This window comes from Xenopus tropicalis, chromosome 4 (assembly GCF_000004195.4).
Source record: "Xenopus tropicalis strain Nigerian chromosome 4, UCB_Xtro_10.0, whole genome shotgun sequence".
In the NCBI taxonomy this organism is placed as follows: Eukaryota; Metazoa; Chordata; class Amphibia; order Anura; family Pipidae; genus Xenopus; species Xenopus tropicalis.
The window spans coordinates 129955283-130027371 of record NC_030680.2 but is presented as its reverse complement, the minus strand read 5'-3'; the positions used below and the strand labels follow the sequence as shown (position 1 = coordinate 130027371).

Below are 72089 nucleotides of genomic sequence, written 5' to 3'. Positions count from 1 at the left end.
CTTTTTGCTTTGTACAATTGTGTTACAATGCATGCAATTGCGGTTGCACCTTTTTTTACGAATTGGATGTAATTGTTCTCAAAAATGTTCAAGTTTCAGTTTTAAAATTACTTCTGCATGATGATGCTGAAATTATTGAGACAGCCCACAGTGGGCACTCTAGAATTAGGATGGCGTCAGGTCAGGACTGAGATTCAAAATGGGCCCAGGCATTTCAAGTACACAGAGGCCCAAACAGCCCCCACCAGCCCACTAAATAGTGACTGTCTATGGCATTTTACAGCAGCCACTCCAAATATTGCCAGGGTTCTCTTGCACGAGTAAGAACACTTGCACAAGATAAAAAAGACAGATTGGGCAGGCGCAATGCCCCTTGGTTCATATACATGCAAGCATGTTTAGGTGCAAGAATCTATAATGAATGTTGTCAATGCACATAGCAACTGTGTCCATTTTTGCATAACCTCACTTTTGGTTGGGATCATAAATGAGCCAAATTGTGGCTAAATTGTTTAGAATGGACTGGAGTGGAATCCGTTTACATAGGGGGCGCCCACAGAGCAGTGGCAATCCTGGGGCTACTGCCACCCCACTTTAGTGTTGGAGTGGGTCCAAAGCTAATGTGCTCTCTGCACTGACTCTTAAAGTTACCAGAGGCGGCTTTTTGCCACCCCTGGTAAGTAGCCATTCACTGCCGCCTGAGGCAAGGTTCTCACCTTGCCTCTTTGCAGTAGCATTCCTGCCACAGAGCTGTATGTTACAATAGTCTATAAGGGATATGACTAGGGCATGGATGAGAATTTTGGCCATCCCTTGCGGGTGTTAGGGTCGTGTACAGGAAATGTTCCTAGGTTGAAAGCTGCATGATTAGGTATTTGAGTGTGGAGAATGAATGTGAGTGCAGAGTTAAAAGAACTCATCGAGAGCAGACTTGAAAAACCATTGACCATTTTTGATTTGTAGATTACAATTTCTTAATAAAATAGGCTTTATAATAGCATATTCTATTAAATTGGCACATTTTTAAGAAATTCATATTGTGATTTTAACAGATAAAAGGATTAAAGTGGCGTACACAGGCTGATAAAAGCTGCCAAAGGTTAGCAGCTAATTGGCCCTTGTATGGAGCCCTCAGATGTGTTTACCTGCCTAATATCTGGCTGAAAATCAGGCAAATGTTGATCACAGGGCCGGAACTAGGGATAGGCAGAAGAGGCAGCTGCCTAGGGCACAACGATTGAGGGGCGCCAGGCTGGAGCCTCTCCTGCCTACCCCTAGTGCTATTTTGTCATTCCCTCCGCCACTTGTCATTAGCGGCGGAGGCAATGACCGATGTAATTGCACCGGGGAGGTGGGCGGAGTTGGCCGACCAGGTTGCCTAGGGCACCCGGTCGGCTTGGCCCGCCCCTGGTTGATCAGGCAGGTTTAAAAGTCAGGGTGTGGAGTGCATGGTACATTGAGGTGATCCTCATCTTGTATTCCATCAATGTGATCGGATCATTTGGCCCCAGGACAAACGACTGGATCAATCTGATATTGCCCACCTCAGGCTGAGCATAAAAAAAGCACTCATTTGCCAAGGTCGCCAAAATCGACAATCTTTCAGTGTATGGGCACCTTTACACTTGCAAGAGCTTATATTATTAAAAACTACATTAGAATTCCCTGATACTGAAGATGGAATGTTAGCAGGGTTGTCACCGTTCCTAAGGAAAAAAGATAGCAGCCTTCCGTAATAACATTGGCATCAATCATCATTTTTAAATCACCAGCCAGGTGTGACCCTTATGTTATATCACGACTGGTATTAAACCGGATGTTTAGCATTCTTAAAATTCTGAACACGTGTATTGTCCCTGATTGCGAGTCATTACTGCTTTTTCACGTTCCATATAGCATATCTGCGTTCTTGCTGAGTAACTACCCCATACAAAAGGCTGTACAGATATAACCTTGAATGCTGCATTAGTCGACCTTATACAATGGAGACCCTTTCCGGTAATCATGTACAAAACACTTAGGGTTGATTCAATTAAGGTGTGATTTATTTTTTTTTACATGCAATCATGAGTTATTTTGCTGATTCTGTGAGGGTGGAGGTTCAGCTGCAATAAAGATGTATCAATGATAAGCATTTTTTTCTCACTTTGTTTCACAGGGGATGTGCTACAGTGTTAACCTGCTAAAGAACGTGATATGATGTTAGCTTGTTCAAAGTTACCACAACATGATTGCTAAAATGAAACTACTCCATATATGGGACTGAGGAGGGACCTGGGCCACAGTTAGTGGATTTTCTTCTCGCTGCATTGGGTACTGTGTAAGTCAAGTTGTATGCAAACTCAGCACATATACAGTGGTGCTTGAAAGTTTGTGAACCCTTTAACATTTTCTATTGGATTAAGGTCAGGACTTGGCCATTCCAGAACATTCACTTTATTCTTCTTTAACCATTCTTTGGTAGAACGACTTGTGTGTTTGGGATCCTTGTTTTGCTGCTTGACCCACTGTATCTTGACATTCAGTTCATTTGCAGATATCTTGACATTTTCCTTTAGAATTCTCTAGTTATAATTCATCGCTCCATCAATGATGGCAAGCCGTCCAGGCCCAGATACCGCAAAACAGGCCCAAACCAGAACACTCCCACCGCCATGTTTCCCACATGGGATAAGGTTCCTATGCTGGAATGCAATGTTTTTCTTTCTCCAAATGTAACACTCCTCAGTTAAGCCAATACATGCCACATATAATATTTTTTCTTTATGTACTTTTAGGACTTGTTTGAAAATATGTTTTTGGTCACATTCATATAGAAATAGAGAAAAATGTTATGGGTTCGAAAACTTTCAAGCACCAATGTATATTTTATAAACTTTTTTTGAAAAACTAAGAAAGCCAGTTATACAGGATTGGACTGGCCCACTGGGATACTGGGAAAAATGCAGGTGAGTCCCAGCCCCAGGGTTGAATTAGGCCAGTGGGACACTGGGAAAAAACCCAGTGGGCTCTGTTCCAGCAACTTAGCCCCCCACTCTTGCCCCCTGAGAATGCTCTGCAAGTTAAAGAACGCGGCACATGCAACGGGTTGGGAAGTTTGCAACTGGGGTTGGGTGCCCTGAGGTGGCAGGGCTGGTGGGCCCTGGACACCCTAGTTCGGCACTGCGCGGCCCTGGTCACTCTTTGCAAATGGGAACAACACAGGGGGAAAAAAATCTGCCCGGTGTATGTAGAGGAAATAAAGCTATACCAGTACTACTTATTCTGTAAAGCACTGCGTAAATTGATGGCGCTATATAAATAATAATAATAATAATACTACATTTTGGTGCTAAGTGCCTGATTAGTGGCATACTGTTAACCAAACAAACCACTTTTTCTGCTTCACTGTGAAGATCCAGCATTTAACATAGGGCAGCCCAGCACTAAGCACAAACCAATGATGTTTAGTTTTTCCTAGCTGCTATGCAAACTGCTTTTCCTTTTATTGGTATTAGCTGTGTATGTAGTTTTCCTTTAAATTGAATTTCTTTTTAACTTAATTGTTCTTTAAAACAATGCATTAGGGATTCCCACCAATCTTAATTTTTACTTTGCAAGGACGCATTTTTAAATAGGTAGTTGCGCAGCACTTCATAAGATTGGTAGCACTGCGAAAATGAGAGATAATTAGAAGAATGGCCTAATTATTTTAATGAAGTTTATATTAAGAGCAAGGACACGTTTTTATGCCTTTACACAAAATACAACAATGGGCGGCAGTGAATCTCTCACCTAAGGCATTTTGCATTCTTAATGTATTCTTTAAGAATTTTAGTGATTACTGAGAACAACTACAGCCATATAGAAAAAGTTCATCTGAAAAAAATACTATGAAAATGCTACTTTTGTTATAGGGATGCAGTAAGGCAGAGGTCCCCAACCTTTTTATCTGTGAGCCACATTCAAACGTAAAAAGAGTTGGGGAGCAACACATGTATAAAGAAAAGTTCCTGGGGGTGCCAAATATAGGCTATGATTGGCTATTTTGGTAGCCCCAACGAAGACTGGCAGCTTACAGGAAGTGCATTTGTCAGTGCACCCAGTTTTTATGCAACCAAATTTCAAAATGAAGCAGCTGCTTTGAGGCCACTTATTTTCCTGCCCATGGTTGGTGCTACTGCACTCTGGGTCATATGGAAAATTAGAAGTTGCTGAGATGCACAAGAGAGTACTGTACTGGACTTTTCCTTAGAAGGGTTGATTCATGCCTTGCTTTCCTCTGGGTATACCCATGTCCAGCATAAATGACTGCCCTTCAATATATTGCACTTCCAGTGCAACATACCTTGTTAATGACATAAATATCCTGTATGGTTTGGAATTAAATGTAGTCAGTGTTGCTGAAACCTCATTAAAAATCCGAGACACTATGAAAAGGAACTGATTCTCTCATTTTTAAATGTGATGTGGCAGTTTAGTCCGAGAAATACAATTTGCAAGCATTAAATAATAGCTTGGCTGAAGAAATTGCTTCTTTTTATTCATTTACTTCTTCTGCTTTACAGCTATCACATAGTACTTTAGCACAAGCAACATGGTTTATGGATGTTAAATTAAAAGGCTAGCCCAGAGCAAAGCCATTTGTCATCTTACCTTGAGAGATCGAAGACTGTAGTTCGCTGTCTGTGATTAGTTTTCATCTACAATTCATCTTTACCATAATAAAGGCATTCTGCAAAATCACACAGCCTTGTGTGCCATCTGCAGTTCAATATCCCAAATAAAGTCCAAATAAAGGGATCAAACACTCGTTACGCATAATGGAATGTGCTTTCATGTAATTCTGGGCTCCTGCCATATCTAACTGATGGCTGCATATGGGAAATAGCCCTTCCAGTTATGCAGTGGAATAATTTCATTGTTATCTCCATTGTTATACAGGACAATTATTTTTTTACTGACATATCCACTGGCCTAATTTATTAACAAAATTTTAAATTTAAATTCCACCGGTGCAGATCTGATCCCCAGAGCCAATCTCAGCACACAAAGCATTAGAGATTAGAAATATCAATGTGTTGATCAAAATGATTGAAACACAGGATTTCTTGTCTCCTTTTTTGTAAACATGTTCTTGGGTGTCTGACTTCCTTTCTCAGAAAAATCCTTCATTCACGGGGCTAGAGTACGGCACAGCTCTCTCTTTTCTCCTGCTCCCCCCTCCCATAAAAAATTATGAATCTCACTCCTCCCATCCTTAGGAATCTGTAATCTGAGCTGCAATGGCTAGAGCTGCAAGCAGGAAGCTACTTAAAATGGCAGCTGCTATCTTCAACAAACAGAGAAAACTTCTAGGGCTTTTTACTGAGGTATGGTAATGCTTTCTGCAGAATAAATATAGTGTTCTAGGTGGCACTAATATGGCAAATCTATTGGCAGTTAAATGCCAATGTAGCTCCTGCCTCACTATTCACCTGCTGGTCTGAGGGGTCCAGAAACTGCTGTTTAGTTTGTGTTGCCACATCTGTAAAAAAAATTATACCTTCGACTTGTACTCCTGTATCTCCTGGACCAGGTCTGGATGCCTCCGCTTTAGGTCACTCCAGATCTGCTATATGACCCGAAGCTCCAACTCTGTGTTAAAGTGGCATCTCAGGAGCCCTTGTGGATGCAACATTATTTGCCTCTTTAGTTCCTGAACTCTGGGTATCCCCATAGGGATGTTATCATATCCTGTCCAGAGCAGGAACTAGGCAAAGAAGGGCACTTGACGCTTTTAATGCGTTTTGTTCATGCCAAATTTTACACAGATTCGCGTTGATTATATGCATCAATTTTTATGCAATAACAGATGCCTTTCGCGGTTTATTTTTCTATGCGTGTGTCAATTCTTACACAAAACCAGACACCTTCGGCTTTTTATTTTTCAATAAGTATCTCAATTTTTTTGCATTTGCAAATAAAATAGCCACCAAATCCCAATTTGCGTTTTTTTTATGCCACATAGACAAATAAAAGCTTCATGCCCAATGAAACAGATATAAAAGCCTTCAATACAAACACAATTTAGCAGCAGCATTCATTAAAGAGAGTGCTATTAGTATGATTGCAGGTGCCTCTACAGAGCTTACTGGCAGCATGACCTTAATAGTATTATCACTAGGCCTGTGATGACCAGTGCCAGATTTGTTATTCGGGCGCCCCGAGGCGACCCCTATTCACGCCCCCCCCCCCACCGCGCATTCCCCATCCCCCACACGCATTTGCAACCCCCCCCACCCATTCGCACTTCCTTTTTAAATCACGTACGGAGCAGTGGGGAGAGGTCCCCATTGCTCCGTATGTGAGCAAAATTTTAGAACGGCTTGGGCGGTATGCTGCCCCCAAATTTGTGCTGCACTAGCATACCTCCGAACTGTCCCACTTTACGCGGGACAGTCCAGATTTTGCCACCCTGTCCTGCAGTCCCGGATAGCCGCGAATCTGTCCCGCTTTCTTAAGTCCTCTGCTCCCGTGAGGTCACATTCATGCCGCTCAGTTCAGTTCTAACATTTAGGCATTCACGGTGCAGAAGCTGCAGTGCTCCCGAGAGACGTGCGTCTGACGTCACGGGGAGGAAAAGAAGAGCCGGGGGGTGCAGCCGGAGGAAGCGGGCGGGTGGTGGTGGGAGCAGGGGGAGCCGAAGAAAGCAGGGGGACGCTGGGGAGGATGCTGGAGGAAGGTAAGGGGCAGCTGGAGGACACTGGGAGGCAGCTGGAAGAAGGTAAGGGGCAGCTGGGGAACACTGGGGAGGACGTTTCGGGGGAGCTGAAGGATGTTGGGGAGGACGTTGGGAGGAGCTTAAGGAAGGTAAGGGGCAGCTGGGGGACGCTGGGGAGGACATTTCGGGGGAGTTGAAGGATGTTGGGGAGGACGCTGGGAGGAGGATGTTGGGAGGATGCTGGGGGGAGCTGGACGATGTTGGGAGGATGCTGGGGGGAAGCTGGAGGATGTTGGGTGGATGCTGGGGGGAGCTGGAGGATGTTCCGTGGATGCTGGGAGGAGCTGAAGGATGTTGGGTAGGACACTGTGGGGAGCTGGAGGATGTTGGGTGGATGCTGGGGGGAGCTGGAGGATGTTGGGTGGATGCTGGGGGGAGCTGAAGGATGTTGGGGAGGACGCTGGGGGGGAGCTGGAGGATGTTGGGTGGATGCTGGGGGGAGCTGGAGGATGTTGGGTGGATGCTGGGGGGAGCTGGAGGATGTTGGGTGGATGCTGGGGGGAGCTGGAGGATGTTGGGTGGATGCTGGGGGGAGCTGGAGGATGTTGGGGAGGACGCTGGGGGGAGCTGGAGGATGTTGGGTGGATGCTGGGGGGAGCTGAAGGATATTGGGGAGGACCTGGAGGATGTTGGGTGGATGCTGGGGGGAGCTGGAGGATGTTGGGTGGATGCTGGGGGGAGCTGGAGGATGTTGGGGAGGACGCTGGGGGGAGCTGGAGGATGTTGGGTGGATGCTGGGGGGAGCTGGAGGATGCTGGGGGGAGCTGAAGGATGTTGGGTGGATGCTGGGAGGAGCTGAAGGATGTTGGGGAGGATGCTGGGGGGAGCTGGAGGATGTTGGGTGGATGCTGGGAGGAGCTGAAGGATGTTGGGGAGGATGCTGGGGGGAGCTGGAGGATGTTGGGTGGATTCTGGAGGGAGCTGGAGGATGTTGGGAGGATGCTGGGGGCAGCTGGAGGATTTTGGGGGGAACTGGAGGATGTTAGGGAGGATGCTGCAGTGGGGAGCAGCCCATAGTATGGGGACACTGGGGGAGGACCAGCAATGTTTTAGGAGGCCCTGGGCTGGCTTGGCTAGCAATGTTTTAGGGGGTCCCTGCTCTGGCACCAATGCAAAACATAACACCTGACTACCAATGTTTTAGGGGGCCCTGGCTACCAATGTCTGTCATGAGTCTGTCATGATATACAGGTGCCACAGTGCATAATGAAATCCTTAGGGCCACAATATGTCATAAAATGATTGGGGCCACCGTGTCTGTCTTCTGGTGCACTTCGTGTATGTTATGCTTTTCAGCTGTGGTTTTGTAAAATGGGCCTGATTTGGGGGGGACGTGACCATAAAGTGGGCGTGGTCTAAAAATTTTGCCGCACTACACGCGCCAGATAAGATATTTTTGTCCCTCCTTCTGCTTTTCAAATGTTGGGAGGTATGCACTAGGCCCAGAAATTTGTGACCTTGGTGATGACAGGTTAGAAGCGTTTTTGTACTCGTTACTGAGACTTATTAGTGTGATTGCAGGTGTCTCTACAGAGCGCTTAGAGCCAGCAGGATTTGATCAGTACATTCACTAGGCCTGTAACAACAACCCGTTACAGGCCTAGTGCAGCTGCCGCTGCATCCATGCCAAAGACACGCTTGCGGTGGACCTGCAAAAATGACTGCATACCTTAAGTGTCTTGTCCCGATTGTTTGCTAACCTGGATAGCTCTTCAGGAAACACTGCAACATGAGACTGAGAACTTATGTAAAGCAAAGTTCATGTGTCAGTTGGCCTAGCTGGAAGGCAGCAACAAGTTGTGCCCATTGTCACCCATTGATACAGAGGTGCCAGTATCACAGTACCACTTTTACATTATACACTTATGGTTGTTCCCCACACTTTGTTTCTGACCATTGCATCCCTTCTCCTGCTGTAACCTCATGCATTCTCGTTTGTCTCTTAAGCTTTTCCCTGTCACTGGGGGCAGGGCCATAACTAAGGGGAGGCAGAAGAGCGATGATTGGATTTGCTCCCTGCCCTCCCCTAGTTTCAGGCCCTTCTATAAGTCCAACACACCAAATCTTCCACAATTGATGCGCTGCTGTGTCTTGTTGAAGGGGGTCCAGGGCATGGAGGAAGGTCTTGGATTGTGGTGGAGATATGAGGGTTGGGAGCTTGTCTTGGGCATCCTCACCTTTAGGCCCGGTACTGTGCTGGTTACTCCCAACCATAGCCTGTTTTAACCTTTGTAGAATATCTGAACACCCACCTGTTTGATTATGTCGATCTGACACACCCTGGATTATCATCAAATCAATATACCATAAGGGATAACCATTACTGCAGGATCTTCTAATACTTTTGTTTATTTTACAACCCTTGTCTCTTCATTTAAAATTAAGTTACTTGTACAATATTATTATAAAGTCTTGCATAACTTACTGGTGCTATAAATTGAATCCAGCCTTTTCATAATAAGTGTTAGTCTACCTGACTGTTCTGATTCTGATCTTGATTGTGGATATATACCAGCCCTGCTATGTCTGACTTTGTCTCACTGCTGTCTACTCTTGGCTTACATATCTATGACACTACCAACTCTATTTCCAAAAAACCCCAGGAAATGTAAACCCTTGTAAATGTTACAGGTTTAAAAAAATGACCAACTCTACAAAGGTATATAAAAATTCAGCAGAAATGTGGTCAAATTACATCTTAAATTTGATGTACCACCTTACCTGAAAATAAATGCTTATTGCTTATGTTTTCATTCTGATCTCTTTCTATTGTTTGCATTGTTTCAGGGTGGCCTTCCTTCTTTCATGTAACATTGCTGAGTGACTGTGGGGCCTCCCATCGGCCAGGTCTGTGCATTCCAGCTGTACCTAGGTCTGCTCATGGATACCACCTGTCTCATGGGACATCACTGTTGGAGCCATCTTCTGGATCTAGTGCCTTGAAACTAGGACATAATAGATGAATGAGATTCATAGTGTATTGTATAAGAATACAATAACCTATTAATATGCGCTTGCTGTAACTGAATAAAGAAAAAGCAATCTCACATATAAGGGTTCATTTCTAAATGAGTGCAAATTGCGTAGTGCAACATATCAGTGCACTTCACAATATTTTTTACCAACAATACAATATTCCTAGAATGGCAGCATAATTGCAGCACAAACTCTAGCTCTAGATAAAGAATGGGCAGTGACTGAACTGCATATATTTTTATATACCTGCTAAATAAGGGGTGGCACTCAACATGGCTGCTCACTTATAAGCTGTACAATTGTGTATGATTAATCTGGCACAGCATTGTGCATGTGTAATTGCAATGTGCAAAGTCCTTTACCAACTGGCCAACACAACCTTGTACACGAGGATGCTGCACCCTGTGCTTTATACATCAAAGTAGATGCTTGTGTAGATAAGTAGGCACAAACAGTGTGTGACATTTTAGTGGGCAAATAGTTTGTATGTATATGCTGGATAAACATAAATAAAAAAACTCGCTTATTGCATTACCAATTACTTTATGGCATTACCAGTGTACCATATGCATCAAGTACAGTTAGAATGGCTTTAATTTATGATTTCAGTGTTGTTATATATGTGCTGCTAAAGGTGCCTTCCAACAGAGACAAAAGCAAGAGACTGGCTTAAAAATGTTATAGACAAATAATATGTAATGTAGATATAAATCAATAGACATGTCAGCAGAAAATGTGAAATATAAATAGTGTCATTAAGGTGATCTGCAGTGTCCTTTGTTTCTGCATAAATATCATCTATTTCAGGATTAAAAAATAAACACATTTGTGAAGTAAAAATGCAGACGTTTACTTGAAATCCGATATTCCTTAAATGCAATTTTCCAGCAACTTTATCTTAAAGCTAAACTGTTTGTTTTTGACATTCCCTAATAGCTGTGAGTAAAAATGTGAACTTTTCAATGTTTACTTTTGAGGAAAATTTTCACTACAGTCTGATAAAGGAACCAGCTCTAACCCCTTCACCATACTGTAAAACTAAAAGAAAAAAAGAACCAAAACCGAGTTGAGAGCAGGCAGGTTAGCATCAAACCACACATTGCTACTGTGAAGTAAAGGTGGCCATACACGTTAAGACCCGCTTGCTTGGCAAGGTTGCTAAGCGAGCAGATCTTCTCCTGATATCCCCACCTATGGGTGGGCGATATCGGGCAAATTTAAGCTAATTTGGTCGTTTGGCCCTGGGGCCAAACAATCGAATTAGAACGACGGTAATATAAGCCGATGTGGTCCCCAATCCGATTACATCTTTTAACCTGCCTGATTGATATCTGGATGAATTCAGGCCAGATTTTGGTCGGGCAGGCACGTCGTTAGTGCCCCTACACGGGCTGATAAGCTGCCGAGACGGTCTAAGGGACCGATATTGGCAGCTAGAGTATGGCCACCTTTACTCCATGTTTGGTTCTTCTGAGGTAGATAATTAGATTACCAGTGCACAAATAATGCACATCAGTGTCGGACTGGCCCACAAGGATACCAAAAAAACTCTAGGGGGCTCATTTACCAACGCATCGCAGCACTGTAATAGTCGCAGAGGCAAAACTTTTGCCCTGCGCATAAGCATATTTAACAGTATAGCGCAAACACGGTCGCTTAAAGTTTCATGCGCTAGTTTTGACGCAAACTGCTGCGCCATACAAACATGCACATATGATGTTGCAAAACTGCACAAATGATGACGCAAAACTTGTCATAACTTATGTGCATAGATGGCGCAAGCTAATGCTCTAATAAGCCCATACCAACTACATGCTTCTTAACTTAACAAGCTGGTCAGTCGGTGTTTAAATGGAAAAAAGATATGAAAGCCATGGTAAATGTTATTAACACATTGTAAACAAATTAACAATTATATTTTTATAATAATGCTAATTAACATATCATAAATCTGAGAAACAGTAACATGGTTTTATTAATGACATACCTAAATTAGTCTATTCTAGCGCAAATCTGCGAATATACTAGCGCAAATGGTGAAGAACGCGCAGTCAGAACTACGCCACAAATGAACAGGCGTAAAGATTTCAATGCAGCCGTGCCTGCGCAAATCTGCCCATATATACGCGCAAATAGCACATATATAGGTGCAAAGTGCACACTCATGCAAAAATCGGGCTCTTAAAACACGCCCCTAGCCACACCCCCAAAAAACACATTGTTGCTTGCGACATTTTTGCCCAGTATTTGCGACATGCGCATAAAAGAACTGGCAGAAAAATAAATGAACCGACGCAATGTAACCCATTGCGTGTGCACACAAAATGGCGCATAATCATGATTGCGTCGGTTTGTGTGCTGCGATGCATTGATAAATGAGCCCCTAGGAGTCTTGCTTCAAACTATTTAGCCTATTTCATGGTCATTCCCTATTTCTGTATGGAAACAAAGACACTTGATGGAAGAATAGAGTATAGTATGTAGAGAAAAGTGACTAGGACAATAAAGAGTTTGAGGTAAGAATGGGCCCATGGGTCATGGTTTTCTGGTGGGCCCCTGCCATCTCAGTCTGACACTGATGCACATAAGGAATACCTGTGAATGATTTAACTTATCACTGCTTATTGGTCATACTTTGCCCCCATAGACTACTTTTTTAGAAAAGAATGATCAATATCAATGGTAGGGCTGAGAGGACATTTACCCAGGGGCCGTTGTGAGGAAAAAATGCATAAACCCCTAAGAACATATGTTATTTTGTATCAGAGTTCCATCCCCAGGGAGGACTCGCTGTTCAGTGCCTTATACATTGAAATAGTTGGACAGAACCGCTTTACTAGAACAGACAGTCATTATAACACGCCGAACTACGGGACTTGGGTCATGTGATTAGTCACATGGCAAACTAAACATGGCTGCGCCCGGCCGGTCAGACTACTCCACTCTCCAGTTACTAGCATTGTTGCTTCCGCTGCTGGGACCGGCAAAGGTTTTAGCTGGATGCGGGTGTGGCGATACCAGCCGAGACGGTCACGGTCATGGACACGGACACGGACACGGACACGGACACGGCGAGGGGTTGGACAGTCCGCACAGAGGCGCTGCCTTCAAATACTCACGGGAGGCCAATGAGCCGGAGCCCGCACAGAAACAGACCCAGGGACGGGAGCAGGTGAGGCAGAGAGAAAGCGGGAGTATGGGAAGGAGTATGGGTCTGTCAGAGAGAGAGGGCTGAGGGCTGTGGGTAGTGGCTCTAGAGAGGCAGAGGCAAGCAGTCTGTGTAAGGTTGGAATGAAAGAGACAAAAAGACATTCATGTTATTAAAGACCCATAGTAGTAACCATAGAAACCGACTGGCTTTATATACTTACAATTGACCTTGCCCTTTAGGGGATGTAAGAGATAGACACAGACCTATGTTACTGTCTACTACTACTACTACAGGTATGGGACCTGTTATTCAGAATGCTCGGGACCTGGGGTTTGCCGGATAAGGGATCTTTCAGTAATTTGGATCTCTATACCATACCTCCCAACATTTGAAAACCGAAAAGAGGGACAAAAAGACTTGGCGCGCACGCAGCGTGGCAAATTTTTTTGACCACAATCACTTTTGTGGTCACGCCCCAATTAACACACCCCATTTTTTTCTAAAAATACTCCTTTTATATAGTTGAAATGGTGGGATCAGATGCAAATGTGCTATACCCTCATACTGTACTACCTAAGGAAAATAAAATAGCAACTCCTACATATAAAATACAAATATAGAGAGAAGGCAGTCAGTTATAATGAGTTCTAACTATCTACCAGTTTTGCCCCCCATACACAGGGGAGACAGTACCCCCCATACACAGTGCCCCCATACACAGTACCCTTTATACACAGTGCCCCCCATACACAGTACCCCTTATACAGTGTGCCCCCCATACACAGTACCCCTTATACAGTGTGCCCCCCATACACAGTACCCTTTATACACAATGCCCCCCCTACAGAGTGCCCTTCATACACAGTACCCTTCATACACAGTACCCTTCATACACAGAGCCCCCCCCCCCATACACAGAGCCCCCCCCCCCATACGCGCTCCGACTCCTTGCGCTGCTTCTCTCCTTATGTGGCTCCTTCTCTGGCGGTCCCTGGCCCTTTTATAAGGTTGTGCCCCATGTGTACGTGTGATGTCATTACTCACGGGCACAACCATATAAAAGGGCCTGGCACCGCCGGAGAAGGAGCCACATAAGGAGAGAATCAGCGCAAGGAGTTGGAGCGCTCAGCTTAAGACCTCTCATCCTGCTGTCGCAGATCGTTCTTACGGAAATGCGGGACATTCAGGGAACTATCCGGGACAGCGGGATGCTGTCCCGCTCAAAGCAGGACAGTTGGGGGGTATGCCATACCATAAGTCTGCTAAAAATCATTGAAATATTGAATAAACCCAATAGGATTGCTTTGCCTCCAATGAGGGTTAATTATATCATAGTTGGGATCACGTACAAGGTACTGTTTTATTATTACAGAGAAAAGGGAATCATTTTTAAAAATTAGAATTATTTGCTTATAATGGAATCTATGGGAGATGGCCTTTCTCTAATTTGGAACTTTCTGGATAACGGGTTTCCAGATAAGGGATCCCATAACTGCACTACTATTACTACTCACTGCTGATTTGTTGCTTTGGGCCGCTGGTTATATAGCAACCTTTGCCCCTTTTATGACATAACCTGCAGACTTAAACCAGATGGCAGTTTATAATGTAAAGAATTTTAGAAAAGAGATTGGAAGAGATAATATGAGAATGGATTCTAAGAAAAAGAGAATGTAATGCAGGACTAGATAGAAAAGTATATGCAGTAGAATATACTGTTTGTGCAGATGCAGTTAGCTTTAGCAACCGATCAGCAGGTAGCATTAACTGGAAGCATACTTACAAGCAAACATTTTATTGGTTACTGCACCTGGGAAAAAAAAAAATATTTCAGGTACATTAGATAGATTCAAGAAATGACTGGATTCGTTTTTAGCAAGCAAGGAAATATAAGGTTACTGATATTAACAAAGTTGACCCAGTAGCTGGGTTGCACTATGAAGCAAGATGAGGTTTTTCTTTGCTTTTTTTTGGGATCAGCTACAACTTGGGATCAGCTACAACTTGGGTCTATATACTTGGGCAAACTTTTTTTTTTTTTTCAAATGATCAGTGCATATCCTGCAAACAGTACAAATGGCACTTTAGTGAAAAAGAGTGCATCCTTATGAATCACTTCATCTGTGCTTATGAGGAGTATGGATGCCATGTGCATAAATGCTTACTTGGAATGATCACTTAGACCCAAGTGTTTTTTTTAATTTTTTTATTTTTAGCACATAACTTTTAGGCTTTGAGTTGGAGTCTAGGCAGACAGCCCTTAGAGGAAGTAATAATGCACAATTCAATTGATTACAGCCATTATTCTGTCTTCTAACAGAGTTGAATGTAACAGTGACCTTATAATGTTTCAGTTATGCAGTTAACAAAAATACGACATATATTAATAAACTGTGACTAGTGGATTGGTAGAACAAAGTTGGTCATACAGTTTGATATTCTGATATTTACTTGTTTGTCGTGGTTGCCAAATGGGTGGATTTGTGCCCAATTTAACCACCCAAGAACTGGTCCAAATTGGGCTGATGGAATTATACAGCGGGCCTACAAAAAGCTGTTGAAAGAGGAGTGCATCAATATGCCGATGCAGACCTTGCCAATAGATGCCACAATATAAGGCTGATTAGTAATTAATACAGCGAATTACTACATGACAGCTAGAAAACCAGTGCAATTAGCATCAGAATGTAACAATTAGCCTTGTAGCCTCAGCTTATACTACAGGCTAAATGCATTTTGTGCTTGATAATTTGCAGCAGCCCCAAAGCTTAGCTTCTCAGCAGCTGCCCAGAGCCCACTGAGCATGTGAGGAGACACTTTCCAAGCTGATGGCCCCCTGTGACAAGTTTAAAGTCCTGGGTCATTAATGCTATTGAGATGCTGAAACTTTAGCCTGGTGCAGTAAGTTCTATATATAAAATATGGCATTTTTAGGGTTTATTTCTCCTTTAACTGCAACTGTATCCAGCTCCATTAGGTGTTAAACAGTTCAGGCTTAAAGCACAAAACACAGATTTTTTTTTGATGTTGCCTTCAGATATTCTCAAGAGGTGCTTTGCTTTCAAGTCCAGCATCAAAATTTTAGATATTTTTCAGCCTTCTCATTAAAATGACCCACAGTCTGTGAACTGCAAAAATAAAGAGGCATCTTGCATTTTGCTGGGTGGTGCTAGGAACCTGTTGCTTTTATAAGCATGTCAAGTCTGTCTATTTTCTTTATGTAAAATGTGCATGCCAGCAACCGTCTTTCCTTTTTTTTTTTTTTTTTTCAAACAGATGGTTCTGATTCCCTCAGGGGTGTTTACTATGGGTACTGATGAGCCCGGTATACCTCAGGATGGGGAAAGTCCTGCTCGCAAGGTGCGCCTGGATTCTTTCTACATGGATACCTATGAAGTTAGCAACCTGGAGTTTGAAAAGTTTGTAAAAGCAACAGGCCATGTAACAGAGGTAAGGAGATTATAAAAATAAATATATAAATTACAGCTATTAAATGGGACATATTGTGTGAAAAACATTATTGTGCCAATACATTGTACTCGTCTAAATATAGAAGGAATGTGATTTAAAAAGTAATGTTTCAGGCTGATTTATTGATAATTTATTTAAAAACCCCACTATTCCCGCCCCAACACATACCTATATTTATTCTACCTGGGGCAGATTACTTGCCCCTGGATATATGAATGGGACTTCAGATGACTAAGAGTTAAAGAGCCAGCCATTGTTCCCAAGAGAGAAACTGACCTTGCTGTGCTTTCATCGAATTATTAGTGCACTAAATTTTTTATTTTCTTTCTTCACAGGCAGAAAAATTTGGTGATTCTTTTGTATTTGAAGGCTTGATTAGTGAAGATGTGAAAAGCACCATCGATCAGGCTGTGAGTTTACCTATTTAATGTACTGTTTCCAGGTGCAGAATCTGTTGTATTTATTAAGCAAACAATACTATTTTCATTTTTGTAATTTCTCTCTGTAGTAATAATACCTTGTACGTAATGGTAACTGTACTACAAAAAATGGTGGCAAAACAATCCTATTAGGTTTTTTTTTCTTTTTAAGTATACCTAGGCCATGGTAATGAAAATAATAAAACTCTTTGGAAAACCCAAGTCCCAATTATTTTTATTAAAGGGGAACTCTAGCTTCCAAACCAGAATTTGTTAAAGAGCCCCCATACAACACAGAAATCCCTAATATATTTATCACTGTAATCTATTCCTTCAAAAAGTATGAATATGTACAATTTTTATATGCTAAAATTCATCTGCAAAACAGTTTTCTGCATCTCTTGAAATCCTGGCAGGGGAGGAGGGACTAAAAACATTGATGTTACAAATTGTCGCCACTTTTCCACAGACTACTGTTACATATTTTTGAGTCTCAAATTAATCAGCTAGATCAACAGCAGGGCAAGGCTTAGATAACTGTAAACCAAACCTTTTTTGGGCAGTCCTATGTAGTTATAGCTCTGAATTGTTGGATTGTGGGAAGGTGTTACAGACAGCATTGGGCAGCGCCATGTCTGACTGATTTATGTTCTCCTTCCTGGCCCAAGGCTGCATAGCCAATTATGCGTCTGGCTCCTGTGTGCTGAGGTAGGAAATCAGGAAATGTTTGGATATTTTATTGATGATTACGCTGTGTAGTAGTGTTGGCTATTGTTCTGCTGCCCTTTAGAGAAGGCGCTCTGCGTATGACTCCTTTACATTCTCTGGCTGCCATGACAGCAGGATTGCCTTTCTATAGTCCTTTGTAGCAACATCCGGTGCTTCAAAAAAAAAAAAAAAAAAAAACATCAATTTATTTATATGTATCATGCAACACTTCAAGGTGAATCTCTTTTCCGCCAACAGCTGCGCGTTGCGTATTATTATACTGACAATTCTGTCTGAGTCAATCTGAGTACAGAATCAGGCATATTAAATACTATCTTTCCCTATAATTAGTGCTTTTCATTGTAGAGCCTGACAATATCCTTTTCACTCTTAACCCTGGTAAACTCCATTTGCCCCTTTGTTGTACGATAATGATATTCTGTAATAAAATCTTTATGTAGTCTGTGTCAGAATATAAGAACAGAAAGAATTATTAAGAGCCTGAAATTGACTCTTTATAATTATAACCTGATAAAGAATAACCTAATTCAGCTGCACTACTTCTGTTTTAATCATTTAACTGTGTTGTTCTGGTTCTTCACCGTATCCCTATAAAGCAGAATGGGACAGTGACAGGCTAAGTCTCTGGTGGAAGGGGCAGCAGTGGAACAGTGGAAGGGAAATTCTAATGTTAAGTCTATAGAGAGCAGTCCTTATTATTTTTTAAAAGATTCAGTGAAAGGCATCCACATTTGGTGGTAGATTTTCAAAGTGGACAAATGATTGAGCATGGCATCAGTAAGCAAATCATTTTGTGGGCAGCGAATCTGATTTTTTAAAAAGGCTTACCTGTGCAGCTCTGTAATCATCAGACCCTGTTTCTTAACCTTGAACCACATAGATATTTTTGGACTACACATTTAGATCTTGAACCTTCATCTTATGTTGAATGCTGAGAATTGTACTCCAGCAACATCTGGAGACTCAAGAAACTGTTCCATTGGGATAGAGACCAACACTGGTTACCCAAGGTTAAGAAACAAAGCCATAGGGATAGATCCAAACATTGGGATCCAAACCCTAAGTTTAATAAATAGCCACAGGGATACAGACAAACACAGAAGACCCAAGATAAAGAAACAGGGCCATAAGGATAGAGGCAAATTCTGGGCACCCACGGTCAACGGACATAGGAATAGTAGTAGTAGATAACACTGGGGAACCAAGGTTCATAAACAGGGCCATAGGGATAAAGACAAACACTAGGGACCCACAGTCAAGGAGATTTTCCATAGGGATAAAGACAAGCACTGGGTACCCACAGTCAAGGAAATTGGCCATAGACTTAGAGACAAACACTGAAGACCCAAGGTTCAGAAAAAGGGCCAAAGGGATTAAGACAAATATTGGGGACCCTAGGTTACAAAACAGGGCCATGGGATTGAGACAAACACTGGGGACCCAATGTTAGTAAACAGGGCCATGGGGATATAAGCAAACAATAACAATAATAGAGGTAAACACTGGGACCCTAAGCCACCCCAAGAGCACCCACCTTAGTTTCACACCACTTACAGCTGGCACGCATGCATTGCGTCGCATTTATTTTATTAAGTGCAAGTTGAAGGCTGCAGGGAGTGGACTTGGGCTGGCAGGGCTCACTGTTTTTTTTTTTTTTTTTTGGTGGTCTGCCGGCCCAGTCTGACCCTGGCTAAGGTGGAAAACTTATGGATCACCCTATGTGCTGTAACCCTAATAAGCAATAAATGTTTCTGTTGAACTAATGATGGATCAAAGGATTCTATTGACGGGTAAAACAAGCTTTAGCCACAGCGCCACCTTGTCTAAAGCATTTTCAGCTTTTGGTTTTTGGCTGGCATTAGGCAGAGATTATAACTCACATTAGTGTAATTTTGCATCATGCTAGCATGAAATACTGTACTGACAGCTTGGGTGAGATATAGTCTGCTATAGATATATACACTTCTTTCTACTGATTCCCATCTTGCACAGTCTGATGGAACTGTCCCTTAACACTTCACTGAATTTCTCACGTTCATTGCTCACAAGCTGAGCTCAAAATACGTGGCCCACATCTCTCAGCTAATTATCATTTGTGCTAATTGGATGCAAATCAATTATCAGGCAGGTATTCTGATGGGACAAACAGAAAAGTGGAGTGTTAACCCTTACGCAGTAGCAGTGCTGAAATGCATTGCATCCTGGAATCTAATGTACAGCCGTGACAATAATCTATTTCTACACAGCCATGTTCCTATAGTCACAAATTGGGCGCGTGTGCTAAATATGGCACGACTGTCACTTATAATGGAATTATTTGGGTGCATGATTCATTTTGCTCTGACGGGAATAGGAGAAATCCATTTCAGGCCTGTAGTGAATGTTCAGGCATGACAGATTGACAGTTTGTGCTGAAGGGCATTTTGCTCTTGATATGACGGGATAGAGATTGATTGTGACCTGGCCCCTTTAACACCTGAGAGGCCTTTGAGGGGTAGATGTTGACAGGATCTCTCTTCGTAATGTCATTACCTTCTCTTTAGGTTGCTGCTGCGCCCTGGTGGCTTCCTGTGAAAGGAGCTGACTGGAGACACCCTGAAGGGCCAGACTCTAACATCTTAAACAGGTACAGTGTTTTTCCCAGAATTCCATTGTAATTGTAACATCTGCAGACCAGTGCAATTTTTGCACTGGTTAGTAAACAGCACACATTGACATGAAATTTGTGCCTGCATTGTAAAGGGAGATATTCAGGGATGACATGGACATAAACAGACTTAGCACAATAGCACATTTAATACACACTGCTCAAAGGGAATTGTACTTGCCACCTCCTCAAGGCATATACGTAGGTATAGAACTGCCTTGTGTCTCAGTCACAGCACCAAGCACAATTGGCACCAGTGTAATCCCTAGACACAAGTGCTTTGTGGCATTATAGGGCACTTATTTCTCACTGTGGGGCAGTTTCTTCTTACCAGGGGCACTCCAGCGATTAGGTGTGCAATTTGCCTCAGACATCACTCTCTCCCATGACTCTGACTCCCATGATAGAGGTAACATGAATCATACTCAAGTAACTGTCACCTGTGTGGTGCAAAAGGACTGCACAGTATCCCCGTAACATCCATGGAAGAAAAGAGTGAAGGCCAGACAATTGTGTCTTAGGCTGCTCAATGACTCTCTTGCTTCTTAGATGCCATCGGTGACTAAATGGCTCTAATTTGTCTTATGTTACAGGATGGATCATCCTGTTCTTCATGTGTCCTGGAACGATGCTTCTGCCTTCTGCACCTGGGCGGGTAAGCGCCTTCCGACAGAAGCTGAGTGGGAATATGCCTCCCGTGGGGGACTTGAGAACAGGTGAGCTAAAGGTAATGAGTGCACAGGTGTGACCGCCCTCTGGTTTCACATGCAGAACACATTTTTCAAATACCTTTATGTTGAAATCCAACTGCAAAACAGTTCTTCTCTTTTTGCATCATTTGAAAACCTGGCAGGGGAGGAGGGACTAAAACATTGATGTTACAAATTGTAACAACTTTTCCAGCTTACAGGCAGCATGCCAAAACTATGTAACTCACAGTACATTGCACTGTGATGTTCCTTTTCTTATTGACATCATTTGTGCAGGGAATTGGCAGATTTGGAAGATGGAGGCTGAGGACAGTTGACTACTGCAATTTTATTTTGAGTCTCAAAGTAGCCAGCCAGATTCGCAGGAGAACATGGGCCTAGGCTTAACCATATTATTAGTTTAAAAATCATAAACAGGCTGCATATTTTTCAAATGATGTATATTGCAAAATTGCTTGAAATTATATTTACTTTTCAAAAAGCTTAAGCTGTGTTTTGGTGGAGATACCCTTTAATGGAAAATTTAGGATAGAGTTCACCAACTTGCCTTAGAAGGCCTTATAATGGCATAGTATAGCTCCCAGTCCACAACGTGTATGTGTATTCTGGTTGAATTATCCTAAATAATATTATGTCCTATATATTCCATGGACATTGGTCTGTTTCTTTGAGTGGGCAGATTTTAACGAGTCAGTATGACATGTTGGCTTTTGCCTAATATGCCATATGCTCATATCATTTGCAGGCCAAAGAGATGAATAAGGCCATTTTTATATTGCTATGATTGTGCGAGCCAGTGCCCCAAATGATCTGAACACAGAAACCAAAAGGATGTGGCTACTCCACTCCACTTCCTTATCTGCCAATCATGCGCTGATTAAAGAAGTAAGGAGGACAAGTCTAGTTCAAAACTAAAGCAACTAAATTTCTACCCATGATATCTAACGCACAAAGATGGCTTAGAGGCTAGCTGTCTCCCAGACGCATATCCTTCTGGATTCTCTAAAGATGCTTCATGTACTGACTGGGCAGATTTGATAACCTAAAAATATATGCCTCTCATGCACGGTTGTAGTTTCCATAACAACCAAAGGTAGAAACAAACAATGCATTTAAGGAATTTAATCATCTTTTTGGAAAGATATTTGACTGGCCAGTTGAAGCTGAAAGAGGATAGGGAAACATAGAATACATGCAGTAGGGCAGGCAGTCACAAATGATGACTAAATTGACACAAAATACGTACTTTTCAATGTATTCTGATCTGCTTCCTTTTTTTATAATTATAGGCTTTTTCCGTGGGGGAACAAGCTGGAACCAAAGGGAGAACATTATGCGAATGTCTGGCAGGGGGAATTTCCAACCCAAAACACTGGAGAGGACGGCTATGTGCAGACTTCACCTGTGAGTGCCAGATGACTCCTTGTACCAGTTTGCATTTGTGGGTTCATTAGGGACTAATTTATATCATTATTATACTGGCAGCAAAGGAGGTCCTTCTTAGTATGCACAAATTCAAGGGGTGTTTCACCTTTATGTTCCTAGCAACTTTACAATTATTCTTCATTATTATAGTTTTTTAATCATTTGCCTTCCTTTTTTGCATTTTTCTAATTTTCACATGTGGGTCACTGACCCTGGCACACACAAATCTATTGCTCTCTGAGGCTACAATTTTATTGCTTATCTTTCTATTCCATCCTTCACCTTTTTATATTCTAGTCTCTCATTGAAATCAATCTTTGGTGATAACTGAAAGTAACTCACCAACCACAAAAAAAATAAAGAAAAACTAAAACCAATTGTAAATTGTATCAGAATATCACTGTTTCCATCATACTAAAAGTTGATTTGAAGGGTAAGCACCCCTTTAATGTAAATTGTAATGGGGTTTTATTGCTAGTATGCAGCTTTTGTTTTAACTTGTCCTATATTTGGGCTTAATCAGCTAGAGGGCTATCCGTGGGCTGTATGTGGCCACCCAACCTGCTAACTAATTATACTGAACTAGAAGACTAGGTAATAACAATGTTACCTACGAACCAAAATTGCAAATAGCCACCCCCGGCATACAGGCCCTGACAGACACAGGAAGAGATATTCCGCTGGCAATAAAGTGTCCCATTTTTTAGGGCACTTGTGTTTTGGGGGTGGCTATTTGCAATTTTGGTTTGCTCACATACAGCATTTACTAGTCACCTGTTTAAAAGCAAGCATCTTATTGGTTGCTATGAGTTACTGCTCCTGGGCAAACCTAGTGCCTTTTATTACATATGGGGGTTAATTTTAACTATCTACAACTGGTATGTGTGATCAGGGCCTCATGCTTTATACTGTATTGTCTCTGCAGGTAACCGCTTTCCCAGCCAATGGTTATAGCCTATATAACATGGTGGGAAATGCTTGGGAGTGGACATCCGATTGGTGGGACACTCATCATACAGCAGATGAGACTTACAACCCGGTGAGTATTCTACAGTAGAAAGAATGCCAGGTTTCTCTTGCCAAAATAATGCCAGTGTAAAAAGCTTTACTTCCCATCATAGAGTTAAGCCAGTGTATGCAGTCTAGGCAATGATAACATCAGTCAGCTCCCATAAGGTGATCAGCTGCCTGCAATACATCTCTGTTACTGCGGGCGACTAAGCTCCCGAAAAGCCTTTCCACCAGCACTAATGGGAATCATGGGTGGAAAGGCCTACGCATCGCTTCGGCTTTCCAAAATCGTGCATAGTTTCCTCTTTCAGGCAACTTGGTGTGACCAGAAAGCCGAAGCGATGTGTAGGCTGCTGGAAAGACTTTTTGGGGAGATTAGTCACCTGTGGTATCAGAGATCTGTCGCTGGCAACTAATCTCCCTGTCGGACATTACCCTTAGAAGGTAGTATCACATGTTTGCTCTCATCTGTTCTTCCATCCTGAGAAAATAGAGACTTCCAGAAGGCTCAAGGTTTTAGGTTGGTACAATGAGATTTTTTTTTTTTAAATGCTCTTTAAACCATTCTCCTTGTGTGGGAGCCGTGGAAACAATGTGTCTGAATCACTAATTATTGTTGAGAATCCTCTCTGCCCCCTCATTTCCTCATACTGTGCAATCTGTATTCAGAGCTATTGCTAGCAGCTGCATAAAGCCTTCTCCTTTTGTCCTTAGATTTCCTTAACCTTTTCAGTGCTGCAGGGGACTTGTCACTTAGCCAGATTACCTACAGCAACTTAGCCATATTACCTGCCGTTATACATAACCCAGAAAAGAAAGTCAAACATTTTACAGAAGCCATTCATTCTGTTTTGGTATTGATGATACTAAGACTTCCACGGTAAAAGGCATTGTTTGTTAACCCCACAAATCGCTTGCATCCGTGGGGTTTCAGTGCAGCTTGCCCTTTGCACACTGTAGAATCCTGGACAAGGTGCAAAATGCAGCAATGAACTTAACACCTGTCATAGATGGGCAGTAAGTACAAGGCACCCAGCATCTTTGTGCCTCCTAGTCTGTGTGTCAGTGACATGAAAAGTAGCGGCATCCAAGGGGGCACTTATGTACCATGCTAGCCTGCCTCTCCTGTATATATTCTTTGCATTCCGTTCTGAAGCACACAGGCCAGTGCCTATGGAACCGCTTGAAGGGTGCACATTGAAAAGAGCAAAGGGATGCTCACCAACCACAGTCTAATATTCCTAGTAGACATGCCCATCTTTTTCTCCATCCTGGGTGGCCACATATAGCTTTGTGTCCATTTTGCGTCCCAGGGCCCAAAGTGTGTAAGATCACAAGTACCTGCTCTGTAAAAACATAAAACTGGTGCAAGCTGCACTATCTGCTATCTGCCAAAAGTAAACCGAAACCTGGGTTTATACTTAATGCCATAGGCTGCTTTTGATGCAACTCCCCACCCCAGGATGGTGCAAGGATCGCTGGTCCTATCTCAAGTCATTCGTTCTGAAAGTTAGATTGAAATGAATTGGTTCTGTAGTCATTTACAAGTTAAAAATATTGTGAATTTAGTCATTTTGTAAATATGTATTTGTAAATATAGTTTCATTTCAAAGTCTGTGAACCAGCTGTTGGCTAGCATGACTGAGAGTTTGTTGCAAAAATATATAGAGAAAGTATGTAAGCAGGAGAAGAATTATACCAGTTGTGTTTTACTCTGCAGAAAGGTCCTTCTACGGGAAAAGACAAGGTGAAAAAAGGAGGCTCATACATGTGCCATGAGGTGAGTGCCAACTGACCAGTTCTATTGCTTATGATGGGTTATCATGGGGCCAAATTGTTAAGAACAATGTTGGGTGACCAGATCACCCTACACATCTCAAACATTCAGTTAGCAGAGCTGAACTGTTTGCAATTTATTTTAAATGCATTAGTGCTGCCCTGCAACATGTATATTTTAGATGCGTCCCTGAATTTTCAAGTGATCTGGTCATCCTAGAACTGTGTTATATGCTTAGGATTCTGTGGGTTGCAGTCCAGGAGGATTGAAATATTCACATTTATAGCTTGTCCTATGCAAACAACTGGAAAGATTTGGACTGTGTTCCTGCAGCACTGGCCCTAATGTGTATTACAGTCGAAAGGAAATCTTGCCCACTGAAGTGAATAATGCAGGGGAGGGGGCGGGGGTTACCCATGCATCTGTCCACAAGGCAACAAGCTCAGAAAGCACTCATGTGTGTTTCTCCTTATGATAGTTGAACCTTACTGCTGCTATATGTCTGCATGAGGCCAAAATGATTGAAGCCTTTTCCTACTTACCCTATGTGTATAGGGTACCCCGTGTTCTACTTGCGCTGACCCTGAATGGCAGCAGGGCAGAATATAGAACAAATAAAGCAGCAGCAAGAGTATTAGGGTGTCTGATCAAGCAACATGTACCTGGGTGTATATAATGGTTGTATTTGAGACTGGTGGTAAAGAAAGCATAATAATACTTTAGTAATCCAGTAATTTACATTTAATTCTGCAGGGTTATATTTTTTACTTTCTCTGAACAAATGGTTAAGGGCAATGGCTAATGTGGGTCAGGTAATTCCCATACAAATGCATAGAGGCTGATTCTAAGCATGTCACCATCCCCCCCACAAAGCGGAACCATATGTACTTCTCTGAAGAGCTGAAAACGCTTGGGCAACCAAAGCCTTGGCTTGTAGCTTTGATGGCTTTATTGGTTGATTGGATTTACAGTACAGCACCAAGGTATGAGACCTACAGTACTATATGTGCGCAACACCCATCTCTAAAAACTTGATGCCCAGCAAGTCCTATAAAGGTATCCCCTATACTGCCATTATCTTCCTGTTATGTCTAGAATTAACATGGTTGAGCCTTTAAAATCCTAAGCTTGCTCTTGCAATTGGGTAAATGGCCAGCCAGATCCTGTGCTCTGCCAGCAGCTATATCATTCATAGCTCTAATCGGCAGCAATTTCCTCTTTGGAGCAGTGGGAAGTAAACACACAATGTGGAGATGTGCGAGGAGACAGATAAATGACCGTATACTGCACAGCCTCGGGGAGCTCCTATAGAAAGGATGCTTGTGCCGGATTGCAAATCATCTGACATCGCACAGTTAATTTTAGCTTTCTAATCACTACTCTGCTGGATTTCTAGTCCTGCCCCAATTCTGCTCAACAGGAAAATTACTACATCAGCTCTCTTCAGGTCTGATACTGTTGGCTTGCTTCAGAGACAAAGAGAGCTTAACATGGGATGTCAGGCAGCCCAAATCAGTTCTTTCTATCTGTACAAGTATGTAAAATATGCTTGGTACAGAAAAATATTTTAAAGGATAAGTAAACCTTTATAAAATTGATCAGAGTGCTGTATACTGTTAATATAATATTGTTAATATTGTTACTGTTAATATAATTTAAAAAAAAAAAAAAAAAAAAGAATAATTGAACTTGATGGACCTATGTCTTTTTTCAACCCAACTTACTATGTAACTGTGTTTAAACTGCCACCTACTGGTCAGTTTTCTACCATAGTTCAGTCAAAGAACTTGCCAGAAGAAAAAAAGAGAACTGTTGTGATGTTCCTCTGTTTTAGGAAAGATGTGAGCACACAGGGTCGGACTGGGCCGCCGGGACACCGGGAAAAATCCCAGTGGGCCCCAGCGGCCCAGTCCGACCTTTGCCGGCGCTCCCCCTACTGACTGTTCCTCCCCGACGCGTTCAATTTATACGCGCTCGGGGAGGACGTCAGGCGGGGGCCCTGCGGGGGGGTTAGGGGACGCGGCTGGGGCACCTGCAGGGCCCCTGGGGCGGGAGCCCCGGTGGGCCCTGCACCCCCCAGTACGACCCTGTGAGCACAGTTGAGGTTGTGGTGTGTCAGCTCTTTCAGAACTACAATTCCCTTCATCCTCCAATAGTGCAGTAGCTAGGAGACTAGGGTTCAGACATCCCTGACATCTTGCTTTTCTGCAAATGTCCTGGGTCAATCTTCTCTTTACATGTACTGAGACCAAGTTTTTTTTACTTGTATTTTCTAGAGAGCTCCCATTTTGTGTTAAAAAGATTAAAGTTGCCATACACTTAAAGGGGAGACATTAGTAAAATAGTTTTCCCCAATCAGAGATGCAGGTTAATACAGGCCCACACTCTGGATGGGGGAAACAATGCTATTTGAGCCAGAAAATGTCGCTAGTGTAGGCTATGCCACCCACACTGGGTGGGAGCTTCTGGTTTGGGCAGCCATGCTGGGACTCTAAGCATGTGAATAATGAGTATCCCAACTAGCTCACTGTATTCATACATGTGACATGGGATCTTAGGAAGAATTCTCCAGTTTTGTGTCACACACAGGCACATAGTGAGGGAGGCAGGCTTATTATGTGCATATGTCTGACCGTGCATGTCCACCTACACTGAGGAGCACCCTACCGGTGAGGGTGGCATAGCTCACGCTAGGAGCATTTTCAGACTGAAACAATGTTCCCCCTACTGGCACCTCTACTGGGGGAGGCAGTTTTACTTGGATAGGTGCCCTTTAAATAGACACTTGTTTAGTGAGGTCAACTAAGGAGCGGCTTTGCCTCACTGGGTCAATATTAGGCTGATCCAGTCATTGGGATGGGAACCAGCGATTGCATCATACTGCAGGCCAACAGGGACCCATTGGGCAAGAACCACATCAACGTGCCAGTGCACTTGTCACCAGATGTTCACATCTGACATACAGTATATCTGCCCACACATGGGCCAATAAATTGTTAACTGTGTCTGGAGGGGCAGAACCTCAACTTTTATCAGCCCATGTATTGTCAGCATTAGCCGTTTTTTTTTTTGTTTTTTTTTTTGCAGGCTCCTCTGGAAGTAGAGTTCTATAGAGTAACACTGCTGAACTAATAACCTTCACAAATTTAGCAGCGACTCCAAAGCTCAAAACACCGGAATATGGGATATAAATGTGATGCATCCTTTATTTTAAGAGATCTCTGTTCCTAAAATATCTTATAAATGAGCACGGAAAGAGATATACCCCTGAGGGAATAAAGGTTAATTGAAGCTCCCCTGCTGGGCGACTTTAATGTGGAATTAAATTGATGATTGATTTGAAAAATAATAATCTTAAAATAATCATTTAGGCAGTGCTATTCTAAGATGCTTTGAATTTAAACTGTCTTGTTGCTATGGTCCCAAGTGAATGTCAGGATGGAGGATGAATAAAAGAGGGTCTCAACTCTAAGCGATGATAATGGAAATTTAAACCTTCCAAATCAAATGAAATTCACTTTTGATCATATTATTGATTATTTTTCCTAGTTATAAAGATATTAGCAGTTTTTACTGATAAAATTTTGAAACAGTGCCACCTGCTGTTCAATTTGGTTAAGCAGCCACGATTGGCATAGTGAGCAGAGGAACATCTTGTGATTACACCATGATCACCCCATGTGATTCTACCTTTTCTTCTAAATCAGTGGAGCTGTTTATTTTTATAGTAGCCTTGTACCTGCAAGTTGCTGGATATATTGTTTGTACTTTCTTTCAAGCTTAACTTCCCCTTTAAAGGCTGCAGAATGATCGTCCCCAGGCATTTGCTTTGCGTTAGTAAGGCTGATATGTAAGATTCCCCGAGAGTCTTGGGCAATACTGTAAATGTTGTGAAAGCACCCAAAGCAGCAATTTGAACTCCATAACACACGTTATTTATATCTGTATGACTTGGCTGGGTGGGTTAAATGGTTTAGAGCTAGTTTTACATTTCCAAGAAAAAATCTATTTATATTTGAGGAAGTGGGTAAGACTGAGACTGTACAGCTGTGGCACGTTAGCTGGGTTTTGATTGGCCTGCACACCCTCTCATTGCTTCTTGGTTTCAGTCCTACTGCTACAGGTATCGCTGTGCTGCTCGAAGTCAGAATACACCTGACAGCTCGGCCTCTAACCTGGGATTCCGCTGCGTGGCGTCGGCTCCGTGACCACTGCAAAATGACCTGAGCAGGAAGGAACTCCCAAGACCTTGTGAAAACAAAAATTTCAATGACATTCCTTGTCCTTCATAATAAGAATGAACACAAAATCCTATTTTATTAATAAAATTATTTTTGTGATTGAGTTTGGCTTTTAGGTTTATTCAGTACCATGCCAAAGGCGTGCAGTCTAGGAATCATGGCTTCTGTGGGTCGTACTGCTTATTATAACCCACAGGGCGATTAGTGAAAGTCAGATTGGGATGTGGGGCACAGCATCAGTGTTCCTCCCATTCTTGGAACAGTCTTAGCAAAAATAAACTGGTCTGGAAACCCACATGTTCTTTTAATGGAGAACTAAAGCTGAATTTTAACTGACTTGTTGCCCATTATGTTTTGGACTTCTGTACCAGCCCAGGGTGCACGGCAGCACAGAGCACACTGAGCATGTGTAGTGCCACTGACACTCCATAGATGGCCTAATAAGATCCACATCTTTTTTTCAAGTTTTAGCTCTCCTGTACAAAGGGCCTAATAAGACCTCTCCTCCTGAAGCAACAGCTCTTGAGCCCATACTAAATTGATTCAGATTTGGCCATAGATGTGCATAGATGGACAGCTATTTTGCACTGAGGTTTTTAATGAAAAAAGTCAGAGGTTTGGCATCTTACTTGCACCAGTGGAAGGCTGCAGCAGACCAAATGTTCAGATGAATGCATTACAATAAGATATCCTTTAGCTAACTCCGAGTATTGAACATTGAATGCCCTTCAGAGCAGGTGAGACAGGTACATCCTTTGTACTACACCTCTGCCTCGCAGGCCGGCTTACAGTGACTTACAGGTGTGATGGACACATGCCAATCTACACTGCACTTTATGTGTAATAATTCTGCCATAGAATATTTTGGAAGAACGTACAGAACATTCCATGGCAGAATTATTACATGAGACCTTAAAGTAAGAGGGATGTATGGTGCAGGTTACTGTAATTACCACTGAAATGTATTATAAAGGCGAAGGAAAGTAATTTTGGCATTTTACTGCCAATAGATTTGCCACATCAGTGCCACCTAGAACAATATATTTATTCTGCAGAATGCATTACCATACCTGAGAAATAAGCCCTAGAAACTCCCTCTCTTTGTTTAAGACAGCAGCTGCCATTTTAGCTTGGTCTGACTTCGCTTCCATGCTGTAGCTCTGTGCTCAGGGCTCATATTACAGCAGAGAGGGGAGGTGAGAGAGGAGCAAACGAAGCATGCTTGTGCTGTGCACTGACTGATTTTTCTGAGAGAAGGAAGTCTGATCATGTGTACAGAATAGAAGGAAAGAAATGTGGTGTTTCTTTTCACTTAGGCTGTATTACATAGACCTTTCTAAAAATGCTTACCGAGTTTTTACCTTTCTTTCTCTTTTAAAGGAAAACTATACCCCCAGAATGAATACCTAACCAACAGTTTATATTATATTAAGTGACCTATTAAAGAATCTCGGCAAACTGGAATATATATTTCAGTAAATATTGCCCTTTTACACCCTTTCCCATGATCCACCATTTAGTGATGGGCTGTGTGCTCCCTCAGAGATCAGCTGACAGGAAATAATGCAGCTCTGACTGTAACAGGAAGTAGTGTAGGAGCATATTTTTATAGAGACCTACATTGTTTGTGGTTTTAGTTTTCCTTTAAAACTAATCGCCACCGTCCCAATATACATTCACTGCACATTGTTAGCAGTTTTAAAGTAACTTTTTACTGTAACTGCTTATTGAGAACAGCATTTGCTTTCTTATCCGTGGTTGCGACTCTTAAAACAAAGTAGCAGGGGCCAGTCCTCCTCCAGGAATATTAATCTGCTGGCTTCTGTTACATAAATCCCCACAGGGTCAGAATCAGACGTGCAACAGACGGTCACTGTCAGCATCCTTAATGGCTTACGCACTTTCTGGGCTTATCACCCTGTGTATGGCTGCCGGTAGCCTCCCCAAACAAAAAGTCTGCCAATGGGTTCCATGTGGGCACACACACAGAGAACATTGACTTTGTGGACTGCTACAGTGGGAACCATTAATTTATAATACATATATTTTATACGGATATATAATTTGGAGCAGATAATAAAGGGGTAGCAGACAGACGAATTCCATTGCCATGCAGAAGTGAGTCCCTTGCATTTCTGTTACTCCATCCATACATAGTTGGGGCTCACTGATCAGGCTGGCTATGGCACCACTGCTTGATTGGCCAAATTGCTTCTTAGCAGACTGGTGAGCAAACATTTTTAGCCTGAAATTCTCATTTTATTACACCCTTGGCCCAAGTGACGTCTGTATCATTTCAAGGATACCAAATTCTGCCCTGCACTGCCCCCTGCTGGTATTAGTGAAGTAAGGCTGACACATGGTCTGTTATTTGGCCACATTACATTTGAGGGCATATTTATTACATGTGTAAGCCAACATCACTGGTGATGTTGCCCATACCAATCAATCAATCAAACCAATCAGCCATTGATTTTAATGGTCAACTACAAAAGATTGAGCAAGGATTTGATTGGTTGCTATGGTCAACATCACTGGTGATGTTAACTTACACACTATGATAAATATGGTCCATGCTGTTTTGGTGCTGTTTTTTGCATAAGCAAAGGGGCTCATGCAGCAATACTAGTAATTGTGGCCCTTCTAGGGCCCATACAGGGAGCACGTGTAGTGTGGCAGGGTAAGCTGTGTGCTGCACTTTGCGCCAGATTTTCAAGCCAACACAAGATGGAGGACGCAGCTCAAACAGGCACCATGTTAACTACAGGGCTAGCAGTTTTGCTCTCTAATTGACGACTAGAGCCTTAGCATGCCTATGTGCCCCCATACTTGTTCAACTGCCTTCAGGCAGCGTTGTATACAGAGTGAGGTGTAACTCTTTGCTTTCCATTCAAGGTGCTCAAAGAGTGAATCTCAAAATGTATTAGCTAGCAGTATAGTTTAGAATGTGAATAAAAAAGACTAGGAGAATAAAGAGGCTGAGTGAGGACAGGAGGAAGAATAATTAGGAACGTGGGCCTGTGATCTAAAGTTTTCTGGTGGGCCCCTGTGGTCCCAGTCCAACACTGGATGGCACACAGTGGACAATACAACGTACAATATGAAATTCCCAGTATATGTAATATATACAATTATATTGACTTATTTGTGTTCCTGCTGTTTAAAAAAGGGGGTGTTCACCTTTGAATTAACTTTTAGTATAATGTATTCTGAGACAATTTACGATTGGTCTTCATTTTTTTTTAATTATTTGTACTTTTTAAGTTATTTCATTTTCAGTTCAGCAGCTCTTCAGTTTCATCAGCTATTTGGTTGCTAGGGTCCAAGTTACTTTAGCAACCAGGAAGTGGTTTGGATGAGACTGGTATATGAATAGGGCCTGAATAGAAAATAAAGTACAAAAAGTAAGAATAACAATAAAACTGTAGCCTCACAGAGCAATAGTTTTTTGGGTGCCGGGGTCAGTAAAGAAGAAGGCAAATAATTAAAAACTACAAGTAAACAATGAAGACCAACTGAAAAGTTGCTGAGAATTGGCCATTCTATAACATACTAAAATTTATACAATACTAAAACCATATCTTTAAGGTCTATATATCGGACAAGTTGGAAAGCACTGAGCCATTTAATAGTGACTGCACTCCCCCCCCCCTGTTCTTGTGCGACACTTCCCAGCATCCCCTAATGAGAATTGAGATCTGGGGACAAAAGGGGCATCACTGCATCTGCCCGAGTCTCACTGTGTATATCGCCGTTAGTACTCTATTACCCCCTTCTCCCTGTATGATTTAGTTATATATCTCATTACACTGACCACTAATCATTTCCATCAGTACCAGCCCCAGTGAAGCTTGCAATCTAATTGCAGTCACAAAGTTGGGTACATTTCATCTGCAGGTTATGAAGTGTGGAATAAGCAATGGAAGTGGGGGGGGGGGGGGGGGCATGACCCATCATCCCACTCAGCATACGGGTGCTCATTGCATGGATCCAGCTAAAACAATGCAGTGATATAGCTGTAATTTAGTTATGAGCATCAGTTGTAGTGTTTGGGGGAGTTCATTTATAATTCACTCCTTTTTTATTGTTTTGCAGCTTCCATATTATGTGTTGTTGTGTTACAGTACTGTACTGTTTGGATTTGAAGCTTTATGTTGAGAGTTAAAGAGAGGCAGTTGGTCAATGGCTGGAAGAAAGGTAACACAGTATGGCAATGATATTGGGACAATGTAATAACAGTCACAGTTTATTCCAGGTCTAGTGTCGCAGAGCAACCAATCAGATGCTTGCTTTCAGATAATGTCACATGATGCCCTTACTGCCCAACTGCTTTCAGACAGTTGGCTGCAAAGCTAGTGATCCTTGCCTGTTGCCTGCTCTCTCTGTAAGTACATTTTCCTGCTAAATATGGAAAGAATCCTGTTATTACATTGTTAATTCCTTAATAGGGAGGCATTGCCAGCTCTTGGGCTGCATTGAATAAAAACTAAAAGCACAAGAAGTATGATTTTGCCCATATCCAGTGGGCTCACTGGCACGTGACTTTCTATTATAATTACAGCAATACTGGCACTTCTCTATACATTTTTATTAATCCCATTACTCATATTTTTACTTTATATTATATTTAGAGTAACATTAGTGCTAGTTATATCAAAGTTTCTTTAGCCATTACTGATAATGGATGGCAGGTTGGCAGTTGATGACAGTTAGGTGCCTGCAGGCTGCTCCTGTGGCCAACTGCTGGCAGACAATTAGCTGTAAAGCTACAGATCCCTGCCTGTTGCCTGCTTTCTCTCTCTGTAAGTACATTTTCCTGATAAATATGAAAAGAAAATCTGTTATTACATTTTTAATTCATTAATAGGGAGGCATTGCCAGTCCTTGGGCCAGTGTACTGAGACCGACACTAGAAATATGGTTTTGCCCGTGTTTTGATGCTTTCAATGGCACGTGACTCCCTATTGTAGTTGCAGCGATACTGACACTTCTCTATACATTATGGCAGCACTTTTGGGGCAATGTAATAAGTCACAAAGTTTGTACCAGATCTAGTATCACACGGCAGCCAATCAGATGCTTGATTTCCCATAATGCCCCTAGTGCACTAAGGTGAGTGGCCAACTGCTGGCAGACAGCGGCACAGCTACAGATCCCTGCCAGTTGCCTGCTCTCTCTCTGTAAGTATAATTTCCTGCATCATTAAGCAGTTTCCATGAGCTGTTTTAATTCCATGGTCTTTTCTTTTACAGGAGAAACGGTGATGGGTTGTTGTCACACTACTTCATCTAAATCTAAGGTAAAGGGATTTTCTTCTCTTTTTCAATATATGCATGTAAGGGAATGCCCATGCCCACCATCTTAATGCCCATAATGGCACAGGGCAAAGTGTGCACTATTGAATATGGGCATAAAACTTGCACTTATGTTATAGCATAGCTTGTGTATAGTGGCAAACACAACATTTTAGTGGGCAAAAATTAACATGGTCACTTGCACAGATTTATTTTGTACTCAGCACATTGCCCACATTTATAAATGAGCCCTTGTGTGTTTATTTAATATTCTGCCTGTCTTCAACTTTACAGAACTATTTTAAAACTGAACCTGTATTTGTGAAGATTCATGAAATAACTGATGTGTGTGAGCCTCCGGTGGAGTTCATTGCCACTGTAGAGATGCCTGACCACCCGGTGCCATTATTGGGTAAGTGTGATCATAAAGAGACTGATATGCACCTGTAATGTTTATACTATGAGTTCCTGGCTCATTCACTATTGATATTTTTGGTAAATGGGGTGAAATTATATATAACAACCAGGTTTAGCATTCACTAATCTTTCTTATTTATTGAGTAATATCTTTCATAGCTCAATACTCATCCATTTATAGGAATATTATAGTCTATTATTTCCTGATTATATATATTTTGGGGGGTGTCCTGGTTACAATAACAATCACAGGGTTTAGTGCTAATTATGCCATGTTGTTTAATTGTTATAGATTCTCCTGAAGTGATTGAGCCTCCTGATGTTGGAATGTCTCACACTGTTGGACAGGAGGAGGGTGGATTTGAGCCGGAAGAGGACACGGTGGCAAACTTCACTGCCACCTCCTTTAGTGTCCCCTCAGCTGTAAGTAGATTCCATGTATTCTTTAGAAATGATTCACATATATATATCAGTTTTTTTGATGTATAATTCCCTTTGTTCTTTAACAGTGTGAAGAAGCTCCCAATGGCTCAGAGTCAGTCACCGAGCTACTAGGTGCAGAAGGACCCTCTGATAGGTATTAGTTTGGACTATATTCTCACTATTATTAGTATTCTGCTGTTATTCTTTTTACCATTATTATTATAAAATAACTATAACTCTCTGCCTGTAACTCTTTTTCATTTCAGCACCATGCCCAGATCTCTGGAAAACTTCGATCTGGGAAAAGTATTGGGCGAAGGCACCTTTGGAAAGGTGGGTTGCTGTGTCCCTATTAGGGTTAGTAACCTGCTAAAGCATAGGCACTGACCTTACTGTCTCATTCCAGGTGTTCCTGGCAGAATACAAGGACACAAAACAACTGTGTGCCATAAAGACCCTCAAGAAAGAGAGGATTATTGTCAAGAATGATATCGAAAGGTCAGTTAAAGAGTGGTCATTACCTGCTTTCTGTTTTCTACTGATATTTTTAATTTATATATATATATATATATATATATTTGATAATGATTAACTTTTGGTGTCTTTTTGCACAACAAAATGTCAAAGAATTGTCAGTATTATTAATATTTATTGCTTAAAGTGGTAAATGGTCTATTTATGTACAAGTTCACCTGTTCAGGGTTCATGTGGTCATGTTATTTAGTTTTATACTTTCTCCCCCCAGTGTTTTCAAGGAGAAGCGAATCCTTCAGAAGGTTACCAGCGCAGAGCACCCATTCCTGGTTTCCTTATACACCACATTCCAGAGTGAGAATCACCTCTTTTTTGTAATGGAATATCTTCCTGGAGGTGATCTGTGCCATCTGCTCGAGTATCAAGGAGCATTTGAGGAATCAAAAGCCATGTAAGTGGGATGGGATTAGGAGTTAGGGTTGATCCATGTGAAATATTGGGGTGTCTGACTGGCAGAGAGTCCTGGCACACTGACAATCACATTCACATAGAGTAGCACTCACATCCTGAATCTATCAAATCACTCACTGAATTATTTTCCTCTTTATGTAGGTTTTACACTGCCTGTATAGTGCTCGGTCTGGAGGAATTACACCGGTATAACATTGTCCATAGGTAAGTGTTTTAGCTCTTACAGCACTGTACAAACCACATTTTCCAATATAAAATAGTGTTATTTATCTGAGTTTTTATAGCTAATATAGGTGTCTGCCCTCACTATGGTGACTACTATTGAACAATATTTGTTTTTCTTTAAATTCAGAGATCTGAAACTGGAAAATCTAATGGTGGATATACATGGCTATCTGAAAATCGTGGATTTTGGCCTGAGCAAAGATGGTAACATTTGTTATAATTGCAAAGCATATAAGGGAATAGTTGGGGTTTATTTGGATGATTTTTAGATATATACAGGTCCTTTTCAAAAAATTAGCATATTGTGATAAAGTTCATTATTTTCTGTAATGTACTGATAAACATTAGACTTTCATATATTTTAGATTCATTACACACAACTGAAGTAGTTCAAGCCTTTTCTTGTTTTAATATTGATGATTGTGGCATACAGCTCATGAAAACCCAAAATTCCTATCTCAAAAAATTAGCATATCATGAAAAGGTTCTCTAAACGAGCTATTAACCTAATCATCTGAATCAACAAATTAACTCTAAAAACCTGCAAAAGATTCCTGAGGCTTTTAAAAACTCCCAGCCTGGTTCATTACTCAAAACCGCAATCATGGGTAAGACTGCCGACCTGACTGCTGTCCAGAAGGCCATCATTGACACCCTCAAGCAAGAGGGTAAGACACAGAAAGACATTTCTGAACAAATAGGCTGTTCCCAGAGTGCTGTATCAAGGCACCTCAGTGGGAAGTCTGTGGGAAGGAAAAAGTGTGGCAGAAAACACTGCACAACGAGAAGAGGTGACTGGGCCCTGAGGAAGATTGTGGAGAAGGACCGATTCCTGACCTTGGGGGACCTGCAGAAGCAGTGGACTGAGTCTGGAGTAGAAACATCCAGAGCCACCGTGTACAGGCGCATGCAGGAAATGGGCTACAGGTGCTGCATTCCCCAGGTCAAGCCACTTTTGAACCAGAAACAGCGGCAGAAGCGCCTGACCTGAGCTACAGAGAAGCAGCACTGGACTGTTGCTCAGTGGTCCAAAGTATGTCATTCGGAAATCAAGGTGCCAGAGTCTGGAGGAAGACTGGGGAGAGGGAAATGCCAAAATGCCTGAAGTCCAGTGTCAAGTACCCACAGTCAGTGATGGTCTGGGGTGCCATGTCAGCTGCTGGTGTTGGTCCACTGTGTTTTATCAAGGGCAGGGTCAATGCAGCTAGCTATCAGGAGATTTTGGAGCACTTCATGCTTCCATCTGCTGAAAAGCTTTATGGAGATGAAGATTTCATTTTTCGGCACGACCTGGCACCTGCTCACAGTGCCAAAACCACTGGTAAATGGTTTACTGACCATGGTATTACTGTGCTCAATTGGCCTGCCAACTCTCCTGACCTGAACCCCATAGAGAATCTGTGGGATATTGTGAAGAGAAAGTTGAGAGACACAAGACCCAACACTCTGGATGAGCTTAAGGCCGCTATTGAAGCATCCTGGGCCTCCATAACACCTGAGCAGTGCCACAGGCTGATTGCCTCCATGCCACGCCACATTGAAGCAGTCATTTCTGCAAAAGGATTCCCGACCAAGTATTGAGTGCATAACTGAACATAATTATTTGAAGGTTGACTTTTTTTGTATTAAAAACACTTTTCTTTTATTGGGCGGATGAAATATGCTAATTTTTTGAGATAGGAATTTTGGGTTTTCATGAGCTGTATGCCACAATCATCAATATTAAAACAAGAAAAGGCTTGAACTACTTCAGTTGTGTGTAATGAATCTAAAATATATGAAAGTCTAATGTTTATCAGTACATTACAGAAAATAATGAACTTTATCACAATATGCTAATTTTTTTAAAAGGACCTGTATATCTGTGTATGTACAGTATGTATGCAAGCAGCGGAGGGAAGTCTCTTACAGATAGGGTATACAGATCATCTTACTGTGTTTTTTTGTCTTTAAGGTTTCAGATATGGTGATCGCAGTAAGACCCGGTGCGGAACAAACTGCTACATGGCCCCAGAGATTATTGATGACATGGCATACAGCAGGGCCGTTGACTGGTGTGCCCTTGGGGTTGTGTTATATGTCATGCTCATGTTCCAGGTAAGCATAATGCCTAGAAATCAGCTATCCCTGCCATTATAGTGTTAAATGGGATTTTAAAACACTTTAATGATATTAAATTAGAACACAGGTTTAATAAAGAAATAATATTTCATGTTTCAGTTCCCATTTGATGCAGAAGATGACATGGAGTTATTTGAGAGCATCAGGAACGACAGACCTGCCCTGACAGAGGAATTGTCTGAGGAAGCTCAGTGCCTAATACTAAGAGTAAGTGGATGATGATTTGGCTGTGGGACTGGGATGGGGGCCTGATGGTTCTGTCAATTTAACAATGATTTTACATTTATTGTAGTTACTGGAGAAAAATCCATGTGATCGCCTCGGATCCAGCGAGGCCGGTGCTGAAGAGGTTAAAGCCCATGAATTCTTTGAAGTAAGTTTATATTGTAATTATTGTGCATCAAGCCAGGAATACAGTAGGACCTCTAATGAGCACAACCCTTTATACCTCCTGTATCTGTCAGTGTTTGTATGTAATCTGCATGTTTCATGTGTGTAGCTATTTAATATCACCTATTTTACAGGATATTGATTGGGAAGAATTTCTTGAAAGAGAACTGATGCCTCCATTTAAACCAGATGTCAGTGGACTTACAGAGAGTACCAGGCAATCTGAATGCCAAGCCTGGGGATTAATGCCACCAGCTAAAGCCATATCACCAGAGGCACAACAGTTATTTGAAGGATTTGACTATTCAGCTGAGTGAGAGGCAGTTGCAAGGGGCAGATATATGACTGGAAAGGGCGGGTGGAGGGCCAGTCCATATACAAATTAAAAGCCACATTGACGTAAAGTTAATATCAGATGCCCCAAGTCATCAGTTTCTGAAGGAAGAGTCTAATGGTGGCGCCAAAGTGTCTGTACATCAGCCCTGAAGAGCAGAGTTCTGGACAGAGACCCTGGCATTTCAAGTACAAAGATCCAAACAGCCCCCTGTGGCATTTGCCAGAATCTACAGATTGCCACCCTGGGCCTGACCTGATTGTGAAGGAACAGACTAATGGTGGAACAACAGTATCTACAGGTGGCTCCAGAGTATCTGTATCTTAGCCCTGAAGAGCTATTAAAGTGCCACTGAGTGAGCTACAGACTATTGGAAGGGGCAAATATATGACTGGAACAGTGGGAGGCGCCACCATATATTAGGTCTGGACTGAGATTTAAAAGAGACCCTGGCTTTTCAAGTCCAAACAGCCCCCTGTGGCATTTGCCAGAAACTACAGATTGCCACTCCGGGCCTGCCCCAGATACACATGAGAAGCCTCATCGGTACAAAATGGATATCAGATTTCCCGACATCAACAGGTTGTGAAGGAACAGCCTAATGGTGGAACAACAGTCCCTGCAGGTGAGCCCACATTCTTACAGATAAAACCTTAAGTTCAGTTACTGAAACACAATAGTAGATGTACATGTTGAAAAATAATAATAATAATAATAATAAACATGTTTCCACAGCAAAAATGTTGCAGATTATGTCGCCATCTATGTCAGACAAGAAATGTCCAGTACCAAGGTAAGAAACCAACTCTTTTGTTTCACAAATATTTCAAGTCAGTCAAAGTGTATTTTCACATTGGCCCAATTTGTATCTCAGGTTAAATGGGCATTTAGATGAAATTGCTGCTGTGTTTCTGTTTTTCAGATGTGAGATGGAGTGACTGTGGTCAAAGGAAATCTCATTGAGTTCTCCCCTGCGCTCTCGTAGGAACCCGGGACAAGAAGGAGCTGCTCTCATATATTTTAACATTTTCAGAATTAATTTTCTATTAGATCAACCTGGAATATAATTAAAGGGGAACTACTGTGAAAATTGAAATGTAATATAAGCTTTATCTCATGTAAATAAGAAACTTATTGTACAGCGCTGCGGAATATGTTGGCGCTTTATAAATAATGTTAATAATAATATCTTTCTACATATAATAAATATGGTACTTCTTCTGAAATTACCAAGTTACTCTTAACTATCCCTCCAACTCCTGCACGGAGAGAGACAGATTGCTAAGAGGGGGATAGAAAAGAGGACTTTGATTTGTCAGAAACTAATAATATTTGAAACTGATTATACTTAAAAAGTTTCTTATTACAAAAAGTGGAAGCTGGTATTACATTTCATTTTCACAATAGTTCCCCTTATTGACCATTTATATGTAATTCTTGCTGTTTGTTTTCCAGGTATGGGATGGAGCAGCTGCAGGGAAAGGAAAGCTCATTTAACTCCCTACTAAGCGCTCTGAGGAACCTCGGCCAGGAAGAAGCCATTGCTGCCGAGCTCCACCAGGCGTCTCATATGCAACCCCATCCAGAAATGGAGAGAAATGACAGGATGTGCAGAAGAGCTATGTCACCTGATTAATATGAGAAGTAATCTATGGGTGATGCTGCATTTAAAAGTTATTTCAGATGTGGTGGCTGCCCTATCCTGATGGACCTGGGCAAATGTCCTTTTTGATGAAATAAGAACAATGTAATTTGTAAAAATAAAAATGATTTATTTTTGAAGACTATGCTCTTTGTATTTACTTGAAATCTCAGGTGGCATCATAAGGTGCCAACCTACCCTGCAGGGAAACAGAAAGAGATGTCAATATATTTACACTGATACAAAGGGAAGAGACCCAGTGTAAAGCTTGTACTTTACAGGAAGTGCAGGGGTAAGAGGGAGTTTTATGTTGGAGGCAACAGGACACCAGAGTGGAGGGTGAAAACAAATATATAAGCTGGTTAATTACAGGGCTGGAGCCAGGGGTAGGCAACATATGTATGTGCCTTTAAATGCAACTGGCTAGGTGGGAGCAATTCCCAGGAAAAAAAACTGTAGCATAGTTTCCATATTCCCCCACTATACCGGGTGGGCAGGTGGGTTCGGGAGCAGCCTGGTAATGGCAAACAAAGATGGGGTGGTTTAGGCAGTGACTGGTGGGGTAGAGGAGACAGTGGATGAGGGTACCTCCCCTCTTGTCCCTGCTCTGGTAAATTAGCTTTTGATGAAATTGAACTACTACAAGAATATAAGAGACAACCCCTATACAGCGAGTTACAGCTAATAAATAACTTACACCAGCCAATTTCCTTATGGAGCTCCCCATATCAGAGGACTCCTTTAGGCCACAGGAGGATACTGTCCACAAAACATAAGGGTTAAGATACAATTGTAAAAAGAAGAATAGCCATATTATCAGAAAGGGTAGAGCAGCGAGGCTGGACTCCTTGCCGTGCTGAGACAGAAAGCAGGTAAAGAGTAAGTCAGCACTCACCTGTCTCTTCATCTCTAATGAAGGCCAATCCATAATTACTCAAGAACATTTAATACTAAAGAAAACATTCTTTATGCAGTATAGATTTTAAAGCAGACAAATGCCCATTTCATCAAGACATCAACAGTAAACTGAACATCGACAAGGGTTGCCACCCTTTGCTTATGCCAAAGCCAAAAAAGAGAAGGAGGGTGTAGTGTCTAGTCCAGAGCAGTTGTAGTAGTAGTAAATAAGGACAAAGCCTGCCAACTTCCGAAGAATCTGCAGCTATTTGTCTTAAGGTAACACACCAATAACAGATAAAACCCCCAATAAACACTATTATTTATATGACTCTGTTAGGCTCACTGCATCTGTCAGTGTTAAGGAAAGTTTGTCATTAGGACATAAACTTCTAAAGAAATAATGTTTGCAGCTTTTCAGCATAAGGAAGAGGGTTGTTGGCTCCTTAGTTGTCACTGGTTGCTAAAACCTGTTATAATTCACATTAACCCATTTACTGCTGTTGAGATCATAGGGGTATTATAAACCATAGTAAAAAAAGCCCTATGATCTTAAGAGCAGTAAGGGGGTTAGTCATAAAACAAGTTCTTACAACCAGGGACAACTAAGGAGCCAGCAAGACTCTTCCTTATAGTAAAAAACTGAAATCTCTCCCTCTGACCCTCATGCTTTGAAAGTCTCCTATATTGGCCACCTTCAGCCAGTAATAGCTTACCTGAACACAATGAGTTACAAGGCAGTTTTTGGGTAGAGTACCCATTTGAGGAAACTTCATGTTAATAAGCAATTTATTCCTATGAGAATATCATGTAGGAGTGCTGAACACATGGTAATCCCTCCATCTTAGTAGGCGCCTTATAGAACTGAGGGGCAGAGTCACATTTAAAACAAAGAGCTTTCGTAGGGAAGGAAACCAGAGCAGGCCCTGGCCCCACACTGGCACTTCTTGCGTGAGCTCGGTTCCTCCGGGTCCAGAGTTTCACAGGCAGGAGTCTGATTAAAGAATTTCCCTGAATAATCATAACACAGCTCCTCTCCGGCCTGGATATCCCGGGCAGCAAACAGTGCCAGTTTTGGAACCATGGAGTGAGTACGGACTGGCATCATGAAGAGGTTTGGGTCACATGAGTGGTTTAAGAATCTGCCCACGTTGCCTATGTGGGTCGGGTCTACAAAGGTCTGCAGTATCTGCCCCCCATGTAGATGCTCACGTACTGCAATGATATAATTATTGGCACAGGGGTTCTGGGAGAGTGTTCTGCTTCGGGCCTGCTCATGTCCAAGCACCTCCCCAGCGTATTCACACACAAACCTGCCGCTTGGGATATCTTCCAGCGTACAGACCCCCCAGCCCTTCCCAGGCCTCTGGCACAGCTGCAACTGGTACTGAAGCCCCTGCTGGGTCTCTCGGTTGGGGCAGGATTCCCCACAGCTGCACATTATGTGACATTCCCGCACTGGCCTTTGCCCGCTGACAATGGTGCGCCGTACATAGTTGGTACCATGGGGTAAGCAGCTGCAGAGTTCAGCAACACAGTTGGAGCCTCGGCAATCACAGCCTTGGATGGTCACTTCGCTTGGATCTTGTTCAGCTCCCGGTCCGGCAATCAGCTCTGGGGTGTACTGGGTAAAACCAAAACAAAGTAAGAACAAATCATTCAGACCAAAGAGATATTCTCCCAGAATAGCATACTAATGGACAGGGACCTTACTCCCCTTTGGGAAGCCTTCTGGGGGTGCTCCTAGAGCAGGGAATGCAGAGAAATAGGCAAAACCTTAAAGGAGCCTGGATATTGGTGCCCAAAGGGCAGGGAGATTATAAAGGGACTGCTGCTGCTATGTGCAGGGAGGGGGCTCCCTCTGCTGAGCCTGGCCATGATTAAAGCCTGGAGCTCCAACTGCCCAACCTACCCTAATCTAGTTTAACATACCCTCAGTGTGCTGCTAAAAGCAATACCCTGTGCCCCACCTCTCACACCTCTGGTCTTGCCCATTCCCACACCTTGTGTCTCAACCCTTTCTCCTTGTAGATTGTAAGCTCTTTTGGACAGGGCTCTCTTCCCCTCTTGTATCGGTTATTGATTGCTTTATATGTTACTCTGTATGTCCAATGTATGAAACCCACTTATTGTACAGCGCTGCGGAATATGTTGGCGCTTTATAAATAAATGATAATAATAATAACCTGGTAGCTGCCATGCTGCAAGACACCCAGGGGCTGACTGGTGGGAGTGTTGGTGTGACAGGGCTGCTAAGGATACTGAGACACTTCTGCCCAGACCAAACAGCATGGGAGCTCCAGTTTCAGCTAATAGTGTAAAATCGGAAAGTAAATAAATACAATTATTTACTAAAACAGAAAGTATCTCCTGATGCTTCCCTGCTCACTTACACTATTTGTTGTTTTGCCCTTGCCAGGACCAAACAGCAGAGGGCGTTCCAACCCTATACTTTACACCCTAACATTAGCAGGGTAACTCTGCAGGTACATTGCAGCACTGCTCAGGAGGGCACCCAAGGCAGTTTCACATTATTATATATAGGGTATGTGTCTCCTTAAAGGGGAATTTCTGCAGAAGCCTTGGTATAGGGAAGGCACATCCAGATCTCTCTCACACACACGGCAGAATTACATAAGGTTATTGTTTCTTTCTGGCTAAATGAGTAACATTGCAGCCCAAATACATACGTGAGCCCATATCTGGGAAGGAAGGTATGTAGGCTGGGATGTGCGTTACCATGACAATCTCAGCTCCTGGCAACAAGCAAAGCCTCACATGTGCCCCACATCAAGCTGCCCAACAAACAACTTTCATTCTGTCTTACAGCAAAGTATGCACCAACCTGTAGGCTTGTAGGCAGCAGCTCTGCAGTTTTAACAGCTATGTGGTTGCTAGGGTCCATGTTACCTTAGCAACCAGATAGTGGTTATAATGAGAAAACCTGCAGTGTTGTCCCTAGTATAGAGAATAACAGGTACACACCTCTGCTTGGCCATGCAAGCTTCTTGTAATGGGATTGTAACACAATGGGAAGGCTATGGCACCATGCTTGATTAAGGACACTCACTATTTATTAGGCTGGCGGGGTGGCTGTTTGGGCCTCTCTGTACTTGAAACGCCCGGGACTAATTTGAATCTCAGTCCAGACATGATTACCAATCACAAAGGAGCATTACGGGAGTTGTAGTTTCGCACAGCCACCAAACAACTACATGTCCCAGAATTCTTCGCGTCTCTACTGCGTAAGTTTTGGCGCTTGGAGGCGGAAGTACAGGCTTTGCTTGTAGAGATAATCTCTTCGCTCACCTGGAAGGCAGGCAGGTTCTCCCAGGGGCCGCTCACCGGCACAGCAAGCCTCTCCGTCCCGCAGCACACATCCTCCGGAGCCATAGCAGCAGCACTGGGTCCCGTCTGTGCCATGCCGCCATCGGACCTTTCCCTGCTTATGGGCTCTGCATGTAGCTTGGCTCTGGCGCCCCCTGCTGCCTGTCACTGAGTTACACAGGAGCTGCTGAAGGAAGAGAGTGGAGATAACGGAAGATAGAGTTACAGTGAATAAATAAAATGTCCAATAACATTTTTATATAAAAGTTGAAAAAAGCACTTTGCATGGAGTTTTAATTATTTTCTTCTTGTAATACAGTTGCCCTGATATCCCTTTTATCATATTAACCTGGAGACCTGAATAAGTGCCAGGTCCACTCTTTTCTCCCTCTATTAAGACAACTTCTGCCCCTTTACATCACTGCTTACCCCCCTCTTTACATAATTTCCATGCCCCATTTGTGTCACCACTCTGCCTACTTATGGTCCCCCCCCCCTTTCCCTGTCCTGCGGCTGGAATTATTCTCAGAGAAATGTAGCAACCATACTGTGAGGCTAACCACAGGAACTCCCCATAGGGCATCTTTTCAGTGTCTGTGGCACTGCACATGCTCAGTGTGCTCTGAGCTGTGGTTGAGAAGCTAAGCTTAGGGGCCTGCAAGATTCTCAGGGTGTGAATTTGTATAATGTCTTTCCAAGGGGAAGAGTGAGCAACAGGATTGGTTTCCTGGAAAGAAGTGTTGTCTTCAGGGATACAGATGGAAATGGTATATTCATACATGGACAATGCCTGAAACTTAGTCAGAGGTGAAGAACCCTCTACGATTCTTCAGAAGGGCAAATGCGTTCTAGCAGATTGGATCAAACTCAGGGACCACAGGGAAGATCTCCTCTGGGTGTTAGATTAATTCCTCTCTTCTTTAAGGTTGTGGGAATAGCATAGCAGCCCCCTGCCCTTGGGTTGAAGTGCCTGCCATCTCTATTGGGTCTGTAATAACTATAAGGTTAGACTGTTAGGGCTGGGGTTGTTTTCTCTGGTAAAAAAGGCACTTGCAAAAGGACATGATTACTCTGTACAAGTACATTAGAGGGGATTATAGGCAGATTTTTTTTCCCATAAATAGATAGGTCAGTATGGGTCTATATGTGAGTGGATAGATAGGTCAGTATGGGTCTGTATGTGAGTGGATAGATAGGTCAGTGTGGGTCTGTATGTGAGTGGATATATAGGTCAGTATGGGTCTGTATGTGAGTGGATAGATGGGTCAGTGTGGGTCTGTATGTGAGTGGATAGATGGGTCAGTATGGGTCTGTATGTGAGTGGATAGATATGTCAGTATTGTCTTGACCTGGGTGCGGGCACACATGACAGATATTGGCTCGAAATGTGACTTGTCATGTTTTTTTTTGCCAATGTCTACAGGGTGTGCCCACACCCAGGCCGACACAATGCTGCAGACAAGGTAGGAGGCTGATGCTAGCGGAGGGGCATCAGCCTTAGGGGCATATTTTTTTATACAGGCCGAGAAACGACCCCATGTGGCATACAGGTTGAATGAGCGCTGGGGAGTTCCCTCTATTTGTTACCCCATGTGTGAGCTAAGGATTTTATGTATGGACAGGGGTTTCTATAATTTCACTTTAAAGGATAAGTAAACCTTTAAAATAAGTGAATGTAAAATTGATAGCATTGCTATTCTAAGCACTTTTGCAATTTACATTTATTAGTTATTCAGCCAAATCTTTCACAAAAGATTTTGGGGTTCAGCCAAACCCAAATATAATAGATTTGGTGCATGCCTATTGTAACTGACCAGCAGGTGGCACTGTGGTAGTAAAAGTCAATCATATTAACAGTATATATTTCCATTAATATCTTGAAATTTAAAAAAATAAATAAATAATGAGTGTAAGTTGCAAAAATGCTTATATGATCACTCTGAGGAATGTTACATACACTTATTGTAAAGGTTTACTTATCGCTTTACACCCTGAGTTGTGCAGTGCCTTAGTGCATGGGTGAGCTTCCTAAATAACAACTGGTACCAAAAACATCCAGGAGAGGGCAGCATAGGTCCATTCTGTGGGGTCTGTTGCAGTTTGTCCTAAGGGCCACATGTAGACACCTTGCACACAAGCAAAGCCATTGCCAGCTTCCCTGACTCCCAAACAGATCCACTTTGTGCCTCTCGGCGAGATGAAACAAGGGCACATTCTTAATTTAGTTAATGAAACGAACGGCGGGGAACTTGTCTCTCAGCCCAGTTAATGTTGTTCCCAGGATCTCATTAATGGGTTGACTAGTAGATCACCCAGCAGGAAGGCTGGCAGTCGTCCCCCTGCCGCGGGAAGGCCAAAAAGCATTGTCATCAAGCCCTGGGCACAGTGGGAACAGACAGTGCGAAGAAAGCACCGTTACTCTTAACCCATTAATTGCCATGAGTCAATGCGCATGGGGGAATAACAAGGGAAACATCTGCTTGTTCCCAACAGTCAGCTGAATGGCTCCAGTCGCCATGTGTAGCATCAGGACTCTCCAATAAGCAGGCCTTCAGCCATGGATCAACTACAAGTCCCATCATGCTCATTTGGCATCTGCTGTCATTTTGATGCTTTGTGTTTGTCTGCCACCGTGCTGCCCTACCCTATTACCTTTATGAGCCACAAGGCTATGTGCATTCCACACCAAGATCATATTAGAATGATGATGGCCACAGGGAGTCCTTGGGCAACCTAAGGACCACACTAAAAATGCCTTATCCAAACACTTGCACATTTAGCAGCTCTCACCGTTGGTGCCAATGGACATATTATAGCTGCAAGGGGCAATGCCATAGTCTCAGGCAACCAGCCATTGGCCAAGGATCATTCTTGTGCCCTCATATTATTATCTGTGCCAAATATATGAAGAGGCTGACTGTACCACGTCCACATGGTGCTCATAAAGGGGTCGATGCAACTTGGGCATCATTATATGTCATTATACACATCAGGGATAAGCGGCTTGCAACTCCCTGCAACCCCCCGACAGCTGAAGCTTGTTTATCAGACAGTATGGAGCTTGGCAGACCATCCCCTTCCCTGCACCCCCTCCCTGTCCCTTGCACTTCTCTGTGCGCTGCCAGTTGAGGCACGAAGAGGAAAAAAAAAAGCCAGCAGAAACATTACCATCTCTATCAGGCGGCAGCTTCAAGGGTAATTAAACGGCTCATTATTTGTTTTCATCTTAATTGCATTGCTAATGTGGCTAATAGCCTGACATCAATATTCTGTAGCTAAAAATACAGCCTGTATCTGGGAAGAGGAGTCCTCAGGTAACTGGCATTCCCCCGCATCCCGCTAATAGTTCATTCCCTACTCCCCGGCGGGAGCATTCCCATACTGTTCAACGAGATGTGTCTTTTCTACGCACCATAACTTGTTCCCTGCCCAGGATAATGCATTGGATCTCCACTAGGAACTACAAATCCCAGCATCCTCACCAATCCCAGTTTATAAAACTGGCATCAAGAGGACCAATGAGCCATAAACCAGCCATGTCGATCTATAAATGGATGGGTGACTCCAACACCCACTTGCCCCTCTGTCACTGGATCCTATGCAGAGTTGGTGCCCAGTTTGCCTTTCTCTGTATTGCAGGGTCATTAGATGGATATAAAAATACCAGTAGCCCTCACACGGGAAGGTTTGCACTACTACTGCAGCAAAATGTGCATCTGTTGGAAATTGAACTCATGGTGCATTCATTAACTATGGGCTTCATGTGGGTATGGTGCTTGGTTCTTCAATGCAATCTATTTTGGTCCTAAAGAAAAAGGTCATATTTATTGCATCACAAACTTTGCACAAGGTCTAGTAACCCATAGCAACCAACCACCCAGTAGGACTTACTGGTCACCATTGTTTAGTCACAGATCTTTAAGAGAATGTAATGGATGGTAAAAAGAAGGTGTTACAGGACACCTGTTGGTAAGAGTTTGTTTCTCTCATCCCTAGCGCGGGCTCTGCTTCCAACCCGAACCTCCAACAACATAACAATCAAGTGACACAATTTCACACAATGTTACCATTTTTTGGATTGCAACCTGCTGACCCTCTCTGTGGCCAGCACCCCTTTTAAACAGAGCCCTGCCTTTGCCCCCCCATTCCTTACCCAGCCTGCCCATATCCCTGCCCTGTTATGTCATCAGTTGGAGTCTTCGCTGGTAGGTGAGTGGGCCCGGCACTAACAGTTCCATTTCCACCAAACTGAGCCCATGTGTTTGTGTAGGAACATCCACTTAATGTTGAATACACACATTGCTAGCAATCACAGGCAGACAGGGAACCCAGCGAGCAAGGCAAAAGGTAGAAAGAAAATGGTATGGTGCCCTCCATGGCCATTAGGCAGTCTACAATATTGAAGCTGTAGGATAGGGTATATAGGAAAACAAGATGGTGGCAGGGAAGGGCCTTGCCATGGTTTATACAGAAGGCTCACAATCACCTCAATCATTAGGTCTAAATATGCTGCTCCTCTTAATTGGCCTAGTCTAGAACAGATGTCTAATGTGCTCTTGTGCCTAAATCAGTACGTATGGGGGGAGCGGGGATGCCCTGCTGGGCTGGGTCCTCTTTTTTCCTACCTACAGTAAGTCCTACCTTAGCTCCAAGAAGTCATCACTGGGCATTCAATATTTGATTTATATGGTTTATATGTTTATACTGCAACACATGGACATTGTCCTCTTTCATCTTTAAGCAGTACAATTAGACATTAGCATACAATTAAAGAGCATATTTGATAAAAAGTGAGAATAGAATTCACCTTCCTTGATAAATATGTCCCTAAATATCCTATACAAGTAAACAGAGAGCTGTGGCACCCTCTCATATCTATGTTCTATAGCTTCAGCAAAGTGTCATTTGGCCTTTAGTAGCCGCCACTAAGTTGGCTCTGAATAAGGGTAAGTAGAGTTTCCCGTGGAGCTAGCAGGGAACCCTGGCACGTCTCTCCTTCTACTCTAAATTGATGTAGATTTAACTCCAGCCCTGGCCGGCAAGACTTGGCATAAACATTAGATGTTCTGAGACACAAGCCAGGGAAGAATTCTTTCTGCCCACGAGCCCATTTCATTTGGCCACCAGGTGACTACTTAACATCTGATACCTACAGAGAGGGGAAAGCAGAGATCTAAAGCATTCTGGGATGTCAGATTTGCCAATTGGCATGAATGTGGGAATAAGTGGGAAATTAGACTTCTGTAGATCTGGGCAACTTGAGAATGATGGGAGGTTTTTCCTGCCTAATCTCTAATGCTACAAACTAATGCTAAACAACTTTGGTTATTAATATGAAGTTGGAGATAGGCAGGTGTCCAGCCACTTTATTGTAGTGTATATCATGCATGTATGTATAGTTGTATTTATATAGCACTACTTATGTACACACAGCTGTACAACAGAACATAAATTAATAACCAAACAGGGGTCATAATATTAATAGATAAATAAATACAAAGTACAATAATGAATACAAATAAAAAATACAATCACATTAAAGATTCCACAGAGCCAAGAGACAAGAGCTTACAATCTAAATGGAAGGGTAACTTACAGACAAAAATTGAAGGGTATTAGTTCTGCAGGTTACAGTGGGTGACACTGCTATATAAGTGCCAGAGGTGTAGTGAGGGGCAGAGGAATGAAGGATTTTGAAGGTTGTGGGGGGTTAATAAGGGATGGGACACGTGGTGGAATACTGGAATAAGGCAGTGACATTACTACTAAGGGCCAGCACTCATTGCCAAGCCCTTGTTCTTTTTCTGCTGTTCTTGACACATTAGGGGTCATTTATAAAGACTGGGCAAATTTGCACCTGGGCAGTAATCCATGGCAAGCTGGCAACCAATCAGGTATTTGGTTTTACTGCTCAACCTGCAGCTGGATGAAAAAGGCTACTTTCTGATTGGTTGCTATAGGTTACTGCCCAGGTGTAAATTTGCCCAGTGTTTTTGTGACTTTTCCCTAGAAGTTTTAGTGGGGTACCTTCTGGGACATACTAACCTGCTGATCAAGGGCACCTTTAGAGGTAGCAGGTACATGGTGGGGGGCTCGTCCTACAGACTATTGCTGACTGCACAAGCTGCAGTGATCAGACTCAGATTTCTGTCTCCCAGCAGAATAACAAAAAAGCAAATGTGCTCATTTCTTTCTGCTTTTATAGCATTTGCTGAAATGTAGCCCGCCGTCAGCATGTGGTACCCACAGACAGAAAGGCAAAGAGCAGCCAAGGCTTGCTCATGTGGAGAGAGCACCTGGAAAGTCTCGCAGAGGCGGGAGAAAGCACATTCAGGCCCCAAATTAATAAACCACAAAGGAATCTCACTGCCGAGGCCTCATTTGTATAATTACAGACTTTGTCTGGATTAATAAAGCAGAATTTGATGACTAATGACATGGTGCTGGGGAGGGAGTGGGGGGGGGGGGGGATCCTGCAGTTGGAAGTTTCCTTCATTAACCCCAGGGTGTGCGTTAGAGCTGTCACACACATTTATGCCCTGGATGCTAAACACCCAGCCTGTTTGTATGAGTGTTGGGCAGGGTGCATGCCTCTAGTGATGAGATCTAGAAGACAGGTGAGCCTGCACTTCACTCCACCATTATGTATTTTTTATATGTGTCTGGAGTTGAAAGGCACGTCTGCCCCTTATGTATAACTAATGGCTCCGTTCCCCTACTCCAACCAGCTGCTCAGGTACAGCTACACTTATCTCTTCTTTCCCTTAGGGCCTGATATGCATGATGAACACATCAAAAGCAATATATTGACTTTATATATGCTTGCTTTAATGCAAGTAAGTGTATTTTTCTGGGTTTAATATGCATTTCGCTACTTTCAAATAAGGGCCCCTATGGCTATAGGGCAGGTCTTTCCATATTGGATAAAGATAGAGCAAGGATATTATCAGAGGTGGGTATGGCATATACTGGGAACAAAACATACTCTAATATAGGAGAAGGGAAAATGTTTATAATTTGTAGAATAACAAAGAGATTTACCCCCAGATTCCTTGTTTTGGACTAGAATCCCAATCTCTAGCTCTGCATCCCCCCGATAATGTGTATCTTACAAGAGCAGGGTGCAAGGCTACAGAGTGCCAGCAGAGGGCAGGCCTGAGCACATCCCAGCTGACAGGTGTAGATACATGGTGCCTACTTTACAAAGATAGAGCTGCGCCTTTTTCATTATCCCTGCATGCCCATCTTGGCAAGACCCATTAGCCTGCAGTCTCTTTCTTATTATCGAGGAGAATAAAAACAACTAGAAATCCCCAGTGTTCCTCAGTTGCTAAAAGCTCAGAACCCCAACCTTTCCTGTGTGTATGTAGGCTGCAGTGTATACCTACAGGGGCTGATTTACTAACATAGGTGCTGAGTGCCCCAGTACAGTTGCTAGTAATTAATTAGGACCCATCTACTGCTGGGTAGAAGACCCGAATGGCTGCTATTGGCTCCCCTGCTGCAGTATGAATATGCCTATAGGGTAACCCTTTTTGAAATAAAAAATAACAAAAGTGGTATAAACGTGATAGCTTTATTGGCTAACATGGCAAGCTTTCAGAACATTTTAGTTCCTTTTTCAAGCTGATTACCACAATGCATTGGATACAAATGCAAATAACAGTAATATTCCCCAATACCTATAATCCTGGTTGCTATGTTGGTTGTGATGTTCCAGATGGGTGAGGTCTGGGTTCCCATAATGATTAGTCTGTGATGTTAGACCTTGGAGCAAATTGTGTCCATTTTTGAAAATTTTAATCTTGTGGAGGATGAGGGTCCCGGACAGTATATAATACATAGTATTGCTCAGATATGGCATAATTCAGTAAATTCAGCTGTTCTTCTTCTTAAGACTAATGCAATACGGGGCTGATTCGCAGCCTGTGGATAACTGCAGGCCGAGAATCAGCCCCTACTCTGGCATCAGCCTTTCCCTGTACCTGTACCCACAGCCATTGCACCTGGGTTGATACATTGGCTACGGTGTGGGCAGGGATATGTATATAAATGCAGCCAAGGGCCTGTGCTTAAGGCAGACTGTTTTGGGGGGTGGCCCTAGGATGTCTATTTATTTGCTTTATAATTAAAAAAAAAATGCCTCCAGTCTCCAGTGCAGATTTCCATAGGAATTCCAGCAACAGAGCTGGGGAAGTGAGGGGTAGGGGGGGTCAAACTGAACTGCGGAAGTGACATCATATGCAGCTGTGTGTGATGTCACGCGCACGGCGTAGGGGGCACCGGACCTAAAAACTGCCCTTGTTGTGGGTACAGTGAAAGGCTGATTCTCTGCTCCAACTGGAATTAGCCTACGGGTGATGGTACACTAGGAGATTAGCCACCAGCTTTCCCACTGGCAATAATTTAAATTGACAGTAGGGAAACATACTAGTCTCTTTGGGTTTCTCAAGTAGCCCTCAAGTGTCCTCGCTATCCAACTTCTGGTTACTTCTGGAGCCAAAGTGACTCATATGATTATTGTATGATTCCCCACGGGCAATTTAAATTATTACTGGTAGGAAAGAAACTGGGGGTGTGTTACCCGCAGTAGCACATATTTATCACGGGTGACAAAATGTCCGGTGTGCCGTTGCCATTAGGGGGTATTTTTGAGATCTCATGCAATAGATAATGTTAGAAGCACCCCAGGACCAATGTATAGAAATGCAACAGTATTTTAGTGGGTGCCCCCCAGCCGCCAAAGCCATTTGCATTGAGATTCTAGTTCTTGGATGTTTGAGAATGTGCAGTGACCTGTGTATGAAGGAATACTCAGTATTTCCCCCGCATCAGTGTCATTAAAGGTACAGATAATGCAGAGCCTTTTATCGCTGCTGGATGTGAGATGAGAATGGACATGCCAGGGCTGGATTTGCCACTCAGCCTACATGCAGATATGAGGCCTGTCACTTTATTTTACATCATACGAGTGATGTGCGCACATCTCCCTAGGGAGCACAGGAGCCCATGTTCTTTCTTCCCTTCTCTGCGAGGAGAGAGTTCAGGCTCTGGCCTCATACACTGAGCCTCCTTCATGGTGACATCTCATATTAGCACATCAGGTTCCTCAGCGTGATGGCAACACAGACACTTGCAGTGCAGAAGTACAATCTGTCTCTCCAATCTGCTCTTCTCCTGGCTTTGAAGCCTCCGGCAGTATTTAATGTCTGACCTTGTTCCATTTTTTGCAGCATTGCCCTGTGACTAACCCACTCAAATCTGAGTGCCCTGATTTACACTCCGACATTTCTGTTGTGTGATTGCTTATGCAACTGGGGTGTAGAGGGCTCATGTAGGATCCAAATGGTCTGTACAATATTAGTCTCTAATATCTTACACATCATCTATATACCATACAGTTTAGACTCTTAATCTGTAGAACAGTCCCACATAGAAAGGGCCCAAAGCCTTGAACAGGAGGTTCAGCTCAAAAGTTAATTAAGGTGCAATAATGGTGCTTATTTATTCTTCTAGACAATCCCAGAAGCCAAGGCTGTCCTAGAGATAAAACGTAGGGCCAGAACTAGGGGAATGCAGAAGAAGCATGTTCCCAGTGTCAGACTGGGGTACCTGAGGCCCACTGGGCACCCTAGTCAAGGGCCCACCACCCAGCCACTGTTGCATTACAATCCCCCACCAACCCCTGCCCACCCCCTTTGCACCCTACTGCTTCACACTTCACAGCTACTTACTCCCCTCAGTCTATCAGGCCGCACTCTGCCTAGGGTGCAACAGTGGGGGGCGATGGCCATGTACCTCTTCTGCCTGCCTTCCCTAATTTCAGCCCATCAGTCAAGGGGATTTGGATGTGAGTTCCCAAGTCCAGAAAAGGAGATGAAAGGATGGGGTGGGGGCCTTGCAGGAAAAGTTATCTGACAGGCAGTCAGACAGACAGTTCCTAGCCCCCTATATACCTGACAACAAGTTGGCACCTTTTATTGGCCTGTGTATGGCCAGCTATAGCTCCATTCCTGGCTTAAGCTTTGTGTTTTGGACACAGGGCTTGTGTTACTCAGACCTAAGAGTGTGTCGGTAGGTTTATGTGGCTATTTCGCACATAGCGTCAGTTTGGGAAACTTGTATCACAGATCATGAAAATGGTAATGGCCTAGCTCTGGAAATTGCCTGTTTTACTTGCCATGAAGATTTCTTTGCTTTTCAATTGGATAAGGTCAACTTGAATTTATACAGCAGCCATTCACAAAACTGCACTGAATACATTTTCCCAATCCACCGATCTCGGATCATTTCCTCTCTTGTGCAACCCGCGCAGCATCAGATATATCTATTGTTCATCGGGCAGTTGTTCTCTTTCTCTCTGAGAATGCCCTTCTCAGCGCTCCCATTAAGTGCAGGTAGAAAATAAAGCTGCCATTTCCATTGTACAACTGGATTCATCATTAGCAGCCTCTGCAGGCTCAGGAATGGTACGTAATATTTTCAGCCCTTCAGTGCCAAAGAAATACAGTGCAGAGGTCTCCTTTTTTATAAGCACCGTAAGCTTCTCTGATTCAGTGGCACCAGTGGCCTCAGCATAAAGGCTCAGAAGGACTGAAACAATTTTTTGGGGATTCTGTTGTTCTCTGGATTGCTGATGGAGTGCAGAATAGGATCCATCTTGACAATAAGGGGGACATTAACTAATGCTCAATATTTTTTTGCTTTCTCTTTACTTTTTTTGTTCATGCTTTTTCAATTCAGATTTTTCAGTCAATGACTGCCATTTACTGATATGTGTTTAGTTGTGGTTTTAAAAAAATATATAAAACCTTGAAAATCCAAATGTTAATAAATCCCCACTAAATTAATGTTCACTAAGAATCAGAAACAAGGAATATATACTGTATATAGAAAATAAAGGACCCCTTGTTTCAAAATTCACAGATATTAGAAGACACCAATGACTTCCATGACCTGTATAAAACCGCTCGGCCTGTAAGCTTTGATTATAACTGATGACATCACTAAGCACTGTTTATAAGGATATATTTTGAAGGATATTCATAGCTCTTTGTCTTGCAAAGTCAGCATTAACCCCAAAGTATCTTATTGGCCATGCAAGCACGGCTGCACGTTTATAAATGCTACACATGATCCTAGCTGTCCGCAGTTCTTTTGTCTTTCTTAGTGATCTAAGTGAATGCTAAGGATTTTTTTTGCCAGGATACTCCATCCATTAATCATCTTCACAACATCAGATAAAGATAAATTAACACCTACCATTGCAATGCAGCCTGCAACCTATAGTCTTACACAAGATTAATCCATCACACCAGGATTCTCTTCTTGGTATAAGCCCAGAGGGTAGGTGTGTCTCTCTCAGAATGCACTATGTGACACAGCAGATGTGGAGAATAAGAGGGGCTGTGTTCACTCAGGCTGAAGAAGCCAATAAGTCAATACCTGGAAAAAAAGGAGCTAAGAGTGAATTCACTGTTCAGGGAGTAGGAACCAGGAGGTGGGGGACAAGCTTTGTATAGAATAATTTGGCCTAACAGCAGCTGAGGCCCTATCAATGAGCAGCTTCCTGTATAAGCAGGCTACCAGAGGATTTGTTGGTTTCGGTTGCAGAAGAATGAACTTTAATTTCTTTCTCTTGCGCATGTTGTGTGCAATTGAATTATATGGAAAACAAAACACAGGCTTATACCTGTTTGAAGTTATCCTGGGTGTCACTGTCTCTGGTCATTTGCTTTTTACACTATTAGGAAGTCCTCCTGGTAATGGGCTGTCCATGAGCAATACTTACTGGTACCTAGTTCTGCCCCTAGACTCTACATGTGGTGGGTCCTGCCCACTATTCTCACTGGCGCCAATAGTCACAGGTTTACGGTTTGTTCTAGGACCCTCTTACCAGTGAAAGTGAATTTATTATGTACAATAACATTCTTAAAAATGATGTGTCCCCAATTTTTGTGAATTCTTTTTGGAAAAAGCCCTTCCCTGTTTCACAATAAGCACAATAATATCCCCATGCACAAAGTGAAGTCTGTACAGACAACATTTGCTGAGATGGGAGTGGGAGAACTTGAGTGTCCCTCACAGAGCCCTGAACTCAACCCAACTGAACACCAACACCTATCATCAGTTCCCAACCTCACTCCCAACCACTAGCAATGCCCTACAGCTACTGGAATCCATTACCAGAAGAGCAGAGGATGTTACAGCAGCAAAAAAGGAGGAAATTTATATTAATATTCTGTCTGTAGAATGGTATCTTGACTAAATATTGAATCTTAAAAAGGATGTGGGAGGCAGGGGGCAAAACCACTTTATTAAACTGTTCCAGGGTAGTGCTAAATCTAAGTGTGTATTTGTGCTGCCCAAAGCAGGGCTGGAACTAGGGGAAGGCAGAAGGGACACATGTCTATGGCGCAAAGGTGGGGGGCGCTAGGTACGTAACTGGTTTGTCGCCTACCCATAGTCTGGGCCCTTGTCCACCCACAGCCTCTCATCATTATCCCCTTGTATCAACGCTACCTGCCCACGCCTGTGTTGCCTACGGTGGCAACGGGCCAAAGGTTGCCATAAGCTTGTATCTACAGTATATACTCAGGGCCCACTGACCCGGGGGCTGAACTCAATAATCAACGTGCTGGTTTCTGGGCATCTCTGACCATAATAATTAGAAAGCATTTTAAATTTCACTTTGGAGAGAGACTGTCAAAAAATAAAGGCAAATATTGCAAATACCAGAAACACAAAACTGAAAACAATAACTGTATTTGCTGTATACCACAAGGCAAAGTTAATCCTAAGGTGAACTTGCCCTTTAACACACTTTTATCACTTATAATAATTAATTGCACAGAAAATTACTTTTTTGTGTTTTGAAGACTTTTGCCTCTATATCTGTCTAGGTGAACTTACCCTTTAACACACTTTCATCATCTATAAAAATTAATAGCACAGAAAATTAAATTTCGGTGTTTTAAAGACATTTTCCTCTATCCCCCCTTGGCACAAGCAAATGAATTATGCTGTCAATCTCTGCCAAGCTGTTTTCCAATCACTGATTCATTCTGTTATTAATTATTTTGCAAGGATCACTGTAGGAAAGAAACAGAGCAGTAACAGTGATACAAAGTAAAGGAATTTAATTTATCCATATATACAGCCATGGGTTGCCTCCTTCATCTCCTTCCCCAGCCCCACACAGACATAAAACCCAATACAGATATAATAATAGTAACGAAAAAGTTCTGAGCAGCAAGAGCTCATGCTGAATCATTTGGCCGTTGGGTGATATTACATTTTGGTGAATGCTTTACTTTGGCTGGTAGAGTTTACTACCCCCCTGGCCTGACTTTACCTTGAAGGCTTATGATTAGTATCCATATTCAGAGCTTTAATGTAACATCTTTCCTTGGAATTGTAGCGTTTAAGCATTAGGTACCCTGCTTAGCAAGCCCAGCCTGCACTCCCGGGGTGGCACAAAGGTAGCTTCTTGCACTAGCTGCTGATATACCAAACCAGAGAGCTACTTAACAAAATGCTAAATGGTTAAAAAAAATGAAGACCAACTGCAAATTTTCTCATCATATCACTACATAGATCGTACTGATATTCAATTTAAAGTTAAACTACCCCTTTTAAGACACTAATGCTTGAGCCGTCTGGTTTAATTGGATTCACTGGCCCAATCCTCATTATATTTCCCTGTCCCTCAAGCATCAAAAATGAAATTATAATGGCTATTTTATTGCTGTGTGTGTGCAGCCCACCAGAGATATTTGTATCCCCACTACAGGGGGCTAGAGATTATTGCCTGTGTGAGAAATGATTATCTTAGAGGGTGACTGTGGGGAAATTTGATAGGGATAAAAGCAGTGATTACCCTTGCACAAGCCACAGAGCAGCCCACGTGGCAGAATTAATGGCATTTGGGATTGTTTAAGGCCTTTGTTGCGATTCTCTGCTTTTCCCGATACCAAAATATCGTATTGAGATCTGATCTTTGTGTTTTATGCTCAGTACAAACAGCCTTTCCCTGCATTGGGCGCTGACTGGGTGGGTAGCCCATCTTATCACATGGCAGCACCGTAATGCTCACAGCCTGCGGCCGGAAGAGATAAGCAGACTCTGGAATGATACCAGATTTCCCTGGAGCAGGATGGATGGGGGGGGCCCTGATATCCATGAGCTATAGGTGGTGCTGGCACAAACATGCTATAAGCAGCAATGGAAAGGAAATTGGGTTGGTTGATACCTATGGAGCTACACACAGGGGGGCTGATGACAGATACTGGTGGATCCAGCTTCTTTCTCTAGCACAGACTTCAACATGAGAACACATATAGGACATGGGGTAAGGTTTTTATAGGCATAAGTTATTCTGTCCACAGTTGCTTATTTACCTGCCTACTTGTATATTTAGCTCTGATGAGGCAAGTTCATGCAATGGCGCCCACCAGTGGCCAAAAACAATAGAATGCAAAGGCATTACTTAGTATAAAATGTATAGTAAAAAAAATGATACCTCTGAACAATGTAGGTCTCTGTTAAAAAAATACATATCATAAAATAGTTCATATGTAATCTGTGATCTCTGAGGGAGCACACAGCCCATCACTAAATGGCGGCTCAAGGGAAAGGATGTAAAAGGGCAAAATTTACTGATATATAAATTCCAGTTTGGTATGCGTCACTTAATATAATATCTGTTGGTTAGGTATTCATTCTGAAGGTATAGTTTTCCTTTAATCCAAAATCACTATATTGTTCATTTAAACCATAATCTAAAATGCAGCATTGGGCTTACTGGGCCCGATTACAGGTGTTTTTCTTTTAGGCATTCTTGAACAGCATATCATTATATAAATAAGCAGGAAAGGAAAAGCCATAGAAACATATAGTTTTCCTTTTGGTATTGCTGAACTGCTTATCAGTGGCTATTAAATAAATAAATGGCTCATCAACCAGGAAAGAAAAGCCATAAAGATATATAGTTTTCTAAATCCAAATCCGGCCAGGATACTGTCCCTTTAAGCCCTAATGTACCATGCAGTGTTCGGCTTATTAGGCCTGTTTGCAGGCGTTTTTCCTTTAGAAGCACTCAAATAGTCCATCAGCACCTATTATATAAATATTATGTAAACAAATGGGTCATTAGGCAGTTACGAAGGTGCCATGAAGAGATGTGAAAATACAGCTTGACAAGCAGAAATGCAAGTGCTGAGTATGGAACCTGACAAGCCCAGTTGGACCAGAGCCCAAATACGCTGCAACTTTGGAGAAACCTGCTAAACAGAACTGTGCTGGCTACCTTGCTTGGGACTGGTAGCCAGCGTCCCTTGATATGTATCAATCAAAACACACACATCTGATTTATTGTATTCAGTCTGAGAAAAATAAGCTGCAGAATGGACGGCCCTCAAGCAGCCAATCAGACGCTGGCTGATTGTATCTATTTTATATCTAATTTCAATGTAAGTCTCAGTGTGCTGTAGTCAGGTGACCATAAATCAATAGTCTCCTAGGTTTTAGCTTCAGAGCAGGGCTGTGTGGGTTTTAAAGCGACACTGCAGCCGACTCCTTCTGTCTCCCCACCCCAATAAACCATAACAGGAAAATACAATAGACCCTGTAGGTTTTAATCTGATTTCTGAACAATAAATAAATCTGCAGTTTGGCCAATGCTTCAAGAAGCCAGGTGTCATGGGCTGACCTCTGGAGGAGTCCTTGGTCTTCTAGTCACATATATTTGCTTGATGATATCAGCCACCAAAGCCTATTAAGTCGCTCTCATGTAAATATGGCTTTATTACAATAGGAATTGATTGTGCACAAGTGTATGTGGCTCCTGGGCGGCGTGTGTGAGTAAATCAGGCGGCTGTGACGGGCAGCAGATTAATGTGGAGCACACACAGCCCCGGCGTCACACTCCATTGATGGATGAGGGTTTTACCTTTCCAGTTTAGGGTCTGTGCAAACTCTGTGGGGAAATAACAAATAGACAAAAACCTACTCAGGGCTGAACATTTCCAGCTGAACAATAATGTAAACAAAGATAAATGTCACGGCGGAGGCAATAGATTTTCCTGTATTGATCCGCACTTTCATAGGATTGTCCCTTTATTCCCAGGCATAAAAGTCTGCTAGCTGAATAGCCACAAAAGACCTTAGGGGATCCGGCCAAGACTTACTCAGCAGCAACACCGCCTATTGCTGTGACTGCTTTTAACAGGAGCTTTCATGGTTCTGCTGGAAATGATGCCTTCATGACTCCAGTATACACAGCAGATTGTGTTACACACATCAGTGAAATAAAGATAAAGATATTAGAAGTCACTGCAGAGTTCCCTGGCAATATGACAGCATGTAGCCATCACTTTTTATCCCAGTTATATAACTCCAGGATGACCTCTAATATCCTTATATATTACAGCAGGGGCTTTATGATAGCACTTATATTGTAGTGTCACCCACTGTGACCTACAGCACTTACATTTGCCTATTTGTGTCTGTAAGTTACCCTCCCATATATATGGTAAGCTCTACGGGGCAGGGACCTCCATCCTCTTGTGTCTTTGACTCTTAACTTAGTGCAACTGTATCTTGTATTTATTTGTATTTATTTATTTGTATTTATTGTTATACTGTGAATTTATCTATTATTATCTTAATAACCCCATGTTAGTATTAATGTATTCTACTGTACAGCGCTGCGTACATAAGTAGCACTTTATAAATAAAGATATACATACATACATACATACATACACACAGTTCTTGCAACACAAATTACATCACTAAGCACAAATTATGACATCACTAAGCACTGTGAATACTGATATATTGTACTGATTATTCATGGCTTTTGTGATTTAATGCCAGTTCATTCTGATAAAATGGAAACAAAGGGTGTCACCTCTGCCCATTTAGACTGAGTTGGCAACTTACTGGCTCATATTTGGGCCCTTGGGGGGCCCAACCTCGCTGATAACTTATGAAGATATCTAGTGGCTCTTTTTAAATGGGTCTCCATAGGCCTATGGTACCAAAAACCAACCTCCAGTGTCTTAGTTAGTGACTAAGTTGGACAGAGACCTGCTTGTCTGGTGACCTTATGATAAAGCAGCTCTCACCATGTATGGCCAGCTTAGTTTCAGATAAAATGGAAATGAAAGCTGCCTATACATTGTCCAATGAATCTGCCACTTCTACCTATCCAGACTCACAGCTTATTGGCTCAAGTATGAGGCCCTTGGCAAGGACATACTGACTGGTAACTGGTCAAGATATGAAGATGTCTACTGCCGCATTGATAGTGGTCCTCTTCCAGTAGGACTCCATAGGCCCACTGAATGATCCCACAGGCCAACAATCTAGTGTTTTGGTGGCTAAATTGGACAGAGGTCTACTTGTCTGGTGACCTTGGCAAGCGAGTAAATCTCACCATGTAGGGTCAGGTATATCAATTTTCAATTATGGGATTTTTCATAACATACTATGCAAGAAGAAGACCATGTATGTCTAACCTGGGACCCTCTGAGCCAGTGGTTTGTTATCTGGTGCAAGATGCAAAGGGGAACCAGTACAATAATCATTAGTCATTTATGCAATTGCAGCTTACAAAGTGCAATGTTTTTACCCACAAGGCAGCTCTACCGCATTTGGCCTGTAAACATAAATACGCCTTATTGTTTTACTTGCGGTTTTCAGTGTAAAATCATGCCTTGCACATCTAAAAGAGTTTGGTAAAGCTGCAGCTTGACAATGCTTAATAATCATATACAGCAAACTGTGAAAAAAACAGGGTTTATTTTTTTATATAGAAAACAGCATTTTGTACAGAATAAAGTGACACTATGTCCTCTATCAATACTCCGTATTAGGTTTCATTCGGCATCGGGTGAGTCATATGCTATTGGCTAACGTGTTTATATCATCAGCAGGATTGATTGACATTGTGCTTTCAAAAGGAAGGTGACATGCGGTGACAATTACGTGGCTTCGTTCCTCAGTGTGGGGCGCCGTACTAACCTGAGGAGGGTTGACATGCGCTAACAGTGAAATGGCGCCTGACGTCAGGGTGATAGGTGATCTCTTCCTGAGGTCGTTATGCACCTAGTAATGCTATTGAGTAAAAGAAAGACTAATAAAACCTAATATACAATGAGACATTCAGCAGCAGCCGCTCATCTCTCACATGGGTTGGGGGGAAAGGGGGTTAACTGGGGTGATAAACAGTGCTACAGGACTCTCCCATAGCCCAAGGCCAGAGAGAATGTATTGCTAACACAGCTTTCCTAGGAAGCTTTAGTTGTACTACAAAATAAGGTTTAAGCTACTGTTTTTTTTTTTTTTTTACTTTTGCATCAGTCCATAAATTCTGGAGAAGAAGTTGATACAACAATACAGTCAGTTCACTTGTTTGGCAGGGAAGCTTCTTGCACGCTTGGGGGGGTCCTCATGTTGCAGATATACCCAGTGCCCATTCCCACCATCACAACAAGTGTTCACGCCAGGGGGGCTGCCAAGTCATTTGTAGCAGCCCTTTCTAAAGAAAGACTTTAGGTACTAGAGGAGAACCATTTCTGAAAAGGGAGAAAAAAATCACCCCGAGTAAAGCTGCGATACGCTATACTAAATTAACCAAAATAATCCAGTCCAAAGTATCACGCTGCTATCAAACAGCAAAGTTCCAAAAAAAAAAAACAAAAACAAAATCAGCACCTCTGCTATGGTATATACACTGTCTGGTCAAACCGTTGTTCCATAGTACATATAGACTCAATATTGCAATCTGTATGCGGCAAGCACGCTCACAGCCAAATATTCATAGCCAATATGTCTGACATTCCTGACCTTCAGAAAGTTCATATCGCTGCTGAAAAGGCTGCGGCATGCATAATCCATACTGTAGAAATCACAGCATTGTCCATAGTGGCCCGATTCAGGCAAACGGTACTTAAAAGCAAGCTGTTCCAACACAACGCTTACCCGTCAATTATTAATATCCTGCATTCTAAAATGTACCGTGACCTTTCCAGATGGGAGACTAAACACATTTAGGGGAATATAAAAAGCAGTGCTGATATGAAACAGTTTCTGTAAAAGGACTGTATCTCCTAAAGCTTCCCTATGTTCTAGTTCAATGGGCCCCTCTTTGGGAGGAGAATTCTATCATTGTGATTGGCCATGGAGCCTATTTGTGTTTAAGCCACTTATGAGATGATAAAGGACCTTGATTATAAGGCCCCAGAGTAGGTAGCTCAGTTTAGAGCCTTTTAAATAACATCAAAAGTGGTACCAGACATGGTCACCACAGAAGGTTCTGTGACCTCAAAAAACTCAACCTCTTACTCCTTGTCCTAATATGGTCAAAGAACTCTTCAGTGACTTGTAATATCCTTATATTGAACAGTGGGAGGTTACTGCTTGAAGGGACCAATGTACAGTCAATTACTGGTCCTACTTTGCCCAGACAGTGTATATATAACGAATGTATGTAAAAGCAAATAAAGGGGAAACAATCGAAGAGAAGAAACTGGGATAAAAAGAGAAAGTGACACAAGATTAAAAAAAATAAAAGGAAAGTTTTGCTGAAAGGTGTCCATCAGTCTTTGTGCTCTGTTGCTGGGTCTCCACTGTTTGAGTTACCACATGTAATAGCTCCGGGTTGTGTCCACCTGGGAAGCTTTTGCCTCAGCAGTCCCCTCTTTTTCCTTTTCGCTGTCTCCCTCCCACAGGCTTATGAGAGGAGGATAGAGCTCATTGAGTGGAATGGATGAGGTTTTTTGCATATACTTCTTCAAAGAGTGCCGGTAGTTCTTTCTCTGGAACCTTTTGGCGGCATAAACAGAAACAGAGGCAAAACTTATCAGGGCGAATAGGGAACCCATGACGGCAGCCAGGGCAGCACTGGTTTCCTGATCAGTAACAGTCAATGAGTACGAGGTCCCCTTAGTGGTGACGTTGATGCAGGCCCGCTGAGCTTGTTGGTGTAGGCCCGACACCGTCAGGCACACTTCATATTCGGTTGCTGGCTGGAGATGTGTAAGGTTGTATTCATGAACATCTGCAGGCACACGGGCTGTATAAGTGATATGTGGATTATCAATCTTCATGGTGGCAGAAGACCACTTGAGGTTAGAAGCCAAAACACTGGAACTAACCTTCCATGATACCAAGACTGAACTGGATTCTGCCTGTTGGACATACAGTCTAAGAGCTTGTGTGCCATCTAACAAGGTTCCATTTACTCTCAGAGTGGCTACTTTTGTATCTGCTCCTTCTGAATTCTGGGCTACACATGTGTAACGCCCAGAATCTTCCACCTGCACATTAAAGATCTGCAAACTACCTTCTCCACTTAGATGGTACTTGTCAGAGAGGGTTTCTGTGGTCACTTTATGCCCCAAAGGAGTCACCCAGTATATTTCTGGTTCAGGCTCTGCCATTGCCCTGCAGTCAAGTGAAACTGTCATCCCTATGTCCAGGCTAAGGTGACTGGGAAATGTATCTTGGGAGATCATGGGTAGACACTGCTCTCCTGCAGGGTCTTGAGCCAATGCTTCCTTTACCGGTTGCCCGCGGTACTCAGGGGGTAAAGCACAGAACATAGACAGAGGCTCCATGAAACGGATGCTAGTTTGGTTGGAACCCATCCAATGCAGCACGCAGTCACATCGCAGTGGATTGCTGTGAATACTGATCTCACGCAGGTTTGGGAGAGATTCAACAGTCCCACGATACACAGAGTTCAATGCATTGTTATTTAGCATTAGGCTCTCAAGGGTAGGCACATTCCTAAAGGCGGATCGGTGGATATAAGAGAGCTTGGGATTATTTGTAGCCTCCAGTTTGGTCAGTTCTGGGAGATTTTCCAATGCATTACGATCTACAGACACCAACTCTGCCATATTATTGATACCAAGTTCTTTCAATTTCAGCATGTTCTTAAAATCACCTTCCTGGATCTTGCGAATAGGGTTCTTATTAAGGTCCAAAAATTTTAGATTGGGTACTTTCTGCAGAGCTAGCTGGGGAACTTTGCTAAGCTTGTTATCATAGAATGAGAGACTCTCTAGGTTGTCCAAACCCAGCAGTGCATTTCCTGGGATGTCACTAAGGTACATTCCTGCTAGTACCAAGCTTCTTAAATTAACAAGTGGTTGGAAGTTGAAGTCTAGGATCCCAATTACTGGATTCTCTCCAATCATTAAGATTTCAAGGTTGGGGGTGGATTCGAACCAGCGGCTGTCAATTATGCGTAGCTTATTAGAGTTTAGGTGCAGCCTGAGTAGATTACGCAACCCAGAGAAGGCACTAGGAGAGATGGAATTAAGTTGGTTGTGATTAATGTAGAGCTCCTGTAAGTTAATCAGGTCCTGTAGACAATAGTCAGTCATCTCAAAAATCTGGTTTTCCTCCAAATGCAATGTAGTAAGCTGACTAAGATTAGACAAGCCCACGTCCTGAATGGAGGTAAAGTTATTCTGGGACAAGTCGAGTTCTGTGAGATTGAACAGTCTTTGCAGCTCTCCGTTGGTCTTACCAATGTTATTGCTTTGTAAGAGGAGCACCTGTGTATCCAAAGAGAGATTTGCTGGGATCTTTGTCAAACGAAGGTCATTGCAATCCACCGTTGTGGCTTCGCGGTATGTAGACTGAGGGGTAAACCATGGGCGAATCTCACAGACACAAAGCTGGGGACATTCATTAGCTGGAGCTGAGGAGTCAGTTAACGAGCTTGTAAGAAGTCCAAGAACCAGCTGACAGGCAGTCAAAACAAGGACACTAATCCGAGCCATATCTGTGCCGAGTCCAGACACAAATGGTGGATCTTGAAAGTAGTTAGGGTTCTCTCCTGCCTAGATACGTTCAGTCATACAATGATCTGCAGTACCTACAATGGGACATAAATATATAGATTAGCTTTAAGAATGAGAAACACTCATACAGTCAAGTTCATTAATAAGGGGCAAGACACATAGTATTTATTACAGTATTCAGCAATATTTGTATGAAAAGTATAGAAAGGGGGAACAAACAATAAATAAACAAAAATGTGCAGTAACGTGCCATGTTCCCTGTCTGTACAGTCTAAGAAGGTGGGTCATTTACAGACATAAATGGGGGGGGGGGGGTTAATTACTGTTGCTGTTGGCATTGGTTAGAATGCAGGCCCATAGTCATTGGGCTACTCCTTCACTAGGTTTGATTTTACTTTAGCTTTGAAGAGGGTGAGGTGGGGGAATTTACATAGGAATGCAGGAATGGTCCATACCTTCTAGCTTTCACCTTTTTTTATTTATTTAGTTGATTGTTTCCCCCTCCCCATCATTTATTTGGAGCTCCACAGTATGCTTAACCCCACAGGAACAAGATAAAATGGTCATATAATCTACACCTGCCCTGCCCGTTTGCTGCACGTTCTTACCCATAGAATCGTGAGTACAATTGCAAGGAAGAGCTAGCCAAAACCAGCCAAGCCAAAACTACCTTAATGCTGAGGCCAGGAAATAAGGTACGGGAAGTGCTTAAATATAGCCAATTAGACTGCAGGGATGCTGTAGGAATGGCAGGGGAAGGAGTCATAAAACTGCTGGCTGCTTTCCTGTCCCTTTGGTAAAGACAGAGCAACCAGTAAGCAGGAGGCTCTGAAACCTGCCATAGCCTAACATAGCCCTAGGGTTGGGATGGATTATAACACTTCTGTGTAAGAGCAGTACAATAGTGGTGTCTCATAGCAGTATTCTTTTAATTGCACCATCTGTTCCAGGTCTGTGTCGAGAACTTAGTCAAAATTGTTTTGACCAATGTGCCCAAACTGAGGCACAGTAAGTGTAATATAAGTCTATTATTTATTGACATAAAATGTGTCTAAATTCCCTTATCAGCTAAAAACCCATTATAGGAAGCTGAAACTCATGTGACAAATAGGGCAGTTGCAGAACAACTTGAAGGATGAACAGTATGGAGGTTTGATTCACATTGTGATCAAGCGCAATGCAACACAGTGCCACTTCTTGCCGTCGGAACACAAGAAATATGAAAGAATGCAATCCCAATAACAGCAAATTTCCATCTTTGCCTCTACCCCCTACACATTCCAGCAGTTCCTATGTACACGACTCTCATAAAGGGAATCTCGCTGACACAAACATACAGAAAACAATTAATCAACGTCTGTCATAATTATCCCTTCAATACTTCCCGACAGCTCATCCGTCATCGGTCTATAGATTGTATTCACATCAGTCTCACACAGACAGAGACATCCAAAGATCACTTTCTGCGGCATTCTCACACCTTCCTGCATTTTATAGTTCCTTAATCAAAGCCACAGAAGAACAGAAGGCACTACTAGTTTTTCTAGGGAAATGATAGACCAGAGCTGGAGTTGGGGACAATACCAACCCTCGTGTAGACTGGTTACGCCCATGTAAACCTAGAACCCTATTCAACATCCCCCCCCGGGGGGCTATTCATACACAAATAAGGTGACAGCTGTGGCTAGCACATGGGGCTGTCATGGTGACATCAGACAGCTGAGGCCACAGAAGAAAATCTAATTGATATTATATTAACCTTGCCACCCTATACACTCAACAACTTCATTTTCCAGTCTCAGGATTTGCAGGGATATTAGACACAAAGAAGGCTTTGCATGTAGGGGGAGGAGGCTGGGAAACTGGGCACATGTATTTATACAGATTTCCGAAGTGCAGACGGGGTGCAGCTTTTCACACTAATGCATTGCAGAGAAAATCTCCTTTGCTGACAGAGGGATATCAGCACATTAAAGAGAAATGCAGGCTGGGAAAGGGCAGGGAAAGCAGACCATGGACGGACTGCAGCATTTGGAACAGGGGGTCTTTCTAGATCGCCCTTTACTAAATGGCTTTAGTACAATAAGACTGGTCCTGTTATATATATATATATATTTATACATATGGGTATTGGCATGAGTGCAAAGAAAAAAGGACAATAGAGCATTGGTAATGAGCAACAGGCAGCATTGGAGCAGTAAGCAATATATCAGTCACATCAATGCATGTTTTTAATTTCAGGGACAGTGGGCTGCACTTATTAAAGGGCAACTAAAGCCCAATGATAGCATCATCATTATGCACAGGTTGTGTTATATGAATCCCCCAGACAGCTGCCCAACACAGAATACACACTCTCCATCACTGTGCTGGTTTGTTGGCTGCGATACTGCATGTATGCATCAGTACATATGCACCGAGGAAACAAACCTGTTAAGGGAGGTGACCACCAGTGCAGCAACCCGGGAATTTAAAAAATTTGAAGGTGGATAAATTCTTTTGCATAGGGATGTTGTCATTGAGCTTTAAATGTACATGCAACAAATGGAAGCATCTTTGCAATGTGACTATTTTTCTGAGCAGTTTATTGTAAACATTCCTGCATAAGGTCAGCTACATCATCACATCGGCAGCTGTGTTAGCCATAAAGCTACCTATAGGCTATGTATCTGTTAGTGACCTATACAGAAGCAGGTGCTGTGGGCTACAGATGGAGCTGACCTCTGGGTATGTGAGTCACAGATGGAGCTATCTGCAGGCAAGTGTAGGATAGGCAGATTTAGCTGCAGGTCTGTGTATGCTGCTGACAGATGGAGCTACCTGCAGACACTGTGTGTGAGTGACAGATGGAGCTACCTGCAGACACTGTGTTTGAGTGATAGATGGAGCAACCTGCAGACCCTGTATGCAAGTGACAGATGGAGCAACCTGCAGCTGCTGTATGGGTGCAACCAAGGAATCTACCTGCTGACCCTACCTGTATGACAGATGGAGCCACTTGCAGGCATTCTGTGTGTGTACAAATACACATATTGAAAACAAAACTAATATTTTAGGACCTAAAGTACCACATCTCACAGGTTTTGGCCAGTGGCCAGTCTTTCCCCAATGGCTGCAACAGAACAGAGCCAGGAACTGATCTCTACTGCAGATAAAACATTGATGTGTATAATAGAACACTTTTTAATGAAGTATTTCCCAGAAATGGCAGCCTGCTTGTGTTAATAAGCTGAAAGAGCTCTATATCATATTTATATATTGTAATATAAAGCCCTTTAATGTCTCACTGATAGGAGAATGCACAGTGAAACAGGGAAAATGGGTATTTTTTCTTGAACTGTGTCATGTTGTACATAGTAGAACTGACACTGCTACAATGGTTGCTAACTGCAAGCAAATATACAAACATGATGGATGCGGGTCTGTGAGTCTTTTTTCAATTTCAGCTACAATGTAATTATGTAAACAGGCAAGTGCTATGTATGTCAGAGTTAAAGTTTATAATGGAGAAGGGATGATAATAAGTTTAATGCGATCACCTTCCTCTATGCATACTGCCATAACTATATAGGAACAAAGGTAACCCCTGCTGTAAATTATAAGGATATTAGAAGTAACAGAGTAATTCCATGTGCATAAAAGTCATGACTATTCCTCTGTGACTTCAAATTTCCACATGCTTTACAACAGGGGGAGCATTATAATTATAATACGCAAGTTTCATGTGACACTAATTCCATCACTAAGCTCCGATTATAACTGATGACATCACCAAGCATCTTTATAAGGATATCATTTGCTGGAAATGCATGGTTCTTGTGTATTATACAGATATTATCATTCCATCTGGCCAAACCAACCCACATTTTTAAACCTGACCAACTGACCAAGCAATAGACATCCATGGTACAGGGATCTCTGGTATCATTGTTCGTAGGACATGCAGGGCTGTAGGTGTAAGGCCACTATAAGGGGCCCTCATACCCACAAGATCCGCAAACCTCTTGCAATGCTATTCCCATATACTGTACTGAATGCTTACAGAAAATCAAAGTGAAGATCAGCTTAATGGATATGATTTTTGTCCCTGTGAAGCTGGCTGCAAATAGTGTTTGTGAGTGTAGCGAGGCCAGCTGCTGTGTGTGTGTTTGTGCGAGAGTGCGAGGGTGCTGGCTCTGTGCGCTCTGCGGGATGAATAGATTCTGCTGTGCTGTGCAGAACTCTTAGTCCTGGCAGAGGAGAGAGACAAATGACCAGGGGGTGCTGCCTAGCACATATATAACCCCCTCACTGCACACAAGTGACCCCAAGATACATATTAACCTTACACAATACACATGGGCAGCTCTGTTCCATGGAGCAAGAGTAGAAGCTGAACTCTCCCTTATCCCAGAGCTGTCACTCCACCTTCTAAAGTCCACATTGGCCCCTGTGTGCCAGATGGAGAAGTGATTATAGCCAGTTGGTCACTAAGGTGTATGGACTGGATTGGGTTCTGTTTATTTAACCCAGGTCAGAGCACTCACACACAGGCACAGGCGCTCTCTTTCTCTCTCTCCCTCTCTCTCTCTCGCTTACAGCACTTTCTTAAGACTGATTGTTCACACCAGGCGTCTTGTGTTTAGAATTCCTCCACGTGAACACTGAGGAGACATCTGGCAGCTCAGCTTCATTACCATGCAAATCACGAGACTATTAGAGGGGCACGCCTGGTGTGAACCCACACCTCAGCTTAGAGGACAACACTTACCCCCCCCCCCCATGCTCCTTTGGATGGAGGGGGGGAGAGGCAGGACAATCAATCCACACAAAGGGCTAGAGCAGAGGACAGCACAATTATGGCAGGACCATTATAAGAATACTGTAGCCATTACTGCTCTACTAGGATAAGGGGTCGCCATGGCAATACACACACTAACTCCCATAATAACCTGTTGGATAATACACAATATAA

At 42.7% G+C, this 72089-nt stretch overlaps 4 protein-coding genes across 5 annotated transcripts in view; 2 read left to right on the top strand and 2 right to left on the bottom strand.

The window, feature by feature from the left end:
* Positions 1 to 12568: 12568 nt before the first annotated feature.
* sumf1 (sulfatase modifying factor 1) lies at positions 12569 to 29402 on the top strand. 2 transcript variants are annotated; one of them, XM_031900077.1, is made up of 10 exons: positions 12569 to 12756; positions 12787 to 12890; positions 16146 to 16319; positions 16676 to 16750; positions 20032 to 20114; positions 20729 to 20851; positions 22135 to 22249; positions 23196 to 23309; positions 25002 to 25061; positions 29168 to 29402. In XM_031900077.1, exons 1-10 carry the CDS (start codon positions 12630 to 12632, stop codon positions 29264 to 29266), a joined length of 1074 nt encoding a protein of 357 aa, XP_031755937.1. In that variant the 5' UTR covers positions 12569 to 12629; the 3' UTR covers positions 29267 to 29402. The 2 variants fall into 2 exon arrangements, with proteins under 2 accessions (XP_031755937.1, NP_001016416.1); NM_001016416.2 differs by having other exon boundaries at positions 12620 to 12890.
* A 9077-nt stretch (positions 29403 to 38479) lies between these two features.
* LOC116410464 (serine/threonine-protein kinase N2-like) lies at positions 38480 to 40569 on the top strand. The gene is made up of 3 exons (XM_031901145.1): positions 38480 to 38931; positions 39017 to 39097; positions 39249 to 40569. The coding sequence occupies exons 1-3, from the start codon at positions 38815 to 38817 to the stop codon at positions 39429 to 39431; spliced, it is 381 nt and encodes a 126-aa protein (XP_031757005.1). The 5' UTR covers positions 38480 to 38814; the 3' UTR covers positions 39432 to 40569.
* A 2159-nt stretch (positions 40570 to 42728) lies between these two features.
* Positions 42729 to 45439, bottom strand: setmar (SET domain and mariner transposase fusion gene). Its single transcript, NM_001114263.1, has 2 exons — positions 45297 to 45439; positions 42729 to 43611 (listed from the first exon to the last, which is right to left on the bottom strand). Exons 1-2 carry the CDS (start codon positions 45408 to 45410, stop codon positions 42871 to 42873), a joined length of 855 nt encoding a protein of 284 aa, NP_001107735.1. The 5' UTR covers positions 45411 to 45439; the 3' UTR covers positions 42729 to 42870.
* A 17661-nt stretch (positions 45440 to 63100) lies between these two features.
* Positions 63101 to 72089, bottom strand: part of lrrn1 (leucine rich repeat neuronal 1) — an 11499-nt gene continuing 2510 nt past the window's right edge. Inside the window, exon 2 of the mRNA XM_002938311.5 lies at positions 63101 to 67209. Within this exon, the coding sequence (XP_002938357.1) occupies positions 64958 to 67114 (2157 nt within the window). The 5' untranslated portion in view covers positions 67115 to 67209 and the 3' untranslated portion in view covers positions 63101 to 64957. The remainder of the gene's footprint in view (positions 67210 to 72089) is intronic.

Excerpts from the sequence above, each read along its gene's own strand:
- sumf1 (NM_001016416.2), top strand. The coding sequence starts at position 12,630 with ATGGCTGCGCCCGGCCGGTCAGACTACTCCACTCTCCAGTTACTAGCA. Across the intron at positions 12,891-16,145 it reads AGACCCAGGGACGGGAGCAG|ATGGTTCTGATTCCCTCAGG; the intron begins GTGAGGCAGAGA and ends TTTTTCAAACAG. Across the intron at positions 16,751-20,031 it reads AAAGCACCATCGATCAGGCT|GTTGCTGCTGCGCCCTGGTG; the intron begins GTGAGTTTACCT and ends CCTTCTCTTTAG.
- LOC116410464 (XM_031901145.1), top strand. The coding sequence starts at position 38,815 with ATGTTTCAGTTCCCATTTGATGCAGAAGATGACATGGAGTTATTTGAG. Across the intron at positions 38,932-39,016 it reads CTCAGTGCCTAATACTAAGA|TTACTGGAGAAAAATCCATG; the intron begins GTAAGTGGATGA and ends CATTTATTGTAG. Across the intron at positions 39,098-39,248 it reads AAGCCCATGAATTCTTTGAA|GATATTGATTGGGAAGAATT; the intron begins GTAAGTTTATAT and ends CCTATTTTACAG.
- setmar (NM_001114263.1), bottom strand. The coding sequence starts at position 45,410 with ATGGCACAGACGGGACCCAGTGCTGCTGCTATGGCTCCGGAGGATGTG. Across the intron at positions 43,612-45,296 it reads AGAACCTGCCTGCCTTCCAG|TACACCCCAGAGCTGATTGC; the intron begins GTGAGCGAAGAG and ends GGTTTTACCCAG.